Source organism: Ischnura elegans, chromosome 2, assembly GCF_921293095.1.
Source record: "Ischnura elegans chromosome 2, ioIscEleg1.1, whole genome shotgun sequence".
Taxonomy (NCBI): domain Eukaryota; kingdom Metazoa; phylum Arthropoda; class Insecta; order Odonata; family Coenagrionidae; genus Ischnura; species Ischnura elegans.
Genome location: NC_060247.1, coordinates 119,923,703 through 119,993,137, shown reverse-complemented (window position 1 = coordinate 119,993,137; position 69,435 = coordinate 119,923,703). Strand labels below are relative to the sequence as shown.

The 69,435-nt window shown below is 38.9% G+C and overlaps 1 protein-coding gene and 1 long non-coding RNA gene across 2 annotated transcripts; both read left to right on the top strand.

Moving 5' to 3' along the window:
• The first annotated feature begins 11,620 nt into the window (after positions 1–11,620).
• Positions 11,621–14,560, top strand: LOC124174128. The gene is made up of 2 exons (XR_006868870.1): positions 11,621–11,669; positions 14,375–14,560. It is a non-coding gene; the product is annotated as an uncharacterized LOC124174128 (long non-coding RNA).
• A 26,621-nt stretch (positions 14,561–41,181) lies between these two features.
• LOC124154528 (phospholipid scramblase 2-like) lies at positions 41,182–69,055 on the top strand. The gene is made up of 6 exons (XM_046528326.1): positions 41,182–41,287; positions 56,926–57,094; positions 60,508–60,725; positions 65,717–65,884; positions 67,484–67,645; positions 68,918–69,055. Exons 2-6 carry the CDS (start codon positions 56,935–56,937, stop codon positions 68,945–68,947), a joined length of 738 nt encoding a protein of 245 aa, XP_046384282.1. The 5' UTR covers positions 41,182–41,287; positions 56,926–56,934; the 3' UTR covers positions 68,948–69,055.
• The last annotated feature ends 380 nt before the right edge of the window (positions 69,056–69,435 follow it).

Sequence of the window (69,435 nt, the reverse complement as noted above, 5' to 3'; positions counted from 1 at the left end):
AATTACATCAAAATCACTATGCCCCTCGTGTTCGTCTTCCCTTTTGTTTTACCTGCTCAAGGCACAGCAGTCAATTTGAGCCGTTAAATTTCGTAGTAATGTATACTGAGGATAAAACTTGGAAAAAATTGGATTTTCAGCAAGAGGTTTAAATATTTCCTTCGGAAAATGAGAACCTTTTTTTGTTGTTGAAACTTAGTACTTATACCATTTAAAACTAAATTTTAATTCTTAAATTTTTTTGTTCGTTTTTCTATATACCTGATAGATTTGCATGTATCTACCATTTTTCAGGTTAAGTTCGTTGTTCATTTGCTGCATATCCGGAAAAATTAAAATGCTAGGGACCAAAAACACCTCAAAGTCAATTTGCAACTGCTTCAGAATATTGTTTCCCTAAGAAATCAATTAATAAAATATTATATTGCTGTTTGGCTATAATATAAAATTCATATTTATTTTAAATGTCAGATAGAGTCCATGAGGGTCTCGCCGTCCATATCCTCTCGACAGCTCTTTTGACTATATGGCTGGACCCGAGTCCATCTTGGTACAAGTATTTTTCATAAATACAATTTTGATTAATACAAAACCAGGTAACTCGTGCGAAAATTTCGCATGACTACATTCTCATACTTTTTGTGTACATTCATATTATTCTATAATTCATAAAACAATTTCAAAATAAACTCTCACTCTGATATATAACAATTTTGTACCATTAACCCTTGTAAAATACTAAATTTAGCATTTCGTACTATTTTCAATTTTTGCTGTCGATTCCCGTTGACAATAATTCTCGAAAACTTTCAACGCAATATTTTTATTAATTCGTGATACACGATATCTTTTAAGTTCCTTACGCTCAATGTCTCTTTTAGAGAGCTTTTAACTTTCTTCACACTTCTTAGATTTTATTTTAATATTTTTTCCTACTTATATTATACGTTTCTTTTATTTAGATATGGATTTAACGGGTTTTAAACCATTTTTTAGAATGCTGAGTCGATATACCTCGAGCGAGTAACCTAAATGGAAAATAGAAACTCTTAATTCAAATGAAAGGGTAAATAGTGTAATTTGAGATGGAGATTGTATTTTTCGTCAGAAGCCGGTGATTTGACATTTGAAATGATACCTCATTTATCACTGTAGGTGCAGTCTTAACGAAGAATATACGAAATGACAGAAAAAGACCTATCTGTAATAATACATATGATACCGATTTGATATGAAAATCAATTTAAGCCTTGAAAAATGGCTGGTCACCTATACATTGACATTGTTTTAACCTCTTTCCTTATGGCATAAATGACACTAATCCGGCTTCACGTATTGAAAAGACTGGCCCTACACGTTTATTGCAAATGATTTTCAATCCAAGTAATAGTTAGGTATATCAATGAAGCACCATGCAACTTTCCGCTCGCTAAAAATATAATCTATACGTTTGACGGACAACGGGAAATCATAGATGAAAAACCGTAGAAATTGATGTTACAGGCTACATTTCGTGAGAGTGCAACTTCACCCGATCATACCTGTCGTTTCTTCGATGTTGATCATGTCGTCCACCTACTATTACAATATCGACTCAAAGATAAATTTTGATTTTGAAATTATTATTGATACCAGAGAATATTCTGGAATTTAAAAGGGAAAATCTATCAATTAGTAAGAAGTAATGACAGATACCAGAGGATATGCTTTAATTTAAAAGGGAAAATCTATCAATCATTAAGAAGTAACGTCTTATTGCATAAACTCAAACGCAACCGCGATGTTAATGATGTAATTTTTAGGAGATATTCAGCAATACTGGACGCTAAATAATTGAAATAATTAAAAATACATCGAGAAATCCAAATTTAGAGAGTGATGCTGTAACCTTCCTCAGGAAACTTGATGTAGTTTTTCAATATTTTTCAGTTTTCAATTGCTAAAAAAAAGTAAATGAAAGTCATAGATATAAACAAGAAAATATGAATGACCATACCAAGATAAACATAATGATGAAATAAGCACATTTGTCTACAATTTACATTAATTTGATTGAAGGAGAGAACCAGGTATGTTTTGAAAGTAAAAGTAAAAATTCTTCCTTAAAAGGTACCCTTTCATAATAAAAATCGTCATGATTTAAATTTAATGTATTTTTAGGCCACATCTACTATCGGTTTTAAACTATTACTAAAAAATTAAAATTAGTACTTTCAACAAGTTAGACTAACACAAACGGCCTTGTCAATAGAAATCGACTCTTTTTGATTTCCTCCGATGGTAAATGTTATTCCTTGCCCGCTACATCAGCATCAACATTCAAATATAGTAATGTTTCTTGCTCTTAACGGAGATTCGATATGTCCACCGTATACGGAAAAAGCTGGCAATTAAAATAAAATTTAAATTTTATGCGAATAAATGCACTCTCACAACCTATACCAATCTGTACACTTCCGCTTTGAGGGAAAAGTAAACAATAACACTTGTTGCTATGTTACCATGCAGCGTAAACAAATTTTTTTAAACACATAGTGGATATATCATAAGTGAGCTTGAGACAGTTTTCTGCTGGAAAAGAAATTGTATCGCCTTTTACGCCTTTGGTAAGTGGATTAACTAGATCATTATGTAAGTCTACCGTGTGTTGTTCACGCACGTCACAGTTAAATTCTGTATTCACCACAACACCCAGAAATAAAATACCTGGAGAGTTGAAGGTGAATTTTTGACGACAGCTATTGTGGTACGACTCCCTTTATTGGGAATCTATTATCCAGAGTACCACTGCATCATTAACGAGCGTAGGATTCATTGAAAGCAAGAGGGAAGATTGAAAACCCACATGCAAAGTAAAATATAGGAGGATGTCTAATGAAAGAAAAAGCAAATGAAAAAAGGTAAATCTACGAGAGAGTGAAAGAATGTAATTTTGACTATAAAGATCCACGAAGCAAGTGCCAAAGCTAAATTAATTAGAGTGAGTATTCAAGCTTCCTTGCCTCTATAAACAATTTCTCCATAAGTGATAGTAAAAGGATTTTCTTAATATATTACATTTCCTTACTTTTTTCCTATAACAAATGATGACGGTCGAGCTTTATCGAATGGCCAATTTTGGTCGGATTTTAGCCAAATTTAGGATTTTTCACTTAATTGGCATTAAGAACAATCGAACGAAAGCGCTGTGACTACGATTCAAATTAATTTTATGCATGGTAATTTTAATGAGGGAATTTTACGTCACTTACTCCGGCGCCCATAACATATGACAACTAAGGTCGGATACAGGATTTTTTCTGTTGGGGGCACAAGGCACTGACAAGGAAACGGTCTTCTCATATTTGCGATTAGAAACAATATAAAACTGTACGAAACTTACACTGTAAGAAAAACTCCCTTTATTGAAAGTTTTTAATATGAAATTAAATGATTGAGGCTCCGTTATAAACAAAACTAAACGACCATAATGATTACCGTATTAATAATCTCGCCTATTTTTTTAATGTCTGGGGGGGGCATACATATGATGACAAAATGATCGAATCAACAAGTAGCTAAGTGATATGACATTATTTTATACAATAATTCCGTGATCGAGTCTTTGATGAGGGTGACAAATGGACACAATGGGTGAAGCAATTTGGTCCATCGCGGGAGATGACGGAGAATATAGAAGGGGAATGGAGTCTGAATGATTTTCAAGGAAATTGTCAAAACGGGGCCAGTTAGCGTATAATTTAGTCGGGGAAACGGATTTAAAAGGCAAAATGGGAAGTAGAATTGGGAAGTGATCTGAAGTAAATGAATGCATAACTGAAGGAACAGTTGAAATGGGATGGAATGCAAAAACTAAAATATTAACACAATGCGGACGCACTGTGGAAAAACGAGTATTCGAGAGGGGTGATAAAAATTAAATCGGTTTGTCTGTTATTTAATTCAGTGAGAATTTTGCCGTTTGTATTTGTAACGAATGACTTGTGGGATTGAGATGTCGTTTTCCAATCTGGGATAAAGAGACCTCGCGAGTGCTGCGTGAATAGTACGCCGTGGTACGAACTGCTAAGAGTGCGTCTCTGTAGGGGGGTAAATGGAAAACATGTTTTATGTCCCGTGTCGTGTGCCGACTGCGATTCTTAGGGATTCGAGATGCCGACATACTCTCCCTCCTTGCATATCCCTTTGAAGGCGGTGTGTACTATAAGGAGCGTGTGAAAATGGTATGTGTGGTTTTGAACGTGCAACCTCCTGCAATCCAAATGCGCGTATCTTATTGTGGAGTGCATATTGCAGGAGTTCTGTTTCCTTGCTCGGGACAACTTGGATGACAGCAACACTCACTGGCTACCAAACCGCTGATAGGCACCTGGTAATACAAAATTTCAAATGCACTCCAACGACGTCAACTTTAGCACAACGAGCTACCTTGTATTTGTTGTACCATCCTAAAAACAATCCACTCGTAAGTCCCCATCTCCTTAACTTACCAGCAAGACTTCCGCTCATCTTTATACACTCTAGATACTTGAAATAAAAGGGCAATCATAACACGATGTCCTTATTTTGTATGATGAACATATGTTATATACCTTTCTCCGTTTATTGAAAATCGTTGATATCTTACTTACTAATCTTTGCTAACTGAATGCAGATGTATGTTTTATTAACTGATATTATTGCGATCTACAATAAGCTTCGATACTTAGATTGCAAATGCATTTGCTAGAGACACAGATTATAGAGTACGGATAACGTTTGCACCGGTTACCAATCACATTACGCTGCGATAGTAAATTACAATTTACTACGTTTAGAAATTCTTTTGTCCTCTCGGTATATTCTGAACCAGCAAATTAGTATGTATATGTACTACAAAAATATTTATTTCCGGGCTCTTATAGCAAGCATTGCCGCCCTGCGTTCAAATTTTAAGCTAAATTCCATGGTTTATGTTGCCTAAAAGTTATAAAGTAGAATTGAAAAAATAATTTCATGAGTGCTAATACCATTTCAGTTTGGTCAGGAAAAAACATGCGCCGTCAATATAAGAAAATATGACTCAACGTTAAATGAAAGCTTTGATATAGACCTAATAGGATTGTCAGGCGAAAAAAATGGTCACTTAACTATCTCTTGACGCCACGCCTTTATCAATCCATTGCCTCTATTTTCATGATTCTAGAACTACAACAATGGAGAGACAGGACGACGAGACGGTGGTGGCCAATCAACCGCAGTCTGGCATCCCTTGGAGGGATATAGCGGACCTACTTCTTGACTGTCCACCGGGATTGGAATATCTGACAACTATCGACCGAATCACCATCCTTCAGAGAAAGAGCATGCGGAAAAGTTAGACATTCTAACTGATACCGACAATCCATATCCTTGCTTCCTCACCAGCCACCTCTATGGTACCTGGAAGGGAGTGCTTTTTGCTTTATCAATTGCGCACAATGCGCAAATAAATTCATTGCCACTTGTGGTATCTTTTTAACGTAAAGATGATATCACCCTGCCCCTTGGATTCTCATTCCCCTTCATTTTTCGTTTTAATGTCATGGCAACCACATTGTTTTCGTTCAATTTCGTCGTTATGTTTACGTGGCGATGTTCTCAAAGTCACACTTTCCGAGTACCTAAATGCAAAAGCGAGCGAACTTTTTTTCCGGTTTTGCGGATATTATCGAGATTGAAATGGAACGACTCCAGATCACGTGATCTCTGGTGGGTCTGATTGGATTGCTCCGACAATTTGTTTGCTTCCAATGGTGACGAGTTTGTTTACGTGTTGTTTACTCCCATTTCAATTTTTTTTGCATTTAAATAACACTAATGTAGGAAGATGTTATAAATAGCTGTATAAGACATTTCGTACTATATATGAGGTTTAATCCTTTCAACGATAAGTTAAGACTTAAGAGAATATCATGTAATAATTTTTCATCCCTTTTGAGTGATAGCTCCACCGATCCCTCCAATGATGGCGGAAATACATGCGTTTCACGTGATCATATTCCGCAATGTCTCCAGGAATGCGAAGTCTTATTTCTTTTTCCAATACTCTGCACGTTTTTTTCCTTTGCTGAAAACACAGCTGGCACCGTCATTCACTCAATCAAAACGCAAGGTCGCGAACAGCAATTGCAACGCCTCGTTTGCATTTAAATGGGATGACGGTTGTAGACCAGCTATCTCCGAAGCTATCACTCAGAGGGACGGAAAAAATGATCGTGTAAATCAGGATTGAAAGAGTTTTCCCTTCAGTTTTTACAGGATTTCAGACCCTCAACATTTTTACATTGTTCGACGCTTCTGAAGAGGTCATCTACAGAGCAGAGGAAGAAAGCCACGTCCTGATGCGATGCGGCCTCGGCTTCAATCGGCCGTATTACACGGAAATTAGGGACACAGACGGAAACGAAGTCATTCACATTTACAGGCGTTTTGCTTTTTCTTGCTACTGCTGCCATTGCTACCGTCAGGTATTGGTTTTTCCCATCAATTGAGTTCAAAGCATTTTAGCACTTAGTGCCACCTGCGGAATACGTCCGTCAAAAATTGTCAAAACGTGGCGGGGTGTTGTAAAATTTACCTTTGGTCTAATGAGGTTGCCAAACCATATAACCTTTATCATATTTCCATACCATATTACCATTGCCATATGAACCAGTTAATTAATTAGTTTACAAAAACCTGAAATTATATTATGTAGTCTTTCGTTATTCTCCGTTTACACTTAAGTAAAATTTGAGTAAACGAAAACGAACATTAACCTCCTAGAGAATAAAAAATCCACTGTAAAAGGGAAGATTGGCGATATTTTTTGACACAGACATTGTTCCTATCCCATGGTTTGAAAACCCGTGCTTTCTAGTGATATCAAACAAATTTTCTTATCAATCGGAACTGACAATGAGATCATAATGTCTGTGTTACTGCCATTTGGAGTGACAAATCTATCAACAGGTTGAGCTGAACGCCTATGACGTTAGCATCTTAAGATTAAATTGGAATAGCGAAATTGATACATCATGGAATTTAAGGAGGTATACGCTCTCATCTGAGACATTAATTGCCTAAAGCCAACGGTGAAATCTTAAACCCAACTCTTTCCATAATTTTCAATTTTTATTATACATTTGACCCTTCAAAGTCCAGCGAGCCAATCCATTTGTCCGGGGGGTATTTGCGAAGAGTGCCAAGGGCCGATCTATCGCCGTAATTTTTACACTCACCGCTTTAATTGCTTGTGCTTCAAGTAGCTTTTGTAATATTTTTTTAGTATCTGTCATGTTTTAACATGCCCTAAAGGATTGAAAGCAAATGAAAAAAAATAAATTTCTGTAAATGCATATTAGATTTTATATAAATTTTCAAGTGCAAACCCACAAATTCGCCATAAAAAAGCCCTGGAATTCTTCAGCAAACCAAGCAAAATAGGCTGGGACTAATACGGTTGGTATTCATAGAATAATTACTTGATTCTTTGAAAAACGTTATTTTGAAAATATTAAGTTTGAAGCGATAACAATAACAATTTGTTTCAATTTGTTCAAATTTAAACAAGTCATATAGTGTATCTTGTATGATGTGAGGCACGATATGGTGGAAGCTCTAAATATTAGTAAAATTAGATATTGCAGTATATCCACTGAGTTTTATTAAGACACTACGCGTTTCGTCGTTACAAACAACATTATCAAGTGTGACATAAGTCTTAAGAGTTCCTCCTTATATATGTCCTGGTGCCGACCCTTCTCCCCCACAACCTTAATATCCCCACTTCTCGTCACCCAAACCCCATCCTCCACCTTACAAGCACCCCATCCTCACCCTTCAAGCACCAAGACATATATTAGGAGGAAGTCTTAATACTTATGTCACACTTGATAATGTTGTTTGTAACGACGAAACGCGTAGTGCCATAATAAAACTCAGTGGAAATACTGCTATGTCTAATGTTACTAATAAGTTATAAATATATATGACTATTCAAAAATTACATACCTAATCTTTCTCCTCTTTGCTTTTAGCTCATTCTTCTTCTTTTCCACTTGTCCTTTTCTTATTTCACTTTGCTTCTTTTCTTGGCAAATTTTAGTTCAATCGATTTTTCAAATCCCTTTGATGTAAACAAACTCTTGTCCTTATGGTAAAACCCCTTGAAGAATTTGGATGTTCAATAAATACATTGTAAATTATATAACTTATCACTCTCATACTTTCCTTTCTCCTATGTACTCCTACCTGTTACTAAAATCCTACCTTTCCTTTCTCATATTTTCGTTTCCGATCCTTTCTTTTCTTTCCACTTTTCCTATTTCACTTCTGCTTCTTTTGTTTGCATAAACAATTTGTTGTCATGACTTTCCATCCTACTCCTTTATTTTAAAGATCACAGCGCCGCCATCGGATTTTGGTGGCGATTTTTTTAATACTCATATTTTATTTTAAACGAATACATAGAGAGTAAACAGAAAATTTCCATCGAAAGTGCGTGCATTCCTACGTATGAAAATGTAATGCAGAATATTATCCGTGTTCAAAGCAAGTCGTGTGTAAGCAAAAGCCGCCATATTTATTTCATAAGTGGTCCCCTCCAGTACCTCACCCCACCTTATCCAACAGGCATCTAAACTCTTCTCTCATTGGCTGTCTTTTTGACGGTCAAATGGTCTAATCCAGTCGTTCGACCATACTGATTCTATGATTTTATTTTAGGAAATTGAGGTGTCGTTGCCTAAAGGAACGTTAATTGGAACAGTGGAACAAGAGTGGAGTCTAGGGATACCCAAGTTCATTATTCGGGACATATCGGGAGACGTTATTCTACGGATTAGAGGACCTTACATCACCTTCTGTCGGCATCGCGGCGATGTGGATTTTAAGGTAACGCATTAGTCTTAGGCCTGGTCTACAATGGGAGGTAGGCAAACATAAGCCGTAAGACATAATTCGTACGCACGGCGCGCCGGAAAAAACTGATTGTCTCCAATCGAGACGTTAAACTTAAGACAAAAAATCAAAATCAAACGTTGAGTAACGATATCATGTTTTGCATTCGATATTCGTGTTTTTATAGGTATTTTATGCTTAAGTTTGTAAGGCCGTAAATTGGGAAATGTATCATTTCACGCTCGAAAATCACATTATATACGCGCTATATAACTATGTGTCTATTTTTAAAAATATTTTCATCTTCATAGAACGACTTGACGAAAATATTGTCGGAGTTAGCCACTCATTATATTGATATTTTCCTTTATTCTTGTAAGCTAGGAAGCGTCAAACTAAATTCATTCATTAACACAATATGCAATATTTTACTCTTTGAAGCTTAAACACGATATTCACTCTGCTATTAATTTTTTTTCGGAATGCCATGAATTTCCCGCAGTTTGCATTGCTTGGACACACGGTTGTGATCAACTGAATTACTTACAGCTCACTTCCGGTTGGGCGAGACTCTAGATGCCTGCAAGTGAACGCAATACCCGAATACCCTTTCAGGCTCCTTCGACTTAACTCTCTCTCTCTCTCTCTCGCGACTCTCTGACTTAACTACCACAAGAAACCCTTTGGGAGAGAAGCGTTGGGGTGAAAGCAAGTATAAGGGCTTCCGAGGAGAAAAAAATATTCACCAACTCATTATCAACTTTGTGGTATTCCATTACAAGTTTTCTTGGATATTACACAGTTACTTATACCACTGCCTTTTTACATAGCGCGACCCGGCTTCCGATGAATTATCATCATCTTCAGGCGTAAATTATGAAATTATGATTATATAAAAAAAAGCTTCCGAGGAGATTTTTACCCGAAGCGAATGCAATTCTGCCCATTGACTTCTCGGCGGTCACGCGGCTGGCCACATCAGTTCATCGAACCACAGGGAGTTCGGCTTTTGCGTTCGCTTGCGGGCATCTAGACGCTGCACTGAAAGCAATCGTGTTCAGGGCGCGTTCTGATTGGCCAGACGTAAGCCTTAAGACAAAAGGGTGAGCACTGACCATCATTACGTTTACCAACCGAGCACTGACCGCTCTGACCTCAGACCGAACAAAAAAAAAAGAAAGTGAGGTTTGCGTTTACCGACATACATTTGACATATCGATCTTCACCTAGCGAATCTGCCGTCTTTCTCTTCGCATTCCTACCTTGTGTTTATACATTGTAATACGTCTCTTTATCAAGAGTATAGAATCTAGTGTCTGAATGTGGAATTAGAGACGATAACATATAGACATTTGGACTGTGAAATTTACCTTCCTTCGACAATTCAATTCGCACTCACCGGAAATATGTATTACCATAGAGTAAGTATATTATATATATACTTACTTAATCTATGGTATATATATACTTACTCTATGGTATTACCCTCGGTCTTAGCCGCAGGACTTCAACATAAGGACGTTCACTCTAAGGTGATTTAGGTTAAGCCCTGCTGTTAAGTCAGGAAGGTAGTACTTCCGCGGAGCCTAAAATGAATCGTCCAAGGCGGGTAAATTTCCAATGAAAAATATCAGAAATACTAAACGTTGTGAGTGGGAAAATGGAGAGACCAGGGTGCCAGGAAAAATAAGAAGTGTCTGAATTTTCCTAAATGTTAATGAGCACTTTGGTTACAAGTCTTCCTGCTTTGGTATAGGCTTAAGGTCAATATTTCATCATGGCACGCGGACCAATAATTGGGCTTCAAATATACGTGTCCAGATAACTCCGTGGCCATGTCTGCACGTGACTGACCTTGATATATCAATGAAATATCCATTTTTCTTATAATCTGTCAATCGCAGTTCTACGGTCGGAAAATGAAGTATGAGAAATTTTTAAGGCTTTAGGACGAAATTTACGGCTTTTTCCAGGTTTTTTTCACGGTATACGACATTCACGGCGTATTCACGGTTTTGAGGTTTTAAAGGCTGTGTGTGAACCCTGCGACAGATATTGCTTGCCATTGTTTGCATTTGAATTTACACGGTCCATTTCTAGCTTCACATCTAAACAGAAGATTCATCATTTGTCCGTCGTTGGTGCTTAGGATAAGAACGGCGAACAAAGTTAACGTTGGCAGTTGGTGGGATGTTACTTTTGCGGACCGTTTCAATAAAAATAATTGAATTAATAAGTTCCGAACGGTCAAAGACCCTTTTGAACAGAAACTGAAAAAAAACTCAAGCCATAGTGGTCTCGAATACAGCCAGCAGCATGCCGTTGTGAATATAATGGTGCGTTTCATGATCAATGGATATGTTTATAACCACATACTGCGCATAAACTTCTCGGATTATATTCTTCATTCCAACTTTACATCTGAATAAACGTCAGACTTTCAGTTAAAACACCATGAAATGAACGAGAGTCAAAAAATAGACGTCATGAAGAATAAATACCATAGAATAATTGTCATAAAGGGAAAAGTTAAAGTCATAAACATCCTTTATTTGGTTGTGAATTGAGAAATTATCACTAATAATATGCTCAATTTCTCTCCACAGGTGCTGTTAGAAGATGGAAAAACGAAAATTGGGCAGATATCGAAGGAGAATAGAGGGTTTACCACAGAAAAGGTTGCAAATGCCGACAGATTTGGAATTTATTTTCCAATTAACTTAGACGTACGCATGAAAGCCATTTTAATAGCAGCGGCGTTTTTAATAGTAAGTGCACGCTTTGAGTCATTAAGAAAAAAATATTCTTCTTCTTCCAAAATTCATGGAAAGAATATGACTAAAACTCTGGACATCACTCAAACTTATCTCGACAGTAATTGGCTTAGAATCTTTTGGCAATGATTGGCTGTCGGATTTCTAAAATGACAGCGAGCAGAGGGATTTTTCGGAAGGAGTTAGCTCGTATACTACAGGTGACCCCAGGTGTAACCCAAGGAAGTGTTAAAAGTCCACTTTTGTTCCTACTTTAAATCGATGCCATCACCACCGCAAAGCACGAGCAAAACCAAAATGTTTAATTGTAATCATGTTAGCATTTCAAAAAATCTCTAATCCTGAAAATTTACCCATCAATCGCCAACAATCCTTGAATCGCAAATATGAAAACTTAGAAATATTTTATAGGCCTTAATTATCATACTAATTTCACGTTTTTAGGCGACATATAAAGTTTGAGTCTTCCTGGGCTCTTCTCAGAGCTAAAAGTATCGAATAAAACACTTTCCTTTTTAACACAGACATAAATAGCCTCAGAAGACTTAAAATAAGCTACAACTTAGTGGTAATTTTCCGTATGCATTTTCTTCACACGCCGGTCTCAATGCGCCGGTTTCGTGTAATCGTCACCACCGCACGATCGTCTGAAAGTGTTTGCGGAAAATTGCCACTCACTCACTCCAACCCAAGGGTTGGTTTGGTTAGTTGAAGGGTAGACCTCACCTCGGAATAGGCCACAGGCGTATGATCTTCACACATTCAGGGTAGTGTAGGACAGTTGCTTTCCCAGGGCCACCTCGTACCTCGAGTATTATTTTAGGATGTTTCGCCCTGGATTGGCACCCAAGAGCCAGCAGACAGGTTCTCTACCCCAATGGCGCAGCGAGGGGGGGGGGGGGGTTTGGGGGATAACTCCCCCCCCCCCCCCCCCCAGAGCTCAGAGAAATTTGTAAGTTACATCTATTTTACTTCATAGCGAATAGAATAGTGTGAGGATTAACAAAATATCCCTCATAAGGCCGTAAAACTCACCATCTTGAACCATTTATCTTATTTTTTCTGGCGGAAGGCACCCACTTACCCTGGTGGGTATACCACACCCTCAAATCCCCCAGTATTAGTTGCGCCTGAAACCCCCCTAGCCTTAAATCCTAGCTGCGCCCCTGCTCTACCCACTAAGCCACCACGATCCCCAAAGATTGCCACTAAGTTTTCATTTTTTAAATTATTATTTAAGTTTGAATTCCACCACGTTAACCTTGAAGCAACTCTCTATATCAAAAGACAACCTGAACTAGCCGATGGTGATAGTCACTGTTCGTCATTATCCACCACAAATAAAGCAGAGTTTTCGATTGACGTTAACTTGAACTTCAAACTCGTGTTTAGTACATGGGTGATTAAGGACGGGTGCACGATTGCGTAAAACCGTTAGCCGAAAACTTTAACCGCCAACTGTTAACGGTTTCACATAAGCGCATGCGCAGTACACAATGCGGTTTTCGGATTTCATGTGCTGTCCCTTCGGTGGGAACATGAAATACGATATCGTAATGCTTGCATTCAATATTGGAAATTAGATAAGAGGAAGTAAATGGCATCCTTTTTCCTGCGAAGAAACGGTCGAGTTCGCCGAAAGAATTCCGATGCCGGTAAATTGACAACACCACGAATTTTCTTTGCGGCTTTGAGCACCGTGAATTATACGTAGTAATGATTATCGCTGGTTCTAAAACTGTGCTATAACCCTGATCCATATTCCGTTCCCCTGAGGTAATCAACAGCCTGCAGATGTGGATTTTTTCCCGTTCTCAGGGGAACGGGTTCGGCTATTCGCCCTGTCGGGCTCTCAGCCGTTGTTGCTGTTGGTTTTCGCGGCTTCCCGCGCCGGTGTTTATTTTCTTTCGGGGGTTGGCGTTCGGTCAATTCGGTTGATGAAATTGGCCGTCTGTAGGTGTCCCACCATCGTGGGACGATGTTTGAGAAGTTTTTAATGATGTCGACGTCGCTGGTAGCAGCTCTCTGAAAGAACTCCTTTGCTGCCTCTGCCATCCTCCAGGACAGGGTGGGCTTGTCTGCAAGCTCGTAGAGGCATTCGTTTCCAAGCGAGCGAGGTGTTTTCATGATGTTTCGTAGAATTCTCCGGGCAACCACTTCCAGCTTCCTCAGGTCTCCTTTGGTTATGGTGCCGAACCATATTGGCGATGCGTACAGCATGCGTGGTAATAGGATGGCCCAGTAGATTCTGAGGCGGTCTTTAATTCTGACGTCCTCCGAAGTCGGTAGTGTTAGAACGGAATATGGATCAGAGTTATAGCACAGTTTAGTACCAGCGATAATCATTACTGCGTATAATTTGCGCTGCTCAAAGCCGCAAAGAAGGTTAATCAACAGTAAAAAAAACTCAGGCTTAAATACTCTGTTGCATACAAGATGGCCTCCAGCCTCAATGTAAACATCCGACCGAAGACCCAAGGAATCTGACTGCTATACCTGCATAGAATATTACCGTTCTTGGCAACCGTAAACCACTTTTCGGAACTTTTAAACAGGGATAACCATTAGAGTAGACTCTAAGCAAAAACTAGGCTTAATGCTCCACGGTATTGTGAAATTCGTGCAGTACGGCTCCGGTAGGATTATATCTTAAATTAAATTTCCGTTTCCACTGATGCACTGTTATCTTTTCCTTACAGAATTCCATGTACTTCGAAGTTTAGTATTGAATGTGAAAAGCAAGCATTAATGAGAGCAATCACCATGGAAGTCAATCATCAACCAAACGAAGATTGGAAACTGGATTAATAAAACATGTATCTATCGTCCACTCATTTTAACTTCGAAAATTAGTTACAACGCTTCGAAGCTGAGTTCTTCATAAAGAATGGAAGTTTTGACCTATGGTAATGACACCATGTGTCAAAAATCAGGGATATAACGAATTTTCACCATTAAAAAGAATGGATAGCATAAAAAATTATATTTACTTCAAGTCATCATTCTATTCCCCAAAATGATGCCTAAGGCAGTTGAAGATCAGCAATAATATCTAACATGTTTCATTGTTTTTAATACTCGGTCCTTTCAAATTTCATTCTCCTAAGAATGAAGGGACTACCTTTATACGTGTCCAGTTCTCCTTTTTGTAAAATCTTTCCACGTAGGAATCAAAAAAGATTGATGCTTTCATGGAGTGCCAACCCTACTACTTGGCCAGCAGTTTCTTGATTGATGATAAGTATTCATGAGTTGTACCTATCCTTTGGCCCCTCTAATTTGTTAATTAATTTATGGCGTTAAAAATACAAATAAAAGCATTAATTACGTGTGACTGAGTCATTTAAATTATGAGTTTTCTGTGACAACAGGAATTTTGTCGGACAATTTGACTGGCATGTCAGTATAATAGATTTGATCCATTAGGAAAATTCAGTCGGAAATTATATCAACGGAGTAATCTCATCAGTACAATGCTGGAGCAAAGAAAGATATTGTAGTGCAGGATATGAATATTAAATTTGGTCTAAATAAACTTCCGGTCCCTACTCTCTCACATTCGAGAACCATCCCGAACTTCTTTTTCCGAGTTTTAAAAGCGGGCTATCCGTGTAACTCGGCGAGTAAGTCTACTCCATCCGCTGAGGAAGTAAAGGAATCAAGAGACTACAGTGATCATTATCGCCACAGCGTTACATACGGCCAGCGAGACCTGCTGATGAAGACAGCCGAATACCAGCGAGCAGCAACAGCAGACATCGCCACACTCGCTCTTTGCGTGAACTGAACTTTCTCTGGCTCGTGTAAGAGGGAACACAGGGAGCTTTGTAGGTAACCTCAGGATCACGCGAGAAAATTCAGCGATTACTTTTAATATAGCATATTTACTCAGAAATTACCGCCGCTCATTCATACGACCTGCACGGAAATGACAACTCCCTGGAAACTCCCTGTTTTGCTTCATTGTCTTGTGAGAGGTGCATTGAACTCGCCACTGAACTATCCCAACTTTAAACATTCCGAATGCGTCCAACGGGTTGCACATGGCTGAACAACCTTTAAGTACAGAGGTTGGCGAGTACACTCGTCGATTCAGCAGTCGTGGGTTCTGAGGCGCTATTGGCGGCGGTAGTGATGGCGCGGCGTTCTGAGGCGGTAATGAACAATCCTTAGGTAAGGTCACCCATTGAACTGATACCGAAACCTGTGAAGATGCCGTGACTTAGCAATTTCAGGCCGCCAACAATTATGACTCTCATCATCCAGCAGCTCTTCTTCAAATGTGTGAGGGTGGAGACCATCTTGGTCGGTACAGCGACAAATATTTCATTACGGTGGTTGCAAAATTTACCTTAAGGGCTATAGTCCTGCGATGTAGAGGGCAAAGGGAAGCCACCACATCATTATCCCGAGGAGTTGCAACTTTTCCACTCAATAGGGTGGTTTCCTATTATTTTCTTATTGCCTAAATCGAAAGATTATTACTCCTGGAGTACGTATTTCACACTTTTAGATTTTTAAGTGACGTAATCTATTTCAAGCGCGCGAAAACGCGACGGCTAAGTAGGAATGCCGGGAAAAGCCCGTGTGACGTCATTCTGGTTCCCGCTGTCGCAAGTGAGGTGACCTTGGGGCGAGGCTTTGAGCGCTGATACGATGCTGGCTGCTAGCAGGTAGGAGTACCCTGCTAGCAGGTAGCGCTAGGCTTTAATAAGGATTATTAATATCTTATCAAACGAAGGAAACTTTCCGACCTAAGGAAATTTTAATAGATGATTATTAATGGACATTTCCCTGAGCTCTGTGCCCCATGCCTGCATTGGTAATATCAAACTATGTAAAACTCCTGACTACTCGTACAGCATCGAGGCCCCTATAATGTCACGTGGAGTGGCATCCCTTGGGCGCCAATCTGGCCTTTTTCAAATGCGGTTAAAATTTACCATTTCCATTCGTCTAAACTGGGATTTCTAAAACCAAATAATTTGTATATTATGAATACGATAATGTGGTAATGGGTAACTAATGGGTAACGAATCGCAATCAATGCCTTCCGTTTTCTTTGATGAAGGAAACTACCCTTTTCTACATCATTGCATGTTGAAATTCTCCCGAGTAAAATATTCCGGGAATGAACTAGTTCCTGATTCTAATCTCCGGGTGGGGACTACTCGAGAGGGTACATCGGTGTAATATTATAGAATTTCAATCATATAAATACGGAACGTAAAATCGCCTCGTATCTTCGGTACGCTAGAGAACTTCTAGGTATAGATGCAAAGATTGAGCCTAGCCGTATTCGGAGTCAGCGAAATGAAGTGGTCTCAAGAAGGAGAATTTTGGAGTGGAAGCTACATGATGATACAGAAGAGAATGCTTCATTTTTACGCTGGAGCGAGGATAATTCTTAGAAGAAGCACAAGAATTCGTGTGAAAAGCTAACAATAAGTGCAGTTTAATGAAAGGATAGTAATGGTGAATATAGAAACCAAACCTCTGGCTACTTTAGTGGTCCAGGTTTACATGCCTACATAATATTTTGAAGATGAATAAGTAAAAGTCGTCAATAAATATATCACGGAAGTAATCAAGCATGCAAGAGGTGAAAAAAGTTATTATTTTAGGTGACTATAGCGCCGAAGGCAAAGGCCGAGACGGAATAATAACCGGAAAATATGGATTAGGAAATCGAAATGAAACAGGGGAGAGGGTACTTCGATTCTCCCATGAACAAAGGCTAGCGGTTGCCAAAGCAATATTCAAAAATTCCAGAAGAATATACAAGTGGAAAATGCCAGGAGATCTAAGAAGATTCCAAATCGGCTACATTGTAGTAGTAAACATGGTAAAAAAAAACAACTAAAAAACTACTTATCCCAGGGCAGATAATGAAAGCGAGCATTGCTTAAATAAAGCATTTCGCAGGTTGAAAAAGATAAGGGAAGGATGTGACCAACAAATCAGTGGAAGAGAGTTGGAAAACCATTAGAAGTGCTTTACAGGCAGCAGCATAAGAAGTTTTAGGTAGAAGACGAGTCGCTTTGAAAACACCATGAATTCCACAAAAAGTCTTATATCTCATTGAATAAAGAAGAAAGTACGGTACTAACTTCGAAAACAGAGAAATAACAGCAATTTTAGAAGAGAATAAGAAACGTGGAAGGCCGTAGAGCGAGGAAGGCTTGACAAGCGTGGAAGAAAAATATCTATAAGGGCGTACAGAACAACCTTGCGCATGGAAAAGTAGAGGCCGCCCATAGGATTGCGAGGAACCACTTCTAGGAAAGGAGCGTAAGATCTAATACCCTGTGGGACAAAAATGGAGAACTGATTATTTAAAAGGAACACAAGGGATTGATAGACAATACGGAAAAGTTAAACAAAAGGAAACACCCTAAGAACGAATGTTGTCGAAAATAAAAGCAAAATGGATACATGTGACGAGATCAGAATTTGATATGGCAGTCAGAGATGCCCCGAAGTATAATTATTAAGTATTATTATAAGATTAAGCATTTTGAATTGAAGATATTTCAGTAGATTTAATAAAATGCAAGAGAAAAGACGTCGAAACAGCTACACAATATCATAAGTGATAAGTATTCAACAGGTGAGATGTCAAAGGATTCCAATTGGAGTCTTTTCTAAAGAGGAACATTTGAATCCAAAGATAAGAAAGAGCAGAGAACAGTGAACATTTATTGACCATAAGCCTGACAACACATTCGTCGAAGACAATGAGAAGGATCATCTATAAAGGAAGGAATATGACGAAGAGTAAAAAAGTACGAGAATGATGACCAAATGCGGATTCAGAAAACAGCTAAGGCATAAGGCAAGGATCTTAAACCCGCGGTACGCCGACTAATTACTTGCGGCCCCAAGAAGCCAAAGAAAATATTGTTTCGCGTCACTCAACATAAAATATTTAGCGACACACTCGTCAAAAACAATGTCAAAAATAGCATTGACTGATTGAACTTTTTAGCAAATAAAGATTACTGCACTTTGAAAGTTTTCTTTTTCAGAAAAAAAATTCAGAAACTTTGAAATATTTCATTTTTACTCTATTGATGTGGTGGTAAAGTGAGGAGAAGCATTGCGGCCCTCCAGACGATGCGTAATCGATTTTTGGTCCTTGCATTAAAAAAAAGGCTGAAGACCCCTGGTATAAGGGGAGCAATATCAGCCATCATTCTGCTCTTAGAGAAAAGAATGGAAAAGAAAATGCTCACGATTCTCGGAGCGTAAAAGTACCGCATGAAAATTAATTAATAACGGCCATACTAAGGCCCATTCAATGGAATCATTACCAATTCAAAGATGCGTTCACCATTCCGAATAACGAAAACATACGGAGCATTGAAAATGGCGGAGCAAGGCACGCTTTCTCCCCTTGCCAACCAGGAAAACGTAGAAGCTCAGATAAACGAAGAGCGTTTTCCTGGAATTCATCTCATGGCAGCGTCGCGAAACGTCGCGTCGGCGTCTCTTACGGCGACGCACAAACACACGCGGGTCCTAATCTACCACCCGATCGATAAAGAAACAATATCCTCAGATAAAGGCTTCCGACGAAGTTCCTTTATCTATCACCTCCCAGCGGCGGTTGGCAATGGAGACAAAGCGCCCATCGGAGACAGTCGGTTAAGAGCGGAAAGTGCCAGGTTTTAGACTGGGCATCAAAAGAAGACCGCCTAGGTTAAATTACATAGAAGCCTTTCTATCTACATTGACCGACTTTTTTCCCGAGTTCGCCCGAACCTACTTGTCGATCGGTCGCGATAACTATAGATTTACTTTCGATTCCGCAAACCTACGGCCAGGAAAGTAGAATAATAGCAGTAGGGCGGGAACAGACAACAAGGAATTGCTGCCAGCAGGATAGCAGTCCAGCGGAACGAAGGACCCACAGCAATAAATTAAGGTACGGTTAATTTCAATTCTTACGGTTCCGTTACTTGAGACTCAACAAGTTGGGGGCTTACCTTCCGACGCTCAGCTGTTTGTATTTCAAATCTCCTGATGGTTAAACGTGGTAAGGTGTGGCAGGCGTCATCGAAACGTTTTAAGAGGCTACGGAAAATATAACCTTGAGTAAAAACCCGAATTTCCACGGTATCAGACGATACATGATGGAATATCATGTGATAATAACAATGGGGAACTTGCATGAATTTTTTTTATTTCATAGGCGGACAGAAAATTATTTTCTGAATACAACAAAGAAAACCGCATGTAAATCTGAGTTTTCCTTCGCGAGATATTTAATGATAAATATAACGAATTTTAAAGCGCGGGAAAAACTCCCTCACCCCCCAAGCCACTGCCGACGAAGCCTCGATGACGTCAAAGGTGCCTAAACATCACGCGAAGCTATTGTTGTGATTGTTTGTAATAGTTGCCAGCAGTTGTGAGAGCTTCGTTTGTTAGACGTGTTGATTATTTTATATTTAAAGATAAATATCCGACGATAGAGGCTTGGAAGCCCTCGTATTTTGCATTATTTATAATATTAATATCTGAGTAAGGGCATAAAATATAAAACTGGAGCAGTTAAACCAAAAATTTGATAATACCTAAATAACATCGTTGTAGGAGTCTGAGCCACGGCCATTGGAAGGGGGATACGTTAATTGTAAGTTGATGTTATCGACGGCATATCATTCATTTAAGTATGTAATTAGAACGATTTTGATGTTTACTAATGTCCGCTTAGCTTTTATATGCAATAACTTCATCCGTTTATTTGTAGGTACCGGAGAATTCGTCGTTTAGGACTGTCTGTGCTTGTATTATGGGGTGAATTCCAGTCAATGCAGCTTTTGATCGCTGATTTGAGACATCTAGGAACATTTTTGTGCCAAAATAGTGTTATTTTCAACGTGACATCTCCCGTTAGGCTACTGCTAATAATCACAGTGACAGTGGTTGTAATGCACAACGTTTGACAAGGTTGAAAAATATCGGCCAAGAGTTATCAGTGTTCCATCGTGATTGAATTGTAAAAAGTGCTATTACGCTATCGATAAATGTCTAACAGTAGTGTAAAAATTGTCAGTGGCGTGCTAATCTCCGTTGTTCACCGTAGATATGACATTTCACGATCACGCTATTGAAATAAAAACTGTGTAAGAAGTTTGTTATTCCATTATTTCAACGAATAGTAGTGAGAAATGTCACCTGTGTCACTTGTGTGGGCTAATTTAAGGGTTTAAATCAGGGAATAAATAGTTGTATTCATCATAACGAGTTCTGTTATTGTAAGTTGTACGTGATGAATATGATAATGTGATAGTGACATCCAGTTTTTGATAAGAGTATTTGCCTGTTTCCCACTATATTTTTATGGTATATGCTAGTATATTGTTTATGGATTTACCTATATTATTGAAATAGGTTGTAGTTTGAGTGTGTGTTGGCAGCGGAACCGATTCGCGATCTCACATGTGGATTGTGTGCAGACTGTTTTGCTGTGAATTCGTACCGTAGGACGGATAGGACTACCTTCTCCGTTAATCCGGCGTTGCCAAATTCAACAGCACAGCTTACTCTAATGTCAACAGCACAGCTTACGATCGTTATCCTCCAGTATTACAAGTTTCTTTTACAACTCGATTTTCCGCCGACGTATAGCAATAATTTGTCTTAACAAATCCCATGAGGGTCGTGGCATCAATTTTTGGTGTCCTAAAAAAAGGCTGGTGTCCTAACACCCCATGCCACACGCCTTTTAGGCGGCTTGCGGGGTATTATGTAGACGTAGATGAATTTCAGGTGTACTATTCGAACGAGTGGCAACGTTATCATCCATTTTTCTGATAACTAAAACATACGAAGTGAAACGCTTGTACTTCATCATCCCGATGCCGCATTATTAATATCCCAAGTAATAATCTAGGCACAATAGCAATAGGAAAACTTGCCCCAGAATAACAGAACAAAATAAAGTGACGATGAGCGGCTAAATACTCCCTCAAAACAAATTTTACACCATGCGCTCAGCGTATTTCCCTACTCCCTACGGTTGTTTAGGCACCTATGACGTCACGCCTGGCCTCGGCAACGCTCGGGTGTCTTCGCGCAGTGGTCGGCTCAGAGAAATTTTTCTCGATTTTAAATACAATTTTTTTATTTCTTTTGATGTTGAATGGAGAAACTGAAGGTATTTTTGCGAGCTAATGTATCCATTTGACTTATTCAAAATAGTTTTTAGAGCAATCTACGACCCATGCAAGTTCCTCATTGTCATTGAGTACGAGTTTCAAATGAGCTTCCGGCAAATTCACGCAAGGTAACTTACATCGGAGCATCATTTTAATATTTCTCAAGGTTTATATGCAGTTATCTTTGAAATAAGTTTGCGACGCCGGAAATTAAACTGATTTTTCGATTGCGCGGCGGAGTTCGCCTCCGCACATCAGGAGCTGAATTACCCGCGACGGGGTAAGCTTATTGAAACTATACGGATTTTAACGCTCAGAGATCATCGTTTTTAAGCTATGCTTCAAGACGCCGATCCTCAAATAGTCTATGGTTAAGATTACAGAGTATTCTCAGCCGAGGTAAGTGAACGCTTCATTGAATCCGTTAAAAATTTTCTTTGGATTCGATCGGGGCCATTCTTTTATTAAAAGCGTTCAACCCTCAAAGAAGTGGGTCATTTTCTTGAAACTCATGCACAAAAACCTCCCAGAAAGACACCAGCTGAGATCCTCATGCCTTTTTTACTTTCCAATGCCGAACCCCAAGGATTCTGCTGCGAAAACGATCGTTCCATGACACCGCCCAGCGGAGCCTTTGATAGTCTTAAAGGGGAGGTCACCCTTCCTAGCGCCTACTCCCCTTCATTCTATCTAAAAAAAAAGGCCCACTCTTTACCTTCTTTCTCCCTCGTTTTCTCAACATTCTACCATTTAACACCGTTTACCTTCAATAAATATAAACATGAAGAATTAATATTTAGCAAATACATTTTCGGAAGAGAAGTTCACGAGGACTACTAGAAGTTTAGGAATAGGGTGGACAATTTTCCCCTACAGTCACAAATATATTGGGAGAAAAATTAAAACAATTATCTTTAAGGCGGCCATCTGGCATTTTTCGCATTAAGAAACTGACATATGCATTCATTGATGGGGGAGTCAAGGTTTTATTACCATTAACCCCTGGGATAAGTACAAATATATCTCTAGGGGCAAAAGTAATAGCATGCCACATTAAAGTAGGTAATACATCACAGCTTGAATTTTCTTTTTTCACATCACATAAAAAGCCAACTATGTAAGTTGACACGAAACTTTTGTAACGGGCATGATGGAACTATCTGAAGCGATAAAAAAGCGATATTTATGACTAGAATGCATCTCATTCTACAAGAGAAAGTTCGCCTGCAAAGAAACCCATGCCAAAGAAGGGAAAAATACACTTAGGAACTCAATTGAAATGGAAGACTAAATAGCACACAGAGCCACGCGTAATCTTATTCAACGCCGCATCGCAAAGATAAGCAGGTTTCCTCATTGCCGCGACGAAGGTGCACGACCGAACTACGGTTGGAAAAATCGATTTTGATTAAAATCGGAAATCGAGTTTTAAATAAAAAAAAGGTCGAGAAAATCGAACCTTGATCTTCGAGTTTCGATCCAAATCGATTTTTCAAATTCGATCTTGACCATTTCGTTTGATCTCAGCAGCGTTACTAACGCCCTATGATAAATTAATCCGTCCCTTGTGAAAGAATTTTCTCAAAAGGCCAGTAAAATTGGAAAGCACGCCCTAATTTAGTAAGAAAGAATCGCAATCAGTTGATCTTTCTAAAACATTTTATTGAAGACAAATGGATCCAAGCGGTGATCCTAGAATTTTAATGTGCGTTGATTTGTAAATTTTTGCCAATAATTATTCTCGCAAGTGTTCTAAGTTGATTTTTTCTCAATTTGTAATACGTATTTTGAGTTTTTCCGAATACATAATAACATTGTTATTGTTCAAACTGTTTTTTTAAAGAACCGTTGATGTTTTCCATAAATGGAACTTTTGGTCCAAATTTCTATTTCTGTTTAAAATTCGAGCTGTTAATTTCGATTAAAATCATTTTAGACCGAAATTTTTTCCATCAATAGACCGAACATGACACGAAAGTATCGCAGAGTTTTACCTGATTTCGAAGACTGCTTAAAAGTACAAAACTGCCCACAGATCTCAAATACAATATTTGGAATTGACCCAGGCTGAAAAAGGTATGATGAAACCAACAGCATCAGGACGCTTATCTAGAGCAGAACTCTAACCTTGAAGACGATGGCCGATTACGTGTTCAAACGTCGGAAGAATTCAACTCTTGGAGCCGATTGGGAAATACCAGAACGCTTCCCATACAATTATTGATAAACCACGTCATTGGATCAATACCACTTCCGCGGTAAGAGATATTAATAAGTGATAAAATAATTCTTGGAGTATAGGTCAAATGTATATGATGCAAAAAAGTTGTTAGCCAACGGTTCAGTTTATTTAAAACCATCATCAGGGCTATGAATGAAAACATGAAAACAAAATAAAATACAATGATATATGATATTGTTACATAAATAAATGATACGAAAGAATTTTTTACAATTATATAATTTTAAAAAATAAGAAAAGAATATACAAAAATTTTGACATACTGTGGCATTTTTTAGTGTTCCCCTCCCCCCCCCCAGAAGTTTGAGGGGAGAATTCTGGCTGGTATGCCGTTCACTCAAACCCAGGGATGTTGTTTCGCGGAGCAGCTTGTCACCAGGGGCAGTGGCGCAGCAGTTGAATTCGCCTTGGGTACCCCCTCCGCTGCTTGAAAAAACCCCTCCCCTCAAATCCTGTCTCGTCTTGCAATAGGCAAGCTCTCTTCTGCTCGTGGCCTGGTCGTGGACGCATGTCTAGTGAGACATGGCAAATTTAGAGCAATTATTCTGCTGGTAATGTTTCCTTTGGGATCATGAATTACTATCATTGTTTTCTGTAATACTTCTGATTTTGAATACTCTACTTTGAATAGATATCGAACGATAATAACTCGTAAATTATTTTTGGCTACCTTTTTCTTGTGAGCTGATTTTTCTTGTTTGTGGAGTCTTTCCCTGATCCAGTTTGTGACCGACGCGACGGTTGGAGTTTTCCCTATGCCTGGGCTTACGTGAACAATCAACTAGATTTACGACGTAACGCCACAATACCTTAGCTTTGCACATATTTATTGACATTGTGTTACTAAGCTATTACCAAACCTAGTTACCATTAATTTTGATTAATTAAATAAAAATAAATTTTGCTAAGGTTTTCAATGTCTATTTTTTATTACGGCTGTTAATTGATTTAGATACGTGAACCATTTCTTTGAAAAGTCTTTTTCTCAAATTAACCTCATGATTAATAAGACATGATTTGACATTAATAAGAGTACATGAATCCGTTCCACAACATCGTAGCAGGTATTTAATTCTGGGTGGAATGAATAGCGGTAGCTTCTATTACTTTTTGAGGAACGAAATAATTTATATAGAAAATTTCGCCATATTACCTCATATTGATAACATATTTCTCACTGCAAAAATATTTATTCATTAACTCATATTTTATTGGTACCTGTGAAAATATTCGTGGGCAAAAAAAAACAAAAATTTTTATCGTCTTTCTCGTTCATCCACAATAATTTTCACAATTCCATATTTTTGTAAAAACACAGATGATGTGCGGTCATTATATTGCAACGTCTGGCTCAGTATTGTCTCAAATCAATGATTGAAACTGGAATTATTTAGCGGAGAAGAAATGTTCATTCTTCCTTGTGCGAAGTCTCACTTTCTTACTAAATTTTTACATCTTAGTAGTTTCTCAATGGTAGCAAAAATTAAACGTAATTTCAGGTGAGATGAGGTAGGACCAATCCATCATGAATGAAAGAGAACTTGCTAGTTCCGCTGAAAAAATTTATTCGCTGAACTATGGTTTCGAAGGCTGCTACTCATTTTCAATTTCGTGGAATGAAACACACTTGAGAATGATATGAAAATATCGACAGAACTTTACTGGCTAGAACTTCCAGAATCTCTACCATTTCGGTGGCTGAAATACGAGAGTAAATCTGAGAAGCGTTTGCGAACCCAGGATCAAAACTAGGGGGGGGGGCAAACCATGGTCGTTCAAGCTGCAACATTTTAGCATGGAAAAGGTGAATGAAACCAACATTTTAAGACAATTATAGCAGCGCTTTATTCGTTTTTTAAATTATTTGCTTAAAAAACATTTTAGTTACATGTCTTAAACTAATATTAAAGAAAATTTTCGATTCAATCCAGTCCGATTTTCCTTAAAGACTTAGGCGATTTTTGCTGGCAGTTGCCCCCTCCTGCCCCTCGCTGGGTACGCCCATGTCCACAAAACTGGTAATTGTAACTCATCGCACTTTTGCGATCTTATTTTCCTCCCGAAATACTCTGTGTGAGATGAAGTTTTTTTTAAAGCAAAATTGATAACAACAAATCAACCAACACCAGTCCGGATTCTTGAGACTGATTAAATAGCAAAAAAAAGTCGGCCTCTTTTCTCCAAGCTTTATTAATTTCGATCAGGGAGGTTGGAGTAATCCAACCTTCTTGATTTCAACGCACCTTGTCTTATCTCAATTCACGGAGAGGTTTGTTTCCGCAAGTCCAAGCGAAAGATAAAATCATTGTTCGGTAAACTTCCTATGTTGTATTTGCCGCCGAGTGGTGCATTTTGTTTTTCTTTTGTTCATTGTTGTGTGTTCACCGTAAGAGGGCAAAAGGTTCTCAATTGTTGAATTGAAGTCAATTTTTGGGAAGAAAACGGAACGTGTGTGCTTCGGTCATCGAGGAGAACCTGCCTGAGAGATCTCGCGCCAGCTCGCCAAGGCATTGAAGCCTCCGAATTTCTGTGAGTACCATTCGGCGGCATTACATTTATAATACAGAATTTTCATCCTTTTGAATATTAAACATTTTTTGGTCCTTCGGGCCGGATACGGCTTACCGAATGGCAAATTTTTTGGTTGGATCCATTTGGTGAATCCACATCGTAATCATTTTGTTGGTTATCGTGTTTGAAATCATTATTTGTCGTGGCGAGTGCTTGGGGAAATATTTGTTCCTTGTTGTTTTATTGGTATTTTTGCTATTCTTTGGTCGTTTTCTTCTGGATTTGTGTCAGGCATTTCCATTTGTGTAACATTGTTTCATATTCATTTGAGTGAAGTTGATTTATCATGGCCGATAAAGAGAATAGTAATAGGCTAATGAGGAGATTTCGATTAACTAAATCTAAATTTGAAGAGAACATGCGTATCATTGAAAAGTTACACGAAATATCCATGACGGTCGAAGGCAACGCGGAAGATAAAGACCTTTTTGAGAGTAGGTTTTTGCTACTCGATGATCAATATAAGTCCTTCGTTGAATTATCGGATCAATTGCGAGAAATGACAATTGAATTAGAGTTAGATGAGGAAGATGCACCACAGTTTAAGGCATTCGATAAGGTAGAAAGGCTACTACCACGAAATACGAACCGTGGCAAGACGTGTTCTGATTCGGGAGGTACCTAGAGCCTCTTCGAATGAATCCGAAGATAGAACGGTGCATTTACCTACAATTACGCTGCCTTCCTTCGATGGGAAAATTGAGAATTTCAAGCCGTTTTTTGATGTGTTCAATAGTCTTGTTCACCTAAACACTAAATTAACTGACATTGAAAAATTCTATTATCTGGTGTCGAGCGTACGAGGTAATGCCCACAGGCTTGTAACTAGTTTGCCGCTAATCGCTGAAAACTATCAAATAACGTGGAAAACTTTGATCCAAAAATACGAGAGTAAACGCCAGTTGGCGTTTCATTATTTAGATAAGTTGTTTAATTATCCATGTTTGAAGAATGATTCTCTGGATTCTTTGCAAAAGTTCATCGAAACATACTCAGAAAATGTGATTGCATTGCAGACGATGAAAATACCTAATTTGGGTGAATTTATCTTGTTCTATTTAGCATCTCGAGCTATGGATCAAGACACTAGAAAACATTTTGAACTTGAGAATAACCGGGTGGACTTTCCATCGGTTCACATGCTTTTAGAATTTGGTCGCGACTACGTTAACGTTCTCCGATCATCGGGAGTAAAGGACAGCGCACAGACTATATCATTGAAAGAGGTTAGTTCATCAACCAAATCTTTTGCATGGAAAACCTCTCATTTTCATGTAGCTAAGGTAGAGAAGTTATCATGTCCTGTTTGCTCGCGTGATCATAAGATATATCAATGCGAGAAATTCGTTTCTCTACCGATGACGAAGAGAAGAGAATTGGCGAAAACAGAACGGCTGTGCTATAATTGTTTAGGAGAAAACCATTCCTCGAAGCAATGTCTTTCCAAAAATCTTTGTAAAGTATGTAATAATAAACATCATACTTTAGTATGCAATCGAAACTCTCACTACGACAATGTAGTCCACAAAACTCATGCCACAAATGATAAGGCACAGTCTTTCAATGATCGACCGGCTACAAAACTTCTTAAGAATACCGAAAGGGTAAACTCTGAATCAGTTGTAGTCGAGGGGGATGGCTCGTCAAATTCAATTTCATATTCTGCTTGCCAGATGAATTTGCATTATTCAATGGTTTTGTTGGGGACATGTCTTGCACTTGCAAAAAGCAAGTCAGGAACGTTCATTCCTATTCGTGCTCTAATTTATCCTGCTTCTCAAGCAAGCTTCATTACAACGGACTGTCAGCAACGACTAGGTATTCCTCGCAGATCATAGCTGGTCAATTGTTTTGGTTTAGCCGCTACTCCGATTACATCCACCAAGGGCACTGCCTCTGTAGTTATTCGACCGCGTTAACGGGGTCCTGAGCTTCAAGTTAATGCCATTGTTATACCAAAGATAAGCTCAATACAACCCACGGAGCAAGTCCCAGATAGAGTACGCCATCATTTTGGATTCTTAGAATTGGCCGATCCGGAGTATTATAAACCAGGGCCAGTTGATATTTTACTTGGAGCAGATATGTTTTCCGATATTATGTTGGATAAGGCAGTGGTTCGTTCAAGTGGACTTCCCACAGCCTGGCCTTCGATTTTTGGGTATGTGCTTATTGGACCATTAAACTCGGTGTCTTCTGCAACTCGTGACTCATCTAACAATTCTACTAGTCTTGTATCTGCGGAATCTGATCTCGATTTAACTCTACAAAATTTTTGGAGATTAGAGGAAGCACCTATGGCTCATATTGTGTCACCGCAGGATGAGTTAGCAGAGGAAATGTTTGTTAATTGCCATTATCGAAAGCCTAGCGGCAGATATGTTGTTCCTTTACTGCTTAAGGAAATAGATTATTTGGCGACATTGAGAGATTCTAAGACGACAGCCATTAGGCGATACAAGTTGCTGGAGAGGAAATTGAATGAGAATCCGCAAGGCAGAGATGAATATAACTGTATTTTATCCGAATACATCTCATTAGGCCATATGTCTCAGGTCGGATGGGGTACCGGCAAATACAATATACCGCACCATGCTGTATACAAATAATCTAGTACAACTTCTCGAGTGAGAGTAGTTTTTGATGCATCTACCAAGACCACTACAGGAACTTCACTTAATGATATGCTTCTGGTGGGACCCAAACTTCACCAAGACATGTCAGCCTTGATTATTCGTTTTCGTTTACATAAGGTGGCCTTAATAGGTGACATATGTAAAATGTACAGAATGATTGAACTTCGGCCTGAGGAGAGAGCGTACCAACACATAATATGGCGTCCAAATTTAGAATCTGATTTGCAAGAATACGAACTTAATACGGTAACTTTTCGCCTCGCCTCTTCACCTTACTTAGCTATGCGCACTATCAAACAGTTGTGTATAGATGAAGCTCTTCGATATCCTTGTGCAACAGATGTTGTTTCACGGGATTTATTTGTAGATGATTTGGTTACTGGCACCGCATCTCCCCAAAAAGCAAAGAGTTTAATCATTGAAATAAATAATCTAATGAATGCGGGGGGATTTCAAGTCCGTAAGTGGGCATCCAATTTAGTAGAGGTGCTGCAAGAGCTTCCGTCAGATCTTTGCCAAATTGAAGTGAACTTTAACTATGATCAAGTTCCCTCAATCAAATTGTTGGGCATCTATTGGGAAACCAAGTCGGACACATTTTGTTGTCATGTACGACAATGGGAAACGCCCAATACCAAACGAGGCATTTTGTCCACAATCGCTCGGATATTCGATCCATTAGGGTGGATTGCCCCTTTTGTTTTCTGGGCAAAATATCTAATGCAGAATTTGTGGAAATTAAAACTGGGTTGGGACGATGAACTTCCGTTTTCTACTTTGAAACTTTGTAAAGAGCTGGTGAAACAATTGCCATCATTGGTTGCTGTCAAAATCCCAAGATGGATAGGAAAGGACACAACTTTGAATATGGAATGTTACATTTCCCAAATACTTGGATTTTGTGATGCTTCTGAACGAGGGTACAGTGCTTCTGTGTACGTGCGAATGGGTGATTCATCAGAAAACGGAAGTATTCACTTAGTTTTTTCTAAGACACGAGTTGCACCAATTAAGACTCAATCAATCCCTCGTTTGGAACTTTTAGGAGCTGTCCCGTAATCCAAACTTATAAAATTTGTATTTGATAGTATCTCGGGAATGGTAAAAATAACTCGCGTATTTGTTTGGACAGACTCTAGCACTGTTCTAACATGGTTAGACACCCCACCCCATCGTTTGAAAACCTTTGTTGCACATCGTATCATTCAAATCAAGGAAAATGCGATCGGTATTACTTGGAATCACATTAAAACTCAAGATAATGCAGCAGATATAGGAAATCGGGGTTGTTTGCCCGGTGAACTAGTTTATCGACATTTGTGGTGGCATGGGCCCGCTTGGCTATCGGAACCCTTTGTTAAATGGAAAATCAGCTCTTTCCAACCAATTGAATTCAATCAACTATCGGAAAGTAAACATCTTGTAGATTCCACCTTCACAGTATTTCTGGAACCCGATTTGGAATTTATCAGACGTCACTCATCGTGGTCTAATTTGTTGAGAACTGTGGCATACTGTCAGAGATTTATTAACAACACAAGGGTTAAATCAAATAATCGCATCAATGGATATCTGAAATTGAGTGAAATCAATTCGGCATTGATACTTTGCACTCGAATGACTCAGCAATGTCACTTCAAAGAGGACATGTATCCGTTGAATCGAGGTCTACCTTGTTCAGTTCGAATTCAACGCTTAAATCCCTTCCTTGATTCAGATGGTTATCTCAGGGTGGGTGGGCGTCTTCAAAACTCAAATTTGTCTTATTAACGGAAGCATCCATTGTTGCTACCCAAAAATAGTCACTTGATAATAGACTATTATCACAAGGTGTATTTACACGTAGGGCCAGCTACCTTACAGTATTTGTTAAGTTTTAAGTCTTGGATTATCTCTGCCCGAAGTGTAATCAGGCAGAGAATTTATAAATGCATTCCTTGCTTCAAATTGCGTTGTGCCCCAAAGTACCATTAATGGGAGACTTGCCTTCTCCTCGTGTGCAACCTGCGCGTGCATTCTTACACAAAGGGATTGACTTTGCAGGACCGTTTTTAGTGAAGGAATCCTTGAGAAGGAATGCAAAACAACAGAAGGCGTATATGTGTTTGTTCATTTGTTTAGCAACCAAGGCATGTCATCTAGAAATTGTATCTAGTCTCTCAACAGAGGCATTTATTGCGGCCTTTGAGAGATTTGTATCTCAAAGAGGTCTATGCTCAGATGTTTACACTGACTGTGGCACCAATTTTGTCGGCGCAAACAGGTATTTGACCGGATTAAACAAACAGTTTAAAGCCTTATTAAAAGGTAATGAAATTTCGGATAAATACTCCATCACAAACATCACTTGGCATATGAATCCCCCGGAGGGACCTCACTTTGGGGGTCTGTGGGAAGCAAATATCAAGTCGGCGAAAGGTTTGTTAAAAAGGACAGGGGTAGCCAAATTTTAACTTTTGAAGAACTATCACCCGTATTTGCCAAAATTGAAACGATATTAAACTCCAGAACATTGGTCTCTTTGCCATCGGATCCCAACGAATTGGAATTTTTAACACCTGGACATTTTTTGATTGGCACACCATTAGTGGCTATCCCCGAACCAAGCCTTTTAGATGTTATAATCAACAGAGTAACCCGATGGGAACTTGTGAAACGAATGTCTCAACATTTCTGGAATCGATGGACGAACGAGTATCTATCCACATTACAATCTAGGTCAAAATGGATTTTGGAAAATCCAAATTTAGAACGAGGAGATCCAGTGATTCTTAACAGGGAAAATAGCCCTCCTTTACAATGGCCGTTGGCCAGAATTATTGACGTTCATCAAGGAACTGATGGACGAGTGTGAGTTTGCACTGTCCGAACAGCGTTTGGTAATTTTAAACGCCCAGTCTCAAAACTGGCCAAACTGCCCGTTCAATAATCTATTTTTTTTTCCTTTCTTTTGTTTGTTTGTGTTTCTCTTTTCTTTCGTATACCAGGGTAATTGTTCATTTTCTTGTACATATCGTTTGCTTAGGGAACATTCGTGCTGAACCATTCCCATCCGTGGGCTAACCATTTGTACAAAGTCTCTGATGATGGCCCCTTTCAGAGTGAAGAACCTAATTTATAATCTCACCCTTTTTCATTATCTTCCCAGGTTCAGATAGCACACTCTTTTTTTAGTTTCTTCAATCATAGTTCTGAGAAAAGATAAAACTCAGAAAAATAGAGGCACGTAAGACATATTCGCTGCATTGGCTCAATAGGTCTAACACCTATCTTGGATCAGAAATTGTTCGCCCACGGCAGATGGATTTCGAAGAAATTAATGATGAGGAGGTCCAATCAAACATTGGTCTCTACATGTTTTTTTTCTTCTACAATTCTAGTAATTTTGTGGCAAAATTTTCATAAATGCCATATTATGGCATGTTATTGATTGATTTGATTTGACAAAAGATTGGTGTAACGCAACTCACCACGACATTCAACCATCTAATCTTTAAATGTCTACTTTACGTATGTCTTCTCTTTATATCCATGACAACTTGGTCTAGATATTTCAAAGCATCAAATTTACCTTTTGCAGAGAAATGGCCAGGTCACAGTGAAATGTTTCAGTTTGACATTATAATTGAAGCAAATACATCACTAGCCTCTTAAACATAAAATCCACGCAAAAACCTTCCTTGTACTCAATTACTTGTATAGAAAATGCTCATACACAAACAGAAAGAGAGTGAATACTGAATTCCAAGTACGTGCCTACAGTTAAAAACTCTTCTAATCTTTCTCCTTAGCACTCCCGATACAACGACTGCGCCAGTTTACAAATAAACGTGATTTTTTACACATATGTTTGCGTTGTCGGTGTTAAGTGTGGTTTGTTCGAAAAAGGAAACTTAAATCTAACAACTCTACAATTGAACAATAATAAATTTGCATAAAATTTAGATACACTTATAAATTTCAGTTTAAATAATATTTATAAAATGGCATTTGATTATTATTAATTGATTTTTTTTCTTTTCAATATCTTATTTTTAACGTTAGTAATACAAAGCTGGTGTTTTTTTCTTTTTCTTTTTCTTTTATTTTTGTCTTTCGTTAATAGTTGAATTTGCAAATTTGTGATTCAAGATATTATCGCATGTTATTTTTCCTTTGTCCACTTTTTTTCCAATGTTAAATTATTCAGACACCTGAACTTAGAAAGAGGTTTATAATTAGGATTAACTCATAGAAGAGTGATTTGTTGAGGCAGTTTTTCAGTAGTTGCGATACTTTCGTCGTACATTCGTTGCCTTTTTTATACGTTGCCGACGTTTACTTGCACTTCACTACTTCCGTGGCCCCTTGATGGTATGCAACTCCTCAATGCCTCATAGCGTAAATGTGACTGCTCACAGACAACATAGTGGCTTTTACATATTCTTCAATTGTATCTGAGTATTGTAAAATAACCTCGTGGAATAAAAACTTGTATCAAAGAGCCACCTTAATGATTACCTACTTTCATCTTTCTAGTTTTGGCTAAGTGACTTCGTAAGCAGTGGCGGCTCGTGAGCCAAATGCTGAGAGGGGCACACTCCTCCGGGGGCTCAAAATTTTTTAACATTTCGTGTATTTTAGTGAGTTTTTGAGGCAATCTAGAGACCATTATGACTCACTAATACACAAAACAATCTCTAACTCGATTAAATCAACTTCAACTAGGCCTATTTACATTAAAATAATTCACTCATGATAAATCAACTGGTCACCAAAACAAGGTATTTTGCAACACTGCAACACCAAGATTATACGGCTTCTCGGCGCGGCGATGTCAACTCACTAGATACGTCGTTCTGCGCATGCTCGAGCACAAGCTTGGACGCGTTATAGCACCAGTAGCCCCCACCACTACCACTCTTCATATATAACTGCATGGTGTTGGATTGGGACGTTCTGGCCAGCTCCCCACGGCTACAAATACGAACTTCTCGCTCTATTTTTTGGTGTTTTTCCTACATTTTCGATGTATTCGATTGAAAAAATACTTTGGTTAATTAGGTGTATAATGATAATTGAATGGGTATTCATTTTTTTTCTTTTTCTTAATCTTTGGGAGGGGCGGCGTCCGAGAGTCCTTATGGGCCAGCCGCCACTGTTCTTAAGGGATGATAATAACCCATAACAATCCAAGCCAACCTCCAATTTGAACTCTGAACCACTGAGATATATCAAGAATATATTCCCGAAATACCCTGTGCATGAGATAAAGTTTCTTATAGCGAAATTAACAAAAATAGATCAACCAAGAATATTACAACATCCTTGCTCTCCATCTCCTCTTGGCTCGTCTTATCTCAATTAACACAGAGGGCGAGCCCATGCGAAAGATAAAACCATATTCCTCAGAAAAGATAAAACTCAGAAGAATAGAGGCACTTACGATGTGTTTCCGATATTGGCTTCATACGTCTATCGCAATTATTTCCGCGGCAGTTTTTGCAATCACACTTTACGTGCATTTGTACTTATAGCAGACACTTTATTGATAGCTAATGACTTCCATTATCACTCTCACTCCTTACGTTAGCGGTAAGGGGATCAGGTCGGTGTGGTAGTTAGAGTGTTGGTTTCCCACCCCATGGGATCCGGTTCAAATCCCGGCGGTGGCAGAAAATTTTCAGAGCCAACCCGATCCCTGCTTGAATGCTATGTGGAGGACATTTCAAGCGCAACACTCCGTCCGTCGGATGGGACGTTAAGCCGCGGTCCCCCTGACGCCTTTCGAAATGAGCAGGCTAATGCCGACGCCGGGTTTCTCTCCACCCTTCCTTTTCTTAGCTGTCGGTCGCCTCCTCCAAATACCATACCACCATCACGTTAGAGATAAACTCATCCCGAGGATGTATTTGGGCCATTTTTATAGCCAACTGGCCAAGGCTATTCCCAAAGAAGCCGATTAGCGGAAACGTTTTTAACATGAATGTATGGGTCAGATTAAGAAAAACACTGGACGGCATGAAAATCGGCCCAGATACCATTCCTGCTAATTCCTATGTAATACGACATCCAGAATCCGAATATGACCTCCATTTTTCCCATCACCCACCATTTTTGGGGGAGCCCCCCTCCTATTTTTCATCGTTTTTCGATAATTTTTCTAAATGAAAGAGGATTATTTTCGCATTTACATTCCTTCTAAGGGTTTACAAGGTTGAAAAATTCTAAAGCACTTATGGTAAGGAGGTAGATTTAGGGGGCATTAGCTCCCGAAAATTGTATAAAAAAGCATTAAAAATTTTCGATTTTTCCTTTTTTTGCAATTTTTCACGTATTTTCTAAATTTCACAGCTTCCATTTTATCTCATCCTTCCTCGAATGATGAAAATATTTAGCAAAAAGAAATAATAGTAATAAAAAAATATTTTGCTTCATAATGTGGCAGCAATAATTAACATATGTAGCAATAGTTCGGACGATTCGCTTTACTACGCTGGCGCTCGCAATTACAGGTGTGGACAAACTGTATATGCTAATTTATAAATTTTACTTTGGCTGCCAATTTGGCAATCAGGACAAGAATTAGACTCCGAGGGTTTACTGCCCTACTTGTCACTTGTGACTTTGTAGTTCGACCAAATGGCTCAAAGGTACGCGTAAATCATTACCATTTGCTGTAACCATGCTTTGATCCTCGCTGTCTTCTCACGGATTGTTACTTTTGTATGGCTTCTACCGTCGGGTTCCCCTGCAAAAGTAAGCATATAATTCATTTTCCTAATATCCCTTCAGCAATAAGACCAATTCCTCATAAGGAATCAACATATTTCAACATCTGCTAATACACATCATTACTAACGTAAGTCGACAATCCTAAGATTGGTTAGACGCTACTCTCCCCACTGCTAGTCTTTACATTGGGGCATATTTCTTTTCTTTTACATACTTTACAATCTGTCATATGCAACTTATTCGTCCCTTGCCCTTCTTCCCTTCCACCTGTCCATCTACGATTGTTTTCATCTAATTGCCTCATACTGTGGCCGGCTAAATTTTTCCGTCTTCTCCATGAGATTTTTTTAGGAAAATTCTCTGTTCTCCCACTCTGCTTAGCACTTCCTCACTACTTACTCGATCGGTCCATTTTATCTTCATCATTCTTCGGCCTCACCACATTTCGAATGCCTCCAACCTTGACTTCTCCGCTGCTGCTAACGCCCAAGCCTCGCTCCCAAAAAGAAGCATGCTGCATGTGTCGCATCTGATGAAATGTCTCCTAACTACCATGCTTCTATTCTCAGAGAGTTTTTAGGGGGGCCTCCCTTTTATCCCATACGTCTTAGTACTTCCTCATCACTTAAACACCCGTTAGTAGCGAATTCTCTGGGCGCGCTCACACCGAACCTGCAAGCTCTTCTTCTGGCTCCAGGGGCCGCTCTTAAATCCGGAGTAAAGATAACTGATAACTTCAGGCTTTACTTTGTGAAACCTCTCCATATTGGAAATAAAGGAATAAAACTTTGTAAGGTTCACTTTTATCATTGCTTCTACTAAAATTCCCCAAGTGGCCCATGTCCTTCGGGGAATTCATTAACCCATGCCCGCACCATCCACAGCCGTACTCAATGCCCTACCATAGACTATTGTGATTTGGATAACTCAATGTACCCCTCTAATCCTCTCTGTCTTCCCTAACACCGCTACCTTCATTAGCTCTCGTCTCCTCACCCACTTTAGCCCCGCCCTCCCCTCACTGCTCAGATACCTATCCTCACAGGAAAAACCCTCGTCCCAAATCAAGACTGCCCCTTCCCCCCCTCCATTCCCTGCTTAACCCCCACCCCCGCCTTCTCAACCAGCCCATTCCCTTCCGATAGATGCCCTTACTGTCATATGTATGTATAAATATAAGATGCATGTCAGATCAGTCGCCTGAAGATGTGACTACATTACGAAATCCGGGTCGTGTCCATATTAATATAATAGTGAACCTTACAAAGTTTTATTCCTTTATTTCCAATCCGGTGAAAAGAAATTATGAACAAAAATTATTAGTACGGAGCAATTAAGAGAGAATTAAGATTGTGGTACCCACACGTCTATGATGGCGTTCATAGAAAACCTAAAGCCTGCAGATGATTTCAGCGTTGGATTTGGATGTAACGGAATAGTAGCGTGAAAGTTTTGGAGCGCAGAGTATCGTCGTCATTAATTTATTTTGATTAACGCACTTTATTCCCACATTTTTTTAAATTCAGACCGTGAGTCATGGAATAAAACATCTCGGGACTGAAAATAACGTGGACATAATACGAAATGGGATGCAAAACTCGAATAAAAACTCCGAGAGAGCCAAGAAACTACTCCATTCCAATATCATGTGTGTGACAGTTCGCGGATAGTTCTTCAGAAGAGCGATAAATGGCGTCAAGGCTGTTCTAAATTTGTCATCAACTTCCTAATGCTGCGAAGCTAATTTTTTTTAACCGTTTAGCAAATGTATTGCTAAATCTTATTGCTTACTGGCCTTAAGCAATATACTTTATGAGTGATTAGGATTAGGAGAAACAAATAGTCGGAACACACAGTTTTCTATCCGCGTATTGTATTTCTGCATTACATAATGAATTTGGTCCGAAAAATTATGACCGCCCTATTCATTTCCCATTGCACTGCTTGGACGTCAAATAGAGACTCAACTCCCAACCTATCCACTGCATCAAACGATGACGTGAAAGAATAATGTTATCTCAAACAAGATATCGCCGGAATTCTTGAGAGTCCCCCTGTAATATCAATATTTAGGTACCATATCCAAGTTGAGGGGAATACAGAGATAAAAACTCCCACAATCCATCGGAAGCGTCTATTTCAACGTTAGGAATGCGACTTGGATAACTTAATGTAACGGATTTACCTAAAGAAATTTAGCCGAAAGCTTACGCCAATTTGCGATATTGGCATGACAGACCTATAGGCGATATGACTATCAAAAACAAGACTAAAAATTAGTTACATCAATACTACCACTCATCATTCGGATTTGAGGTTGTCAGGAACAAAATAAAATATCACAAGTTCAAAAACGAACTAAATTATTTGACACGCATCATGACACCCACCTAAAAGGTACCACCATAAGCAGCATCCTCAAAATAGGATTACCTCAAAATACCTCAAATTAGGATTATCAAACCGATTCCTTTGTCTTTAATTTTTCTTTGAATGCAAATGAGACAGTGCGCGCCGATACCTTTAGCGCGTCCACGAGACGATTATTCCACCACGCCATAAAATGAATCGCTTCATTACACTCAAATAATCGGTAGCGATTCGGTACAGAATCACATGATCCTTTGCCGATCTTCTCACCCACAGAAACACCGCGTCAACGATAACGATAATGGAAAATAGACCCGGCAGCATAAGTTCTTCAGCACACGATTATTTTGCTAACCAATTAATTGGCTCATAATCGGTTCATAATTGTCTCAGGAATCGTGTGCTTGTTTCAATCAAGAATTCGATTATTCACCGATTCTCCCCATAATCAATTATTTAGACCTAATTTTTTTCCTGAATTGATTATGCTTGAATTTTATCATATGATATCTACGATTAATCAATTACGGAAAGTTTTTCCCTATCACTAATGTCGGACGCCTAGTGGAAATTTTATGTCTCGCGAACACCGCCGGGAGCTATAAAGTCCACGCATGCGCACGGCGGCTTTTCTACCTTAATTTCGAGCATTTTGCAGCCGGAGTACGTTTTTTTATGACATGTGTTCCTCAAAAACGTCAACACAACGAGATATTGACGAATAGCTCGATGCGGAAAAACTTTTGGCAATGGTTGAGGCAAGGCCAGTGATGTAGGACCTGTCGAGGAAAGATCACCACAATCAGGATGCGATTGCAAACGGAAGGCAGGACATCGGCAAGGAGTTCAATGTTTCAAGTCAGTTGGATTTTCAACTTATTTATGTTTATCCCTATGTTTTTTCTCAGGGATAATTAGGTAAAGTCAGGAAAATCAAATCATATTTTTGACATACATATAATTAAATATGTTTATTGTATAGTGATTAATATTCAAAAGGTGAAAAAAGGACTGTATAGGAATTTAGTGCCCCCGAATGGTACTTTTAAAAAAATTCGGAGAGGTCAATGCCATGGCGAGCTGGCGCGTGATCTCTTAGGCAGGTTCTCCTGGATGTCCGAAATATAGACGTTCCTTTTTACTACTGCCAACAACGGTCTCCTCGTCTCGAGGATCAAAAAAAAGAGAACCTCTTGCCCTCTTACGGCGAACACACACCAAAAAACAAAAGTAAAACAAAATGCACCGCTTGGCGGCAAATACGAAGAAGTTTACCGAACATATAGTAATGAATATTATGTACCTTAAATTATCATGGTTCGAAATTTATAACTATATACATATTTTTTACAGCTTAATATCCCCCTTTTCGCTATTGGGGCGAACCCAATGCTTCCTTTCTGCAGACGCATCCAACATTTGGATTAACCGCCATAAGCACATGGTAACAAAAAGATCTTTTTCTGAATTCATCTTCTTTAAAAACAGGGTGAACGTGCAATTAGTTATTTTTCTCCACTCGATTCAAAATGTCTCTTTGTCGTAAGTTACCGCACACTGGAGGAGCAAACTGTCTAAATGCTTCCAACAAAGTGTCTCGTGACTCTTGCTTCAGACAGTTCGCTCCTTCGATGAGTGGCCGGCCTCACTCCCCCAACTAATCGCTTTTATCTCCGTGGAATCCTCCCTAAAACAAAGTCTCGCGGCGTATCAAAGGTATGACAACCTGTCTCAGTCTACGCGCAGAGAAAATATTTGGGTAATGCAAATTGGTGACGTCATTATAAGGCCAAAACAAGGTTCCCATTTATTTTGCTTTTTAAACCCTCGTATCTGTGCTATCTATAACAGACACTTTGTTAATTCTACAATATGTATATATTTTTTTTTTGACCGGTTATGGCTGTTACACCATTTTACAAATACAGAAAATAATATAATACTTGATAATGGTGTATCAGCCGAAACCGGTCAAAAATTTTAAATCTTGCTAGATTTAAGTCTAGCTTCCAAGTACTCCACCATATTTGACCGTACCGCACCGTACTCCAGTACTTCGTTTATGACAGCGAGATCCTTTTCTAATGCCAATCCATCGCAATGACCATATATTTCTCTGAACACAACTACATCATATGCGAAGAGGCGGATTTGGCTCGTGATCGCGGTGGTAATGTCAATATTGCAACGAAGGAAAAAAATTGGACCTATAACACTTCCTTGTGGTACAGCTGAGGAAACTTGAATAGTATCCGATTTAACTTCATCCAAAACAACCCTCTGTGCACGATCGCTTCAGAAATCCTTGATCCAACCTATTACGAGCTTATCTATTCCGTATGCTTCCAACTTTTGAATCAGCTTTAAATGCGGAACCTTACTGAATGCCTTTTTGAAGTCTAAAGATATCGCCACGCGTGGAAAACAACGTGTCTTACTTACTCAATAATCTTTTGCGGAAAAATGCCATATCCTTTTCATCGACTTAACTACTAATAGTCTGGTGCTGCTACTGTGCCACACATTTTCATGATCCTTCAATTTAACGTATTTATTTAACCATCCTCTAACATGTTGCTCCGGCGAAAGCCACTGAATATTGCAAGTAATGCTTTGCCATCAGTACAACGCGACCATGTCACCCAACGGAGAAAATATTTGGCCCGTGTGGCTCCGTGCTTGCCACAGTGTTTTCGGCGACTGGACTTATCAGCACGAAGGGAGAAATTGGCGGTTTAGAGTGCGCCTTGAGAGTGACGTGATAGGAAGGAAGAGTGGGAGTTGAGGAGATAGCACAGCGCCGAGGGTGTAAACCCAGGACGCCATCTCCGCCTCCGCACACAGATTATCCCGAGTGCTCGAGGGAAGGCGTCCCACACCGCAGCCCAAGAATTCACACAAGCCATCGAAAACGTACGTAAAAGAGATTTCTTCACTCATTCCTAGCGATTGATAACCGAACGCCATTATCGCTGAATCGCCACTAAAATTCATGTCCATTTCGTATCCAAACTGACCACATTTTCATAATCGCAAGGTTACATGAGTCTTAGAATTATATTCACCATCGTCATCAATCCCAAGATTGGTTTTACGAAAGTCTTCACTCAATTCTAATAACATCTAACCCTTAACGCCTAGATCATTTTCTTCTTTTCATCCTTTGCCACCTGTTCTACGTACGAGGTATGTTCAGAAAATAACTTCATCTTCTTCCTCTGCAGCTATTGCCATTAGGGGTCGTTGATCTTTACTGATAAACGGTTGTCTTTGATGGTGCTTCTTCGCCAAAAACAACAAAAAGTTCAGTAACGCATTCTTGCTGGGCGAGGCTTCGTCGAAAGTTATAGAAAACTATGGTGCGGTACTGTTCATGACTTAATTCCATCTCGTACAGCGACTTGGGAACTTTGACACGCCACCGTTTTAAAACTGTCGGGGCGATCTTAATGAAACTTTGCATGGTCATTAACGAACTCAAAAGGTTGTTTGTAAACACCATTTATAGTTGCTAGGTGATAAGGAACGTTCTATTCCCGACACTTAAAAAGCTACCATCGTATTCCCATAAGAGGTCGCTGTCCCTTACTAGTCGCCTCCGACTCACTCTAATATCCCTTTCAGTGAAACTCTACTCCCTCAAATCATTCTCCACACAATCTTCTCTTTGCTCTTCCCCTCGTTCTCTTCTTCCCTTCCGCATTATTCATTTTGATTTCTGTTCCTCGCATGCTCTTCATCCCTTCTTAAAATATACGACCGAACAATTGCATCCTTCTCTCTTACACCTTAATTAATATACCAACCACTCCTACCATATCCCTTATTCTCTTATTCCTAATCCTATCTCTTCTTTTTTTCAATCGTTCATTTCAGCATTCTCCGCCACATCCATTCTCTTTTCGTGGGCTCTCTAAACAGGCCAGGTTTCACTGCCATGTGACAGTGCTCGCAAAGGTTCTACGAACGAAAAAAAAGAAACTTCGTGCTTTCACATGAATATTCACACATTTACACGACTATGGTTTCAGCGTTAGACGTCATCATCAGGTGAACTCTACAGAGGTCCATCAAATCATTTTATACCAAACTTGGAGGGGGAGGGAGGAAGGTAACAAGGTTTAACGGATTAGTTAACAGAGATGATGGAGGGGAAAGAACTTGGTCATACAGTAGAAAGAAGTTAGGGGGAGGAGGCTTAGGTTTCTAATTTCTCCATGAGTTCAGAAAATAACGGGAACTGATTTTTTTAAATTTCTTGAGAGCTTGGAGAGTCCGATTGTCAATTTTTTATTATCTAAGCACATATTGCCCTGAAGAATGATTAAAATTTTATCTAAATACATATATAGTTTACTTTGTATGAGGTAGCCGCTGAGATTAGACGTGTTTTTATTGGTGATTTTCGGCTCACACTTCATTGCTTATTCGTCCTTTTGGAGAAAAACTATACCGTAACGATGCCCCGGCCTCCATATTCGCTCAGAAACACATGCATTCTAAATTTATTGTGATATTTCACCGGACATGGCTTCGTGTGACATTTTCCCATTTCCAAAAATACAGGGAACCTTAACGCTTTCAATGCTGACCATGTAAAACTCATAATCATCCCCCTTCCGTTTCTTAATACGAATTGCATGCATGGATGCCAATAGAGCTGGGAAAAATAATTTTAAAAATTCCTTGGCTCTAATTTGTTAGCTATGAATTTTTTTTATTTATGACGTGATATCACATTACCCGCACAGCGGGAAATGCACGTGATGCGGGTTGCATAATGTCGGCTTTTTTTCCCCGCGCCACCGTTTTCGTTCAATTTTTTTTCTGGGCTATGCACAAAATAAATACGAGGAAAATGAATTTATAATGTTCTAATGGTATCGCCATTGATATTTTGCCACTGCCATAGGAAATTTTTGGTTTAGATGGATGTAATGCAGATTATGAGTACGAGGAATCGCCGTGATCATCTGTTTGATTCGGTTGGTTATTCCGCGCAAGATATTTCGGCACATTCCTTGTACAAGTAATCGTAAGTATCGGGGTAGGGTTCTATAATATTGAATAATTTCTACATTTCCTTCTCAAGCTACTATTCTCGCCACAAATTCCTTTACTCGTTTCTTGTTTTCAGCTCCGATACCTTTCCTCCCATACGACCACCCGTAAGCATCAGATATTTAACAAAAATGGTTTTCATATACCATTATGTATTCCCTTCGCTGTAGGTCCTGGAGATTGGCGGTACTCCGCTTTCGAGATTATTTTCCGACGGTGTATTAGGGTGTCTCTTGACGTGCACCACTCCTGCCGACTGTTCTGAGGTTGGAGGGCGTAAGGAGATGAAGCGAGGGGTGATAGTAAGATTTAGTCGGTCCGCTTGTAAGAACTAGGAATAGCTTTCTATCGGCCGTCGTTTTCGAATCAAAGATGACATAAAAATGAAAATAATCGCTGACAGAGGTAAACCGCAGGTCCGAACCTAAGATTAATTATGGTAGATAATTTTTTTGGTGTCTCGTGATGTGACCCATTGAATTTTCTTATCTTCAACTCAAGATTTTCAAAAGACCTTTCCCCCACTCTTCTTAGAACTTCCGCATTACTCGCACGATATATTCGTTTAATCCTCATCATTCTCCAATATTAACACCACATTCCGAAAGTTTCCAACGCCATCATCATCGCAAAATCGCAAATATTATTCATGTACAATTCGAATTCACACTGTCCATATTTTCAAATTGGCACGGCCACGTGAATCGTAGAAATGCGTTAATTTTTCACGTAAATTAGATGAGAATATTTTGGTAACTCAGGACTAACAGACTTTTCGTTAAAGCATAATGTTAAACTTTACTTTTTACGGAACTACTACGAAGTAATGAGCTGATACAAATTGACGCAGTACCTCTTAGCCTTAAATCTTATATTTTACGGAAACATTGAACGTTTTGTTCATTACAGTGGAGTTATACTACTAAAAATAATACGTTTAATCGGAACATCTGCTTGATTCGGACACCTTGTAGAAGAAATATTTTTCACAGAAGATTAACCTTTTGTTTTTTACGGTACATTTCTCTTGTTTAATACTTAGGCCTTAAACATAGAACTCCTTTGCACGAAAAGCTATATTGTAGCACATAATATGAGCTATAAACTACGAATAATCTATGCATTAAACAAAGTCGAAAATCGTGTTACACCATTCATAACTCGAGAACGGCTGTACCGACTTTAATGATATTTGTTTTTTTTTGGATTCGTCTCTTGTCAGCCCCAAATAATAGAATAAACATTAAATAACAGTAAAAGTTCGCGAAAAAAAATTATCTTGATCTCAGGGGTATTTTTTAAGGAGTTGGTAACAATGCAAGAAGTGTCAAGTCGGTCAAATATAATGGATAGGTTTTTACCGATTTAATGACTGAGCTTCGTAGCAATATTCAAAACATTTTATTATTTAAACCTATTAAAAATATTAAAATAATATTTATATCAGTTAATTGGAGCGAAGCCCAACTCGAGTTGAGTCGTAAAAAGACACGTTACTACCGAGTATATGAACAAGCAGTTGTTGACTATCAGTTATGGCCGTGTTCCTGTCGACAAATCGAGGTGATTGATTTCAATCCCCAGGAATAATAGCAATTTCATTGCATCGAAATATGAGCTACTCAACAAAGTGTTCATGATTGATATGATGATTGAACATGATTGATATGATGATTGAACATGATTGATAACCACAAAAATCAAAACTGATTTTGTGAGCGAGCAATTTTGGCGGCTAAAAATACGGATGACTCCGTAATTCATGATCAAATCGTTGGTACTCTGCATTCACCTAAATTTAGTATTCTATCTGCTTAAATATAATTTTCATATTATATTATAAAAAAGAAAAAGATTATTAAAATAAGTACTGCCGATCTTGATTGATTAATGGAGTAACTAAATTTTTCTTTGATTATTAGGCGGTGCGAAGTTCGCCGGGTCAGCTAGTATTCTATACAAAGTAAATTACGGTAGTGGCGACTCCCGAACGTGCCCGGCGCGCCTGTGAGTTATGTCTCTTTCAGGTTACGATTGTCAGAGCGATCGTCCTATCGATAGTTGGCCGAACTAGCAGTGTGAATGCATGTCCGGACAATAGTTACTTTAGTTCCGAACGTTGATGGTTAGGCGCTGAGGGACCGACAGAGGAAGCGACAAGAGAAAGACGAAAAGTTCGTGAAGCTCTCTTCGCTCTACATTTTTCATGGATTTATCCAAGCAAGGAAGAATATGGACGGAAGAAAAATTATTCGTTAAATTCAATTTGAACACAGTAATATCTTGACTCTGCATACCTAAAAACAGCTTTGCTGACCGTCAATTTCTTGTTCACTTTAGATGTCAGCACTAGAGGGCAGCACAGATTTTAACCATCGTTGTGTGAACGCACGATAGTTCAAACATCGCTCGGACGATCGTAATCTGAACGAGGCATTATCATCGTAAGTGCGGTGCGAAGATGGGATGGAGCGATTACAGTGCTGCCAATTCACGCGTTCCTATGCCGCGAACGATGCATGACTCATTGACCGATTCAATTGAAGATCAAACGGCTCTTATCCTGTGCATCTCTTATCGATTGTAGTCATTTTCGTTCGGAAATACAGAATAGCCCCTCCGAGGGGTGGCATGAAATGGACGGAAAAGGTAAAAACAAATTCAGTTCAAGTGAAAGGCTGCAAGCAATCGAGTAAAAATTAAACGACGCAGAATCACAAGTAGACGTAAGTCTAAGGAACAAATCGCCCCAGTTATATCCGCAATTTCCTCGTGAGATAATTTTTTCAAAGTTGCATTCCCAATCCTAACGTTGAAATGAACGCTTTCGACGAATTGCAGGAGTTGTTATCACCGCATCCACCTCAGCTTGGATATAGTGCCTAAATATTGACATTACGGTGGTAATCTTAAGAATTCCGATGATATCTTCTGTTGAGATAACTATATCGTGAAGTTTCATTCGGAAATACCGACTTACACCTATGAAAGTTTGAAATTAACACTCCTGTGTCTTGAGGCCTTTTTACACGGGGTGCGGAATTGCGCAGGTTAGAACTGCATTGATTTCTAAAATGGCGTGGAATTGCAGGAATGTATGAACAAAATTATAGCAGTGGTTGTTTTACCATATCACGTCCACGCATTCTCGCATGTGTTCTAGCAATTCACAGCTTTACACGACGCAATTTTGACTGTGCCTTCGTACATACGTCAGATTGTGCAAGTACGTGCCCCGTGTAAAACGGCCTTTAGTCCGCTTTGTTCTACCTTCACTTATTCAAACCAGGGTCCATTCATTAACTAGAAAACCTTGAAAACTAGATTAAAACCTTGAAATACACGCACTCCTTCCTTAATATCATTTTTTTAGGCACACACTAGAGGTGTGTCTTTCATGAATGAATAGTTCAAATGTTCGTTAGTTCGTTCAAAATCGTTCAATTCATTCATTAACGAATCGAGTAATGCATAGTAATCCGAATCCGCCGAGCATATATTGTTGTTGATGAACGATTTATATTTAGCGAATTCATAATGAGGTAGATTTGGATTTTTTTTCAATTGACGGGGAATCACAAGGGATAACAGAGATTTACCTTTGTTTACCATTTATAAAAGGGGTTTTGGATGGTGGAAATGGAGAAAGGTTGTCGAAAGGAATCTATTTTTATCACCGTGAACTGATTTTTACTTAATGCGGTATTCATTCAACTTTAATTGAAATAAAAAAAACACTGATTCTTAACTGAACTTTCATTCGTGATGAAATCAAAAGCACTATAGGATCCAATTCACATGCGTCATAGACTAATGGATCCATATAAATCCAAATAATAGAGTATCTCTATGATTTCTTTCGACATGATTGATTGGAAGACTCGCATTATTGTCATGAATCAAATCATCTGAGTCGAATATTCGAAATAAGCATTAACTATATCTACACCATTGTAAAATTATAAAAAATATTATAGATAATTACTCGAGGGCAACGTAGCATCTTGCGCCAGCACTAAATAAACACGTTCAATGACGATGAAATATGAAGTCTGGTTATTTAAATAATTATTATAAACCAATAAGAATAAAGAATTCGCTATAAAATAAATTAAATTCATGACTATAAGGAGTCTTTCAGTAGCTAGTAAGAGTTACAGAGTCCACATCTGAAAATAATTCCAACTAGAATTGCCAATAGTCATTTATGGCAACGCGAGCTGCATGCAAACTTTTAATGATAAAATATATACAACAAAAATGTTTTACACGCTGCTTTTATGGAAAAAATATTCTCTATTGCTGTTATGCTTCAGAAAATTTCGGAAATTTTTGAAGATGGATGGATTTCTTGAGATATTGCCCGTTACCTATTTAAATCCAAAAATTCTATTTTTTTTAATTTTTCATGTTACAATCATTAATAAGTGTGCAACACAATAGTGGAGGTATTTATGTGTTTTTTAATGCATACCCTTAATATGTGTAAGTAATACATTTTTTTCTGAAGTTTGTTCCAGCAGCATTTTCCGTAACTGGTGGCAGTAAAAAAATTCCAAATTTGAGGCATTTGGTGATTTTTAAACAATTGTGAAATATACATAACTTTTCCCAATTAACTCTTTTTAAATTTCGTATCTACTAATTAGAAACAATTATTAAACTATATTTCAAATAAATAAACAGATTCTAGCATAATTACTGTTCAAATTATAGACATTATGTATATTATGAATAATAAAATTATGAACACTAATAATAGACATCATATTTAACTTAAATTAAATTATTGACTGTTTCCTCCGAATCGCCAGAATGGCGATTTTTGCACTTTTTGTAAATGGCTGTAACTTTATGAAAAATTATCGGAGAAAATCAAAAGTGGCCGAGTTTTAAAATCATTCATATAGGTCTACGAAATATTCTTCTTCGAAAAATATCCATGATCACGCACTTTCCATCTTGGTCTGCATGAATTTGAATGGAACGGCCTTAGGCGATATTGGAGTGATTCTCTCTTTTACGGTAGCATAGCAACCACAAACTTGTCAGAATGTCACAGTATGTGGCTTTGGACCCGAATACCTCGTTTACTACACCCATTCACACTATTAGTATTCACACCAAGTACAATATTCCTGGTTTCTTCAATCTAGCTCATGAAATTTACAGGGCTGACTCGTTGTTTACCCAAAGAATATATTTTCAACGCAAAAACGGTTAAGTATCTAAATTTGTCCCACGCTCAAGCAATCATGTTTATTTGAGCATATAAAAATTTGCACATCCCTCAATTCGATACCCAAAAAATTATGATATCGAAAAAAATATAATTGGCATAATATTTCTGACAAGTATTTGGAAAACTTACACGAAAAGGTGCTTTTTTGTGTTTTTAAAAATGGAAGTGATGGAAAAACGGTAACAAAATCAAAATATGCACAAATAATCAATTTTAAATGCACATTTCACTGTAATGTATGTACTTCATAAAAAAAATCACACCTACCTTAATTTTAAATGCTTTTGGAGTAAATTTTGAATATGCTGTCGTGAAAGAAGTCAACTTGGATTTTCAAAAGTTTCTCTCTTCACTTCAAAGGCATCTGGCTGGTCTGAAAAAGAGCATCCAGAGATGTAACGAAATCAGAATACTTTATCACAAAAAAATTCCATCAAATTTTTCTGCGAACAAAAAAAAACATTTTTGGCCAGTTTCAGTCCACTGTACGCCGCTAAATTTTCTGTTACTGTTCAGGAAATGGTAGGAAAAGAGAATATGGGAATACGGAAGAAGATCGTATATGAATCAGTAAATAAGCTGGCGATAAGTATGATCTCACCGACTCACTATCTGGATAGCCTCTTGGACAGATTTTGGATCCATGGACAGGTGGTGAGTTAATCTTTCATATATCACACGATGATCAGTAACAAACTCGAGAAACCCATTAGTTGACATATTTTACTTGAGGTAAACACATATGAGAATGGGTGTTTGATGTCCTCACTTCATACGATTTTGTTCTTTCCCGGCGAATGATACTGGTAAAATCTTCTTGGGGTTTTCACCGGATGAGTTGTTTGTTGGTCTACACGGTGGAAACCCGAGAAGATTTCACCATCCCCACTCCAGTAACGACATACCTGGCAGCATATGCCATTCAGCACGAGCAATCTCATTTTTTGTTGCCTCTTGGAATAATTGATAAATTCAGTTGGAAGTACTTGGTAAGATTACAAATAATTAGGGATGGACGGATCCAGGATTTTTTTCGGATCCGGTTTCGGATCGGATATTTTCGGATCCAAATGCATTTTCAAATTCCTGACGCTGAGGTTTCCCCGATGATTGTTCAATCTCTAGGGAAAAGTGCCAGTCGTATTTTGCCTTTTTTTATTTTCCATGGCTGAAATTCTACTACGTAACCTCTGCGAGAGCTTTCAAAGAAAACGGTTCATGAGTAGAACAAGAATCGCATGCGACGGCGCATTCGAAGATAGAATCGGAACTCTTTCCACCATTATAGGGCGTTGCATTCACTGAAGCTATTATTTAAAATTTCGGATCCAGATCCGATGTCTTCCGCGACTTTGGATCCGATGTATCCAATGAAGGGCAATATCCGCGGATATTTGGATCCGAGGTATCCGATCCGACCATCCCTACAACTAATTGAATACTTTGACATTAAAAATACAACAAAACACACTGTACATTTCATGTTGGCCGATCTGGGTTTTGGCCACTGGAGGCCATTTTCTAACTAGAAGATAAACAACGTTCAAAAAGCCGGAGACGATATTTCATGCAACTTCATACGCTTGCAGAAAGCGTATTTTCTCAGGCCAAACTAACTCCAATCTCCCGTCTTTCGTCTATGTGCCGCCATTATCTGTCCTTCCTGAGAGCATGTTCTTCTCAGGCCAAATTCTGACGAGGAATATCCAAACACATAACATCGTAAAGAAGGATTTGATGTCTTCCCGGCAAACTAAAGCAATAAATCTTTCTCAGACTTCCGATCGCGTCAGACCCTCCATTAGGGCGGATCGCAAAAATCGATTTTTTTCAAATCCATCTGGCCCAATGAAAAAAAGTTGTGGGACCGATCAAAAATAAGGCCTGAAAAATTTGAGACCTCTACGTGAACCCCTGACCCTCGCTCAAATGCAATTTAGGGGGGGAGGGTCAAAATTCGAAAAATATAATATTTTTTGGTCATTCCCTATAGATTTTGCCGAGTTACTGCCCTTTTAGATCAAACATTTCGTGCATTTTGACGTATCTGCCACCGTTTAGCCACAAAATGCTTAATTTGAGTCCGCGCCCGCGAAGAAAATATTCCAACGCCCACGTAGCGTCGCGGATACAAGAGCAGCAAGCCGATCCCGTCCCCTCTCCGCTCGCTTCTCCCCCTCCAACGCCTCGAATGCTGCAAAATTCATCCCGCGGGTGCTGCTAAGAGGGCGTTCATCTTTGATAATATAAATCAGAAGATGGTAAGAGGTAAAAAGCGAACCGTAGTGAGACGACTTGTCCCTTATTCGGCGCCTCGTCGGCGTTAAACAAATCGATATTACCAACTTTTAGAGAAGTGATGAAATATTTTTAGATCTGCGAACGCAGGAAAGGAGCCTATGGTCTATGAAGACGCCTCTCGAGTGGCTATAAAGGTGTGCGAACTGTGGTGACGCGCTTCTCTTCCATTATGAATGTGACTAAATGGATTTAGCGGTACCACAGGAAGGACTATAACTTAAGGAAAATTAGAATAGACCAAAAGTAGGGTCTCATTGAAGTATAAAACTCAAACAATTTTAAAGGAACATTTTAAATTATGCGAAATTTTTGCGTGTAAGTGCAAGGAGGAGCATAAGTTTCCCCCAATGAAGAAGTATTTTGAGAGACAAGCTGACGAAAAGGAAGATGATGGCTGCTGGATTGAATCCTAAAGAAACTCGACAACTGAGGGAAAAAAAGGAATCATCGCAGAGCGATGAGTCACTATCGTTAATTCTTGTACGGGGAAATAGTATCAAAAATTTTCTTCATCAATTCATCCGAAGAAAATTAAACTGGCGAGAAATTAGCCGATTTGTATCCCTACTTTCCTCATAAAATAAACATTAAGGACTGTAAACTCAGATTGGAACTTCTTCGGGTAAAATGCGTCTGCCAACTGTGATAGAGGTATATGCAAGAACCAAGCAACAGCAATGATCGTTCCCGCAACTTAAGCTGACGCAAAAGTCATAACTTCGTAAGATACATCAAAGCTAGTGTACCAGAATCACTTACGTAGACAGAAAAAGATGCTAATTACTGTGAATAAGAAAAGAGAGGTGTCATCAGAGGGCTCCATTTTATTGGAATGAAAGACTATACTTACTCTTGTCTGATGAAAAAAGGCAAGAGGACTTATCAATACAAGTTTAGAGGGGAATGTGTGGTGTTAGTTGAAGAAACAGGGTCCCACTTTTGGAGGTTTGCCTCCCCCGTCGGAGGATTAGCAAAAGTTATAAAATCTGCGATTATCGATTTCTTTCCGGGTGAAAAGTAGATACACAAAATTAAAAAGGATTTGATTATGATGGTACCAAGCGAATACCGCCCATCATCCCTTTGCTATAAGCATAATTCCAACATCCCTTGCAGTGTGGGTAAACTCTTCTCGGGATTCCCACCGGGTTAATTTTTCCATAATGGCCAACATTTCAAGCTCCGACTCGGGGCTCATCCTAAGGGATGAATTTTGTTGAACCCCGGAAAGAGTTTACCCACATCATTCGCCGGGAAAGCATCAAATCGTATTTCATCCCTTACAGTGGTCTATATGCTAATTGCACTATGTTGACTTGGATTTGCGACATAAACATTGGGAAGGTAATCTAGGGACCCAATTTGCGTTGCTGCAAGGATGCGTTTGGCGACCAATCCAAGATTTTTTAAATTGCTGGATTTTAATATCGACGTAAAGGACTACCAGCTGATGATATATTGGAGAGGTTCCTTCGGCTATATCTGAGCTTAGCGCTGTGTAAATTAAAAATCTATTGATGAACGTTCAAATTTGAATTTAAATATTCCTTTTATTATACATGCGGACGAGAGATTCGCGAAAGAATTCACCATAACTTTGTTGACAGCAGCGAAAGACGAGGAATGACTCTGACATAAGAAATACAGACTGGAAAGCAGATAATTGAGTAATTCTTTCGTGAATTTCCCTCACCGGACGATGCTGAAACATCAAATATTAGTAAGAATAACGAAGAAAGACGCACTTGGTGTGAATTTTGGTGCATTTGGGGCGTGGGAGAGGCGAGCGGGGAGGGGACGCGAGCGGCCTTCACCCAAAATCCATTTAGTCATAGCTGTCGGACAATACCGGAATAGAAGTGCATATCCTAAGTTCCCACACCTTCATAGCCACTCGAGAGGCGTCTTCATAGACCGTAGGCTCCTTTCCTGCGTTCGCAGATCTAAAAATATTTCATCACTTCTCTAAAAGTTGGTAACATCGATTTGTTTAACGCCGACGAGGCGCCGAATAAGGGACAAGTCGTCTCACTACGGTTCGCTTTTTACCTTTTACCATCTTCTGATTTATATTATCAAATATGAATGCCCTCCTAGCAGCACACGCGGGATGAATTTTGCAGCATTCGAGGCGTTGGAGGGGGAGAAGCGAGCGGAGAGGGGACGGGATCGGCTTGCTGCTCTTGTATCCGCGACGCTACGTGGGCGTTGGAATATTTTCTTCGCGGGCGCGGACTCAAATTAAGCATTTTGTGGCTAAACGGTGGCAGATACGTCAAAATGCACGAAATGTTTGATCTAAAAGGGCAGTAACTCGGCAAAATCTATAGGGAATGACCAAAAAATATTATATTTTTCGAATTTTGACCCTCCCCCCCTAAATTGCATTTGAGCGAGGGTCAGGGGTTCACGTAGAGGTCTCAAATTTTTCAGGCCTTATTTTTGATCGGTCCCACAACTTTTTTTCATTGGGCCAGATGGATTTGAAAAAAAAACGATTTTTGCGATCCGCCCTACCCTCCATATCTACCAACGCTTCAATGGGATACTTTTCCATCGTTCTCCGGGCTGATTGATGGTTGGTTAATCGACCCTTGCGGGTCGCAATAAAAACTCCTACCGAGTGAAATTCGCAGTCTGTCTTTTTTTCCCTGATGAAGAAATTTCACAAAATAACCCCCCAACACCGTACGTTTAGAAATACTGAGTTTGAAGTACGCGCTAATGAAAGACTTCTTCTGTTCACCCAGAGAGATCTGAATGATTTCGTCCGTGATCTGGAACTGACTCAGGATAAAGCAAAGCTCGTATGGTCAAAACCTCGTGAAAGACATGTTTGCACCCGGATATCTGTTACATTTTACAGAAAAAGGGGCTTGATATTCACACAATATTTTCCTTAAGAGGAGTGTTCAGTTTAATGACGTGATGAAGAATATAAGTAAGGTCAGATCAATACTACGAAATTGCCCCATGACTGGAGGCAGTTCATTGTTTATTCTTAAGGATTCTTGAAGTCAGATTTGCTGAACAATGGTGGCATGTAGGTATTAATTACTGTGGTCACTCTGTACACTTGAAGAAAACATGACAACGTGGATGTGCTTCTTCGCTGCGTGGATACAGGTGTGTGATGAATTGTTATTTGGAAGCGCTGGATTTGTTTTTGGACAGCTTTCAGGAAATGTTACGGTGATTTAACTGTTAACATGGCAGTCCAGTCTGTGACACAGGCTAGGAGGCACATCAGTGGACTATGATCTGGAATTGGACAAGGAGAAAAAATATAGATTTTGATCTCCTCCTTTATCGACATAGTTGTGAATATGCTGACGTACTCCATGAAACGGGTAACTTTTTTACGCAGACACGCGCACGGATGTAACATTTCATGCACCAACGATGAAATTCGCCATGAAAAAATCATTTGACTTTACATGGATTATAACCCCGATTCCCCCAATTGGAAGGCCATTTACTATTTAATTCTACTATTCACACGAGCAAATTATCTTTTTCCAGAGTGACTCTTAGACTGGGTTTACCGAAAAAGGTGTCGGCGTCCAAGTTCGAATCCCAGCTAAGCCAAATGATTTTTCTTGGCCGTGGTCATTCGTGTATACTAGGGTATACGTATAATTTTGCACCGCGCGTGTGACTGCGCAAAAAGTTGCTTGTTTTATGCAGTCCTTTGGAAATCGTCAGTCGCGGACATTGTATGGTTTATTTCTTCGATAGTGATTCAGTAAGCACGACCTACGTGTCCTGTGCACCCTGTGTGGACTTCCGACGTCAACACCTTGGTCGGTGAAGCCAGGGCCGCTTCATCAATTACTGTCGGCGTCAAAATGATGTGCCGTTGTAATTTGCAAATTTATATCTAGACTTCAGTGGATTCCTTACTAATGAATAATACTTCATTTTAAAGGAAAATTTATTTTTAATTCTAATTTATTTTTTGTTTTCTGAAAATTTCAAAAATATAGACACGCGAGTGCAATAAATGACTCTGCGCACCACAAAATTAGCCGTTTTATCAACTTCATGAATTTTGTAACTCAACCCAAGGAAAACTACTACGTCTACAAGATTCATCTTCCATAATAAGTTGCAAACATTGATGTAGACTAATAAAATGGCTTTTAAGTATTTACAGAACGCATATTTTGTTGTAAAATAACGAAAAGGTTTAAACACTACCTACTATTCTAGTAGTCCTACAGTTTACCCCAAAAGAAAAAAAAATTGATGGAATCACTTCTTCATTTATTTGCAATTTTTCTATGATCCGAAAATACATGATTTTTATGTAATATAGATTATATATGGGCACTAAAAAAATGCGCCGGAGCGAACGAATGCTGCGTTGCCACGTCTTGCGCGTGAAACTTTGCTTCCTGGTAACAGGCACTGGCCCGGCGCAGCCCCATTTGGCAACATGACATTAATAGAAGTTATTAACATTCACAAATATAAATATTTTTATAGATTATGGATCATAGAAAAAGTGCAAATAAAATAAGAAGTGTTTCCATCAATTTTATAGGCACAAGAGCCTACGAAAGCGAGAACATAAAGTGAAAACAAGTTCAGAATGTCACTAAAATCTAATAATGTTTGTATTAAAGTAACTATATATAACCGTGTGAGATGAGCACCTAAGCAAGTCAAGCTGCAGTGCTGTAGATCTGTAAATTACAGTATTTTAACTTTTCGGCTCTTTGTTTTAGCAAAGTCACATATGGCGTCCTCAAATGTCATTTTCCTCATCAAATCCTTTTCAATTGAAAGTAATGCCAGGGAGGATAGTCGTGTTTGTCCCGTCGTTGACCGAAGATACGTTTTCATCAATTTGAGTTTAGAAAAGGAAACTTACTTTAAAACTTTTTTTAAAATTTTAAGAAAAAAGAAGCATGTGAATAACAATATACAACGAATGCGAAGCGCATGATATAACACCGGAATTACTACATCATCACTGCATAGAGTCTGGATAGAATAATTAACGATGCGGAAAGTTCATTTAGATTTCAAATCGCAAGGAAGTGTGAGTGCATTTTTGAAAAATATTAAAAATGAAGTCGGGGAGGGCCTACGACTTTGAATGTGCCTAGGGCCTACGATGACTTTAAAACGGCCCTGTGTGAAGCCAAGTACATTAAACCGTACAAGCAAATGTCTAAATGCTTGAACGCGTGAATAAATACGAAAATTCACCGTGTAAACACCCAACTTGTGCTAATGTATGCACAGAAAATAGAACCTGTTCTAATTTGGTTCATGCATTCGTATATGTTCCATTCCGATCCACAAAAATCATTCATGCAAACAGACACTAACTAGGTTTTAATGTATATCGATTAAACATGTATGAATTTATGTCTAAATTTATGAACGCGTGAAAGTACACGACAATGCATGGTACAAGCATTCGTATATGTTCCGTTCCGATCCACCAAAATCGTTCATGCATTCACACATTAACTACTGTCGGCGTCAAAATGATGTGCCGCTGTACTTCGCATGCACTGAGGTTCAGATATAAATTTGCAAAGTACAGCGGCACATCATTTTGACGCCGGCAGCGGATGAGGGATCAGGGGAGCCCTTCGAAGATACAACACACCGGGGCCGGGAACCAAGCCAGTGGCTTATACGCCCGATCACCCGGGAGGGGGAGGAGAGGAAGGGAAAAAGGAAAGAGGCGCCGCCGAAAGGTGCGGAAGGGAAGGGAGAGGGAAGAACACCCCAACGCTATAAAAGCGAAGAGAGCCCTACTAATTAGCGAAACCAGGCAAAGCCATTAATGTGCCAGCGATTTTAGAGGATTTTCCTATGAGGAAGAAAAATCCATCGATCGAATCGCTAGATTATGACGCCGGCAGTAGTATGTGTTCTTTTTTTACCTTATAAACTGGCCTTTACAAGTTTCTTCTCACGTTTCTAGATTGCAGAAATGGGGAGCCACGGCCATCACACGGTGGTGACTAATCAGCCGATGTCTGGGGTCGCATGGATGGTTAGACCGGCCCTGATTCCGAACTGCCCACCGGGACTGGAATATCTGACAACTATCGACCAAATCACCATCTATCAGAAGAAGAGCCTCTTGAAAAGTGAGAAATTTTAACAGACAGTCACAGCTTTCTTAAAACCTGAATCGTTGAATAATTTTTTGCATCCCTTCCGAGCGATAACTCCAGTGATCGCTCCAATGATGGAGGAAAAAAAAGACCGTTTCATGTAATAATTTTCCTCGATGGCTTCGGGGATGCCAAGTCCCATTTCTTTTTCTATTTCTCTGCACGTCTTTTTTCCGCCGCCGAAACCAGGGGGACTGCATAGAGGAGGCCCAATTCCATCGCGCAGAAGGCTGATTTCCGTTGCCACTTCGATCGCATTTTAATCGGTTTTCGAAAATGTCCGCGGCGCGAATGATGAGTGCAATGCGATCCACTTTTTTTCATTATTTTGAAATATAACGTTTTTAATTTCAAGGGATAGTATGGAAAGGTTATGAATTTCATAGATCATATCATCATGCATATGAATTTTAATTAACCCCCCTAATTATACCTTGTTTCCCCGTGAAGCTCGGATCAATTTGTCCATCAGCGACGCGAGTGGCGACTTTTGTAAATTGTGCGAAAAATCCACAGAGGAAAAATCATTCGCCTTGACCGGGATTCGAACCCGGATCCCTCGATTTCCGGCCGAGTGCTTTATCCAGTGGTTTTCGCACAATTTGTGCATTTCGGGTGACTCCGTAAAAGTTATCACCGCGGCTAGTCCCGGAATACTTAAATAAGACTTTGGTAAACCCATTTAAATGCGCGGTGGATGACAACATATTTAGAGGCCGACTTTATGATCCCCTTTTGTAATATTCGTGGCTGAAACCATCATTGGTACCGTCTTTCAGCCAATCAGAACACACGGCCACTAACAGGGATTATAGCACTATGCTTAGCTTTTAACTGAGTGAAGGTTGTAAAAAGGAAAAGCGACGGAATTAGCGATGGAAAATAGAACAGCGGGATGACCGTATAAATCACAAAACGATGGGTCAAGACATCACTGTCTTGTCCCAGAAAAGCTATCACTCTGAGGGACGAAAAAAATCATCTTGTGAGTCAGGCTTTACCGACCGAACTGAGTTCGGTCTCACTCAGATCGATCGGGATTGGTATACAATGAGAGGGTTTCGGAGCGAATCAGATCATGACGTTCACTTGTGTTTATTACATGGGACCGTATGCCTAAATGTTCGAAGTTATTAGCTGTACCGTAAACCAGGTCTACCTAACCATACTTAAGTCAAGGTTGGTTAAAATGCGTTAAATTATTGAGAGCTGTAGGTTTGAGAGGGCAGATTAAACCACCTTAAGTGCCTAAAACTCCACTGTCGATACAATAATTTTTCTTCAATTCAAAACATCGCGGAGAGATAAGTTCGCAAATTAAAATCAGCACTTCACGAATAATTGGCTTCACAATTGGTAGCGTATACAGAATTATTTATTAACGCGTTCTCGGTGCCATTTGTCATTCTTCTGCAGAACTATACCATCAAACTGCCGAACACACGATAGGTATTGACATTGACCAACTCAAACTTTACTCAGATTAACCCGTTGCAGTCAAACGTCGAGGCTGGCTCGACAGGCCTAGTGCATCAGCTGTAACATCGAGTTAAGCTCGTCATCACAAAGCTCGCCCAATCAGCGTATTAAGGGATATGTATCAAGAGATATCACACATTGAACATTGAACACAAAGAATTATCTCTTTGATTGAGCATGCACAGGGCCGGATTTACCGTAAGGCACAATAGGCACGTGCCTAGGGGCGTCGCAGTCCAAGGGGCGCCTTCAGGGGCGGCAGTTCATTCAGTTACAGCAGTACGTACCTACTGTTTTTATTTTTGAAGTATTTTTTGTTACATGAATTAAGGCTAGACAATATTTTTGGAAAGGGTATTCATGAAGTGTTTTAGTTGCATAAAAGTACAACTGTTTCATGTAGTTTTACTCCAAGCTGTTTTTCTTTAATTGAATCGTCTATCTAGTATGATGCTGGGCAATATATGGTGGAAGTTCTTAATATTATTAAAATAATACATTGCAATATTTCCACTGAGTTTTTACTACACAACGCGTTTCGTCATCACAAACGACATTATCAAGAGTGACCCTTGATAATTATCAAGTTTCACACTCGATAAAGTCGTTTGTGACGACGAAACGCGTTGCGTAGTAATAAAACTTAGTGGAAATATTGCAATGTCTTGTTTTAATAATGCATCGTCTATATTTTCCCTGCGTACAAAATTCAAGCATAAACTTATGCTGTCAGCCATATATCTGTATATTTCCTTATTGCCGAACCTTACCTCATGCGAGTGGCTATGCCTTATCATAAAAATCGGGGGGGGGACTCAAGTGAGGAGGGTCGCTTAATGGAGAGGTGGGAGATACGCAACTTTGGGTAAATCCGGCCCTGAGCATGCATAATATTACAAATAATGGACTTTTATTGAAAACAATAAAATAAGAGCATTTAAAAAGTCAAAAAGAAATCCTGTCAATTATTTCTATTACTCTAAAAATTAATTTGGACCAGACCACTTGAATAAAAAAATTGTTTCGCAAAGAATAATGTCAATACCTACCTTGAGTGCGGTAGTTCCCTGGTATAGTTCTGCAAAACTAATCTAAATCCTCTTAGAACTTAAAACATAAATCTTCTTGCATTCCTTTAGCTTCGTCACTGCTGTCAATGATACGAAAAATACTGCGTTTGCTCGAACATCACACTTTTCAAAGCCTAATACGTATTTTTCAGGAGGCACATATTTCACTACACATATTTTTCTCTTTCGTCGTTTTCTCTTCGGATGATATCTTCCAAGCAGCATAACTATACCTTTTTCAATACCACTTAATGTCGAAAAGACATCGGTGGTGAAAATTTTAAGGCGACGAAAATGATAACATTTTTTCGACAAAATGGTATTTAACAGATATATCTTTTTAGTTTGAAATGGCAAGCACTTTGTTATTCCTACTTTAAACCAAAATAATGTACGAATCTGGTAAAATTACAATTTAGGTAGGTACCATTTCTCCGCCAAAAGGAAGAAATAATTTAATCATCAAATCCTGAAAACTACTTTGGTATGCTGCTATGAAAAATATTAACTGGCCCAAGTGTGACCGGAAGTTATTTCACTTGTTTAACTATTTAATGAGCATCCATGACGTCAATTTTTGCTGCACTTTATTCTTTTGCATCACTTTTTGCTTTTGCACATTTGTAATCTTATCGAATTATGGTAATACTGGAGATATAAAAATTGACATCTTTTAGAATTAAAAATGACTTTCGATGCTGCTCGGGCTATTGTCCAGCCGTTTCACCCATGGGTTTGTAACATTTTTACAACAAGAACATCCGGCGGAATATGCCTGTCTTGGTGACGGAAAGAATTCCCACGTTTCCGCACTTAATGAGTTTTTTCCCTCATCAGTTTTCACAGGATGTGAGACCCGCAATAAGTTCACGCTGGTCAACAATTTGGGGCAGATCATCTACGAAGCGGAAGAGGAGAGCGATTGTTTAATTCGATTTTGCTTCGGCCGTATTCGACCGTACGAAATGGAAGTAAGGGATAACCATGGAAATCGAATCATCCACATTTACAGGCGGCTGGCGTGTGACAGCTGTCTTTTCCCTTGCTACCTTCAGGTATTTATAATTATTATTTCTATTTCATATTTATCACTGAATAAAAGCATTCCGGCATAATCGAAAATAACGGGCAGGAGACAAGTCAAATTCGATTTTCTTACTGCGGCGAAAATCCCACTCAGGCGGGGCTCAAACCCGCGACCCAAGAATTTAGCCGACGAGGACTTCAACCAGGCGCCACCAAGGCCGACAATTTTAAAATTTCAACTTTTTTTAAGTTTATAACATTTTTACAACAAGAACATCCGGTGGAATATGCCTGTCTTAGTGACGGAAAGAATTCCCACGTTTCCGCACTCCGAATCAAGGCTTAACGAGTCTTCTCTTCAATTTCTTACATAGTGATCCTCTCATGAGCTCCTTCCTTTTCATGAGCGCTTCCTCTGCTAACGCAATTATCAACATTTCAAGATTTCTTGAGTCCTGTGTCCGTTTTCCTTTTACGCACTGCCCAAAGTACAGATAATCTACAGAAAAATCTGCGGAATATTCTCAATTATAGAATATGCTTTCATTTCTGTAAGAAAACTTAGGTAATCATGGTTTCGTTGGTGGTAGTCCACGTTGCCCTGATGACGACGTGGGTTTCTTCCATCCCTAACCTAACCCTAGGCGTCGTCAGGCTCACGAGGCGGGGGCGCACCCTTTCCCTTCCTCTCGACCTCTCTCCTGAAACGAGTGGGCGAATAAATATTTTTGGCAGTTAGAGCGGCATCGGTTGAAGTCACGTGATGTACTCAGGCCATCTATTATGTACGCAAAAGAGTCGTCAATAAAAATTTAAATAAAAGAAAACATCATTAGGAATGAAATGTGAGTGCAATTTTGTACCTCAGCATAATTTAAACGCCAAAAATGATTTTTAAAAGGTATTTACAGCAATCAACTTGACTAGTTTTAACACCACTTCGATCCTTTGCACACTGAACTGTTGACGATACTTTTGGCCAAATATTCACAATCATAGTGGTAAATTCTTAATAAATATATTTATTTATAAATATATGTGAAACGTATGTTAAAGTCCGGGAAACTAAATATATTCGCGTAATTTAGGCGAAGTTGGTGTAGTGGTTTTCGTTTTGCGATGTTGGTGGCAGAGATCCCGGCGGCCATCTTGCCATTTTCAGAAAGTTTTTCGCGAATATCTTTCTTATTTTGTCATGAACTTATACTTTCCGTACATATTTAGATTCATCACAAAATTTTGCTCCTAATGAGTGCCGTCTCAACAACGTCTTGTCACAAACAGATTCTCAAGCTCGAAAAAAATTAGTATTTCTCCAAAAGAGCCCATGTTAAATTATCCTAATTTTACCGTCAAATATCTCAAAAACGGCAGATAAGAATCGTTGAAAGGCCGTACTCTTCGGTGGGCAAAGTGGGGGGTGGGAAGTTAAAAGGCTGACAGGGGGCGGGTAAAATACGGAAATCAAGCTAAAAACAATGAAATAAAACAATTGCGCATCCTTGCTAACGGCTTCCGGGTGCAGCTGCGTGTTGCACTTTGTCGTGCAAGCTTTCGCGTCCGTTACGAGGGCGCATCATCAGGCGATGGGCTCGTTCGGAGGGACGTGACTGTAAAGTTTCGTCCCCACAAAGTTAAATCGCCATCGTGACATGGAACACTGAGGAGTGTGCGTTTGTTGTTGAGGCCTATTTTCCGAGTTGATGTTTCTTTACGGAAGTACAGCGAACCTTATGGGCTGATATTCTGGACGTAATTACACCGTGCTATTCGCCGATATTGCACCAGAAGGTGTAATAATATTGCGTATTACAACCCTGGTACAATACGGTATTCTGAACGCGTGTAATCCGTGTTTCTATTACACAGGAAGGCGTATTTCTCAAAAAATCTGTAGCGCCGGTGCAATTCAGTATATATTCTGAGCACTGAATAGCACCCGGTAGGGGTATAATATTATTACACCGTCTCCCGATTCGGGCTATTTGGTATTTCACCCCGTAAAACGCGCGCATTGCGATGTTGAATTGTTTTTCTGAGGTTAAAGTAACCTAATCATGTATTGAAAAATGGAATAAGGGCTAAAAATGAAATGAAATCTACTTTATTTTGTTTAAATAATCGTAGCATACGTGATGAATATTTAACTAGTTAAGCGAATTGTGTAGAAATAAACATTCGAGCTTAATATGTAGAGCACAATCTTGGTTCATCGACAGTACGTAAACAATAATAATTAATGCAAAGAATTACTACAAATAGCTAAAATTTTCAGCAATGCATTCATATTTACTGTGCATAATTTTATTTCAATTCCTTACGTGCGACGAAAACATCGTCAATGTGGGCTCTCAGGTCAATTCTTGAATTCTTTCAAGCTTGTGTCAACCAACTGACTCACCAAATGAAATGATAGTTATAACTTTCGATGAAAACGTATAATACCATTTTACCAATATTTTGATCAGCCGTTCATTTGCTCAATTTGGCATTATACACAAATACATGCTTCGAGTCGAAATTCTTTTCCCCACATTATTCGCTACCTTCCACAATTACAACTGGAATTTTACTAAATTATAACTCGGGCAGTCGACTTGAATAGGGTGATTTCCTATTATTTTTATTATTATAGATTAGAAAGATTATTACTCTTGGAGTACGTATTTCAAGCTTTTATATTTTTAAATGGCGATATCTATTTTTCGCGATGAAATGAAAAGTGAAAATTTTCAAGCGCGCGAAAACGCGACGGCTAAGTGTGAATGCTGGGAAAACCCCGTGTGACGTCTTTCTGGTTCCCGTTGTCGCAAAGTGAGGTGACCTTGGGGCGAGGATGTGTGCGCCGCTGAGATGCAGGCTTCTAGCAGGTAGCGCTTGGCTTAAATAAGGATTATTAATACTCTATCAAACGAAGGAAACTTTCCGACCTTAGGAAATTTTCATATGTGATTATTAAGACATGTTTACCTGAGCTCTGTGCCTCATGCATGCATTGGTAATCTCAGACTAAGTAAAACTCCTATCTACTCGTATGGAAACTAGGTCCCTGTGACGTCACGTGCATTGGCATCGCTGGGGCGCCAATCTGGCCTTTTTCAAATGCGGTTAAAATTGACCATTGCCATTCGTCTGAACTGGGATTTCTAAAACCAAATAATTTTTATATTATGAATACACTAATGGTGGATAACGAATCACAATCATTGCCTTTCGCTTTCTTTGATGAAGGAAACTACCCCATTGCTCGCTTGATAACAAACGATTCCTCCGAATATGAATTAAGTTTCCGAACAAATATGATTCACCACAGTCGTTTAATGTAATATCCATGAACAACATAATGCAATATTTATCATGTGGGCTTCTATACAAATTGTTGCCTCTATAAGCAAGATAGTTTTTCACAGATTCAGTTTAACGTCACAGTTGAGGGTCTATCTAAATTTTCAGTGAGCATATTAAAATCAGCTTATACGAAAACAATAATAAAAAGTGACACAACAGCACTTTCCACACGATTCACTAGTGTTAGATTCACTTGTTCACAGCTGTTCCATCCATCCTCAAATTCACCATCACCTCCCTCTGCTTTTTCCAAATCTGCAGCTGAAATATCGCGATTATTCCATCATAATTGTTGAAAGAACAGCTGTGACATCGTAACCTACTTTATTTCTTAAAAAAAGAATAAACACTGAAATTAAGGGAGTCATATAATATAAAACTAACATTAGAAACGAAAGCTTCCGGTTCATCCAGTAAAACTATATCGTCACAATTAAAACAATAAAAGTTGATACATATTTATTTTGACATGCAAAAAATAAACCGACTTCGAAGCCTAACACAATTACGAAGAAATTTTAACATATTTAGCTTTCAATGATTACTTCGCATAGCATATACCTTGCGTAGGACGGACTAACTTATATAGGTAACATGTTCATTATTTACTCCCAATAAGTTAACATTATTACTATGCAATAATGACCTAATAAACCTGTACGTAGCCATTGTGAAATCTATCCAAACCAGCAACATTAAACGGCTGATTTCCTGAATGAGATTTTTAAAGCGTATAATATGTATCCAAGGTTTTAATAAAACTTTTAAATGAAAATAAAGTCATTACTTATATTTGCAAGCCAATATTCCATAGAATACAGATAAATGTATAAAACCTCCTTTCCCTCATTGGTTGCGAAAACTGTTCTCAAATTTTTTCATACGGGAAGAGGAGGAGCTTCAAAATAGGTAGCTTGCGCAAGAAATAGCACGGTGCTTTACCGAAGAAAATTATAACTCCCCTTCATTCAGAATACCGGGTCGGTGCAATAAAGACCTGCGGAATAGCACCCACTATTTATTACACCGCTTATCCAGAATAGCAGCCATGCAAATCCTTCAATTTAACTTCTGATTCATGCAATGGGTTTTATTAATTTTGAAAAGAAAAAACTGAAGTTGTGTTGCCACACCCTGTAGATGGCATCGAGGTTAGAAACCAATACCAGGGTACAAACAATGCGGATATTTCAACCTTCACATTTTTCAGTGAATACTTTTTCCAACTACTTATGCCGACCGCGATATTTAGTGAATAAAGCAATTAGACTTCAATGCAGCCTTCATTTGCTAACAACACAAAGAGTAACCCGGTAACGTGCGTACATTTTATTTTTATCGCAGTTTTCATGGCATAATGAAAATTATATAGGTTTCTGGTCGAAATGACAGGCATAGCTAGACAGAGATCAACATTTTAACTTAAATAAAGAGGAAATCTGCGCGACTTCCAATGAAAGTAAATCTTAATTCTGTAAAGCAAAAATTTCATAAGAAATAATTGCTCTCTTTCGAAGAACATTGCCTGTACTACGTACATTATGAGCCAATTAAGGAGAGAATACATTAATATAAGTGGCAGAGCAGTTGCTACCTGCTCCAAAACCTATTTCAAACTATATATTACATCTAAATATTTCACTACATTACACTTTTTATGATTTCATTCCAGAAAATTGAAGTGTCGTCAGCTGACGGAGCTGTTCTTGGAACAGTGGAACAGGAGTGGAGCATTTGCATACCGAAGTTCACAATTCGAGACATTAGTGGAAATGTTATTCTAAGGCTTCGAGGACCCTGCATAACATCCAGTTGTTGCTGCCAGGATGTGGTATTTGATGTAAGTCTCATCACATAATGACCAAAAAAGGTAAAAAAAAACTTTTAAATTTAGACGTTTGACCCTAGAGTTTTAGAACGTAATAATTTTCTTTTTTCCGGGTAGAAGTACGTGAAGAAGTTACTACGTTGCCCAGCCTAATATAAAAGCCCAAATTTATGATTTTTTATCCTATTCCTTACTTCCTAACTGAATCCCGCTCCCGAGAACTCTTCACGCGGGAAAAAAAGTTGCATTTCACCAAGTAAACTCGGAAAAAACATGGGATGCAAACCCTCGTGTATTACAGACGAAAGCATTATGTTTCAATGGAATTATTTTTTTTAAGAACAAGGGCATACAGTTATTTGAACCAATCACTCCATAAAAGCTGAAGGGATCGTTGTATTAGTTTAATTTTTAAATTAAAACTAACGTGACACTTAAACGCTATGAAATTACTGAATTTAAACAAAAAGTAAAATAAGAGGGTAAAATGCTGGTTGTTCCAGAACCTCAGTCATTGTATAAATTCGTCGCACTGAAGAGCAATGTTTCATTTCGTTCATTTCGCGTCGGCAATTATTTTTCATGAATTACCTCAAGAGTTCATATAGAAATATAATAATTTAAAGACACTCTTGTTCCTAACTCCGAGGAAGGTGGTGGTGCCACCGAAAATTTAGCCGTGTGAGTCTTTTGTATCTTTCATTGTGCTCTATTCTGTGCGTAACCAACCTGGGTTATATTTGTGTAATATAATAATAATAATATAAAAAAACCAGGTTGGGCAGAATCACAGTACACAAAAAAAGATAAAAAAACACTCACAGTACTAAATTTTCGGTGGCGCTTTACCACCTTCCTCAGAGTTAGGTAGGAGACTGTAGGTAAAGGGTGAAAGATAGCTGAGGGAAGGGAAAATAGTGGGGAGATAGGGTCCAAAGGGGGGAAAAGAGTGTGCTGAGGCAATTAAGGGATTATCGGTTGATATTTAAGCCGGGAGGAAGAAATGCTTTAAATAGCCATATGTACGTTAATTCGATGGAATTAAGTTTGAGTGGTTGGTCTGTGGGGAGAAGGGAGGCCAAAACTGATACATTGTAACAATCATTGAATTGACATCATTGAGTGGCCACATGTTTCGCCACCGGGAGGGACGCAAAGTGAGAGGAAGTGCATAATGCCCTGTGGTTATTAATTCTTAGGTTAAGGGGAGTTGAGGATTTGCCTATATAGAAGGAGGGACAGTGTTGAGAATGAATGAGGTAAACTACATTCTTGGAAGTACAAGAGACCTCAGGGGGTGGTGGTAGACAGGAGACGAGATGACTAGGGATAGAAGGAGGGGTAAAAATTGGGCAGGTCTTGCATCTAGGACGACCGCAGGGCGAAAGTGTACTATTGGGAGTAGTGGGTGACTTATGTAAGGGGTTCGTTGAGCGGAATAAATCTGAAAGGTTTGCAGGTCGTCTGAATGTGACAGTAGGGGGTTTGGCAAAAAGATTGGCTGTCGACTTATTATTTTTTAGAATAGGGAAGAGGAACAATAATACACCTGGTTGTTTCTAGATATGAATAAAGATTATTCCTTTTAATTTGAGCAATTTCTTATCACAGTTGCTGTCAGCAGACGGAGAAACGGAAGTCGGGCACGTATCGAAGCAGTTCAGTGGGGTCATCACGGAATTGTTCACCGATGCCGACAGATTTGGAGTTCAATTCCCCATTGACTTGGACGTTCGCGTGAAAGCTGTCGTATTAGGAGCGGTGTTTTTAATAGTAAGTACACACAAAAGGGGGCAGCAAACGCTCTCAAGGCGGAGTCCTCTATTTTCCCTCGTAACAACAAAGGGCGCAGCTAAGAATTATGGCTAGGGGGGGTTTTAGGCGCAACTAATGCGTAGGGGTATGTGGGTATTGCATACCCGCCAGGGTAAGCAGGGATTGCGGGGGCCCTCTCCCAGAAATTTTTGTTGAATAATGATTCAAAATGGCGAGTTCTACGGCTTTCTGAGGGGTATTTGATTAATCCTAACACTATTCTATAAGTAATACTTATCCAATTAAGTAAAATGGATTAAACTTAAAAATTTCTGTGAGCTCTGTGGGGGATTTTATCCCCCAAAACCTCCCCCCCTCGCTGCGCCACTGGTAACAACTACGAAGTAGAGTCGTTGCAGCCCGCCATCATTTTTCAGGCCATCACTAATAATGGACTTTGTTGAAGCATAGGCGTCGAGACGTGAGGAGTTTTTTTTATTTTAAAATTTCCAATTGTAAATTAAGATAATGGACAATTCATTAGCCACAAACATCTGTGTATATAAAAGAGGATGTCTGTTTGTCAGGGATGCCGACTTACAAAAAATATTGGGGGGGCCCAAACCGGGGATCTTGCCCCAGGAAATTTTATGAGCCGTGAGTTTTAAGTTTTTAAAGCATTTTAGAATAGTCATATATAGAATAGCCTTCCCTCGATCCACCGACGCCATCGGAACATTCAATAGGCAGCTCCGAAAATCCTTCTGCTCCTAAATCTAAAAAAAATCATTCTTCCTTGCATTTTTTATAGTTTATTTCTGTTAATGCTTCATATTTAAAGTTTTATATTCAATGTAAAGGCCAAATCGACGATTTTTGACTAAATTAAGTAGATTAATAAAAAATTAATTAATTAATTTTAACCATGTCACTAACTCCGAAATCATAAAATTTCAACCGTTTTACCTCAACAATTCTACAATAGCAACGGAAGACTATTGTAAATATTTTACAAGCTTACTTTATGGAACTTAGTTGACACAATCCAGTCAAATTATACAGGTTAAGTCTCCTTAGGCTCCTCTTCTCGCAGAAAAGATCAAACTGAACACTACTTAATTCTTAACCCAAATACAGCCTAAAAACCCTGTAACAAATGCCGATAACGGCAGGTCATTTCCATAAAGCATGCTCCGTGATACTATGAACTGCCAACATACGGCGATTGTAGTAATATTTTATCAATAAATTTCCTCTTCCAATTTTCAATTTATTTTCTTTTCTTTGCAGAATTCCATGTTCTTCGAAAGACGGGACTAAATCGAAGAAGCAAGCCATAAGGACTATAGGTTACCCACAAACCAGACGAATATCGTAAAGGAAATATGTATCACCACTGATATTTAAGTATTCGACTGATTGACATCATCATCATTAGCAAAGAGCCCTAAGATTAGTTTGACGCAGCTCACCATTCCTCTCTCCTATCCGCTAACCTTTTCATAGCGATGAATTTCTTCTCTTTTACATCCTTTATAACCTATCCTTTGTAATTCATTCGGTGTCGTCCCTTGCCCTTCTTCCCTTCCACCTGTCCTTTTACGATTGCCTTCATCAGGCCATCGTGCCTCATAATGTGGCCAACTAAATAGTCCTGTCCTCTGCTTAAGGTTCTTAGAAGATTTCTCTTTTATCCCACTCTTCTTAGCAATTCCTCGTCACTTACACGGTCGATCTATTTCATCTTCATTATTCTTCTGTAGAACCACATTTCGAATGCTTCCACTCTTGACTTCTCTGCTGCTGCC

What these genes read in the sequence shown, in the direction of transcription:
- LOC124154528 (XM_046528326.1), top strand. Translation starts at nt 56,935, where the DNA reads ATGGGGAGCCACGGCCATCACACGGTGGTGACTAATCAGCCGATGTCT. An exon ending in TTTTCCCTTGCTACCTTCAG is followed by an intron (nt 60,726 to 65,716) that starts GTATTTATAATT and finishes ATTTCATTCCAG; the next exon opens with AAAATTGAAGTGTCGTCAGC. An exon ending in GCCAGGATGTGGTATTTGAT is followed by an intron (nt 65,885 to 67,483) that starts GTAAGTCTCATC and finishes TTCTTATCACAG; the next exon opens with TTGCTGTCAGCAGACGGAGA.